General features: G+C 56.8%; 6 protein-coding genes across 10 annotated transcripts in view; 2 read left to right on the top strand and 4 right to left on the bottom strand.

Annotated features, from left to right (window-relative positions):
• LOC121485824 (keratinocyte differentiation associated protein) overlaps positions 1-2,887 on the bottom strand; it is a 3,184-nt gene extending 297 nt beyond the window's left edge. Inside the window, exons 1-5 of the mRNA XM_041746650.1 lie at positions 2,781-2,887; positions 1,183-1,221; positions 1,054-1,095; positions 839-883; positions 142-189 (exon numbers count right to left, since the gene is read on the bottom strand). Coding sequence (XP_041602584.1) covers positions 142-189; positions 839-883; positions 1,054-1,095; positions 1,183-1,221; positions 2,781-2,867 — 261 coding nt within the window. The 5' untranslated portion in view covers positions 2,868-2,887. The remainder of the gene's footprint in view (positions 1-141; positions 190-838; positions 884-1,053; positions 1,096-1,182; positions 1,222-2,780) is intronic.
• Positions 2,888-12,167: 9,280 nt separating this feature from the next.
• On the bottom strand, positions 12,168-25,555 carry DMKN (dermokine). 3 transcript variants are annotated; one of them, XM_041745110.1, is made up of 21 exons: positions 25,013-25,555; positions 24,561-24,767; positions 24,397-24,453; positions 24,075-24,125; positions 23,775-23,963; positions 23,237-23,293; positions 22,733-22,825; positions 22,452-22,502; positions 21,089-21,136; positions 20,403-20,456; positions 19,436-19,486; positions 19,245-19,292; positions 19,003-19,050; positions 16,713-16,769; positions 16,367-16,414; positions 14,701-14,748; positions 14,535-14,576; positions 14,141-14,209; positions 13,164-13,187; positions 13,008-13,055; positions 12,168-12,498 (listed from the first exon to the last, which is right to left on the bottom strand). In XM_041745110.1, exons 1-20 carry the CDS (start codon positions 25,388-25,390, stop codon positions 13,008-13,010), a joined length of 1,668 nt encoding a protein of 555 aa, XP_041601044.1. In that variant the 5' UTR covers positions 25,391-25,555; the 3' UTR covers positions 12,168-12,498. The 3 variants fall into 3 exon arrangements, with proteins under 3 accessions (XP_041601044.1, XP_041601045.1, XP_041601046.1); XM_041745111.1 differs by lacking the exon at positions 19,436-19,486; XM_041745112.1 differs by lacking the exons at positions 12,168-12,498; positions 13,008-13,055; positions 13,164-13,187; ... (3 more) ...; positions 16,367-16,414; positions 16,713-16,769 and adding an exon at positions 17,209-17,352.
• A 6,198-nt stretch (positions 25,556-31,753) lies between these two features.
• SBSN (suprabasin) lies at positions 31,754-35,550 on the bottom strand. 2 transcript variants are annotated; one of them, XM_041745115.1, is made up of 4 exons: positions 35,161-35,550; positions 32,944-33,015; positions 32,793-32,837; positions 31,754-31,927 (listed from the first exon to the last, which is right to left on the bottom strand). In XM_041745115.1, the coding sequence occupies exons 1-4, from the start codon at positions 35,533-35,535 to the stop codon at positions 31,904-31,906; spliced, it is 516 nt and encodes a 171-aa protein (XP_041601049.1). In that variant the 5' UTR covers positions 35,536-35,550; the 3' UTR covers positions 31,754-31,903. The 2 variants fall into 2 exon arrangements, with proteins under 2 accessions (XP_041601049.1, XP_041601050.1); XM_041745116.1 differs by having other exon boundaries at positions 35,248-35,550.
• Positions 35,551-39,497: 3,947 nt separating this feature from the next.
• On the top strand, positions 39,498-49,368 carry GAPDHS (glyceraldehyde-3-phosphate dehydrogenase, spermatogenic). 2 transcript variants are annotated; one of them, XM_041745113.1, is made up of 11 exons: positions 39,498-39,624; positions 42,055-42,220; positions 42,915-43,011; positions 43,177-43,283; positions 46,465-46,555; positions 46,650-46,768; positions 47,139-47,220; positions 47,495-47,646; positions 47,797-47,959; positions 48,895-48,992; positions 49,082-49,368. In XM_041745113.1, the coding sequence occupies exons 1-11, from the start codon at positions 39,558-39,560 to the stop codon at positions 49,152-49,154; spliced, it is 1,215 nt and encodes a 404-aa protein (XP_041601047.1). In that variant the 5' UTR covers positions 39,498-39,557; the 3' UTR covers positions 49,155-49,368. The 2 variants fall into 2 exon arrangements, with proteins under 2 accessions (XP_041601047.1, XP_041601048.1); XM_041745114.1 differs by lacking the exons at positions 42,055-42,220; positions 42,915-43,011 and having other exon boundaries at positions 39,517-39,624.
• A 197-nt stretch (positions 49,369-49,565) lies between these two features.
• TMEM147 (transmembrane protein 147) lies at positions 49,566-51,253 on the top strand. Its single transcript, XM_041744406.1, has 7 exons — positions 49,566-49,755; positions 49,823-49,892; positions 50,255-50,314; positions 50,406-50,542; positions 50,680-50,764; positions 50,851-50,972; positions 51,053-51,253. The coding sequence occupies exons 1-7, from the start codon at positions 49,679-49,681 to the stop codon at positions 51,174-51,176; spliced, it is 675 nt and encodes a 224-aa protein (XP_041600340.1). The 5' UTR covers positions 49,566-49,678; the 3' UTR covers positions 51,177-51,253.
• Positions 51,254-53,986: 2,733 nt separating this feature from the next.
• Positions 53,987-65,403, bottom strand: part of ATP4A (ATPase H+/K+ transporting subunit alpha) — an 11,902-nt gene continuing 485 nt past the window's right edge. The window contains exons 4-22 of the mRNA XM_041734715.1: positions 64,938-65,141; positions 63,848-63,961; positions 63,338-63,590; positions 62,824-63,092; positions 62,013-62,211; positions 61,596-61,705; positions 61,381-61,515; positions 60,766-60,958; positions 59,831-60,006; positions 58,624-58,760; positions 58,396-58,546; positions 58,132-58,300; positions 57,886-58,040; positions 56,825-56,948; positions 56,334-56,479; positions 55,161-55,294; positions 54,699-54,800; positions 54,518-54,609; positions 53,987-54,326 (exon numbers count right to left, since the gene is read on the bottom strand). Of these exons, the coding sequence (XP_041590649.1) occupies positions 54,298-54,326; positions 54,518-54,609; positions 54,699-54,800; positions 55,161-55,294; positions 56,334-56,479; positions 56,825-56,948; positions 57,886-58,040; positions 58,132-58,300; positions 58,396-58,546; positions 58,624-58,760; positions 59,831-60,006; positions 60,766-60,958; positions 61,381-61,515; positions 61,596-61,705; positions 62,013-62,211; positions 62,824-63,092; positions 63,338-63,590; positions 63,848-63,961; positions 64,938-65,141 (2,892 nt within the window). The 3' untranslated portion in view covers positions 53,987-54,297. The remainder of the gene's footprint in view (positions 54,327-54,517; positions 54,610-54,698; positions 54,801-55,160; positions 55,295-56,333; positions 56,480-56,824; positions 56,949-57,885; positions 58,041-58,131; positions 58,301-58,395; positions 58,547-58,623; positions 58,761-59,830; positions 60,007-60,765; positions 60,959-61,380; positions 61,516-61,595; positions 61,706-62,012; positions 62,212-62,823; positions 63,093-63,337; positions 63,591-63,847; positions 63,962-64,937; positions 65,142-65,403) is intronic.

Below are 65,403 nucleotides of genomic sequence, written 5' to 3'. Positions count from 1 at the left end.
CTAAATACAGCAGCTGAGACTTCCCTTAGTTTTAGTGAGAGGAAGGTTTGTCTTCTGTTACCCGTCCTCACCTTCCTCCCAGATCGTCTACTTCTTCCCTCACCCCCGACTTCTATCCTTCCACTGCCCACCGCCTCTTACCTTAGGAAAGGCATCCCAGTTGAGGAAAGGAAGTTTCCTTTTGATAGACTAAAAGAGAAAGAAAGAGCGAGAGTGATGTGTTACAGGTCAGGGGAGCATGGATCAGCAAACACTCAGTGAATGAGCTCTCCATAGTGGGGATGGTGTTATCACTTCTAATTACAGAAAGAGCTAGTATTTCCTGCGCCCTCAATCTGTATCTGCCTCATACTAGCTGCCCTGTAGGCACGCTCTCATTGGTCTGCACAGCTGCCTTTTGAGGTAGGTACCAGCAAGCCCGCATCAGAGACGAGGAAGCTGAGACTGAGAGACATTTGTGCGAGGACACGTAGCAAGAATGTGCAGTCGTGGGACACAGGCTCTAATGCCCACCCCGTCGCTGACTTTTCCTTCTAGTTGTAAGCCACCCAACTTAGGGCCTCGGTTTCTTCATAGATGATAAAGAAATTCAAACAAACACCTGTCTGATTAAGTTCTGCCTGTTTTGGAATTGACTCTGTGGCTCTGCTCCCCCACTGCCACGTTAGGAAAATAGGCGTGGCCGTGTCAGCCTCCTGAAGAAACTTCTGACCAGCAAGGTGATGACTTCCTCTGAGAACTCAGGAAAGAACCCAAAGGGCTAGAACTAGAATGTGTTGGCCCTACCCTGGAAAGACCGCAGACAGTCAAGGAGAGGAAGGAGGGCCCATGCACTTACCTCAAAGAGGGCATGCCAGTTCAGGAATTCATCCGGCTTAAAAGCCTGTGGAGACAGAGAGACCAGAAGAAGGTCAGTTCCAGAGGAGGACAGAGCTCAGCCTCCAGCCCCCTGGAAAAGATAAGGGGTTCATGGCAGCTCCGCAAGCTGTCTACTACAGCACTGGTCTTTACGGTGTGGATGTGGGGGGGGCAGCGCTAGAGAATGGTACTTACAGAGCGCAACTTGTCGATGTTCAGGAATTGAGCGTTAAAGGCCTAGGCAAAGAGACGGGGTGTTAAGAGAGTGGCTTAGGGGCACAGGACGGGGCACAGACTCAGGCTAGAATGTGGGAGGGAGTTTACCTCAGGGCCTGCTGCATAATTACCAATGGTCGTTTCTTCCTGGAAAACGAAGGGGAGAAAGCCAAATGATCACATAATGGCAAGTCCTTGTCCCAAAACCCTCTCTGCCAGGCCTGCCTTCCTCCACAGGCCAGGCCCCCATGGGGCCAGTCCACCATGTGGCCTCAGATAACATGCTCTATTCCAGTAAGACAGATGGTTGACAGATGTGCAAGGCAAAGAGGAAGGAACAGAGTGGTGTGCGTGAGACAGAAGCCAAAAGCCCAGGCCTGCATCCGCGGTAGGCAGCAGGTGCAAGGGGTGGAGAAGAGAGGACTCCTCCCAAGAACATTGAGCCAGTGTTGCCATGCAGTTGACTTGGGATGTTTTTGAGACTCCTACGCTTAGCCCATAGAGCTGGGTGGGGGAGATTAGCACGCAGGTAGAAGCCAAGCTGCTGAGGTGCCCTGCCTGCCTTTAATTGATTGAGATTGGTTTGCTTTGTGACTTTATTGCCACCAAAGTCAGAGTCACCATTTTCCCTCCCCCACGTAGTAGCGCCCTCGGACCTCAGTGCACCCCATCTTGTCACTCTCCCTGCTTGGCTTCATTGTCCCTTAGCTCTTCCTTTCCACTACAGAGGTCATAAATGGGTATCCTATAGGCTAGACCCAAATGTTTAGCTCTCATAGCAGTTTGGCTTGTTTTTTAATTTGAATAAAACATTTCTAATTAAAATACATAAATCAGATTTCTTCTGGCTTCTCCTGAAAATTTAAAACCTCTGATCACACCAGTATGTTTTCCTGCTTAGCAGCAGTCAGATGGTATACAGACTGGGCGCCTGGGTGGTTCAGTCGGTTGAGCAGCTGACTTTAGGTCAGGTCATGATCCTGGAGTCTTGGGATCGAGTCCCGCATTGGGCTCCCTGCTCAGCGGGGGTCCTGCTTCTCCCTCTCCCTGGTCCCTGCTCGTGTGCTCTCTCAAATAAATAAATAAAATATTTTTTAAAAAGGTGATATACAGACTGTCCCTTTTTAGATTGGGCAGGTCCGCTCCATCTTCCCTGGGGCCCCACCAGCCCGCCTGCTCACTGACTTCACTTGCTTGGATCCCAAGCAATTGTGTATGTGATCCCATCTTAGACTTTTCAATCCAGCACGGACACTCTTCCCCAACCTTGGGAGAGAGAGGGCCCTCCAGCTTCCTCCTGGCTGGAGACTGCCTCCTAAGGATCCGTGCTATGGCTAGGCTCCAGAGACAGCAGGGAGCTTGCAGTCACCTGGAAGCCATTCCCTGGGAGTAGATGAAACACAGGTGAGGCTGAGCCCAGATGACCGACCTCAGCCCCTGTCTCCTCCCAGGATTCAGATGTCTAGCTTCCACCCACACTCTCAACCATCCCTTCCAGAAATAAAGCATCTCCATCTACATGTCTTCCTGGGAATGCTTTGTCTCCTTCCTTCTTTCTTCCCTTCCTCAGAGCCCCTACTTTTCATTCAGCCTCTGATAATCTCCGAAAACAGGAGCCACATACCCAGTAATGCACAGAAGGTAAAGGAATGAAGGACTAAGTGAGATAATGGATAAAAGAAAGAGAATCCAGGTGATGTGCTCACCTCAGAACTCCCCAGGGAAGCCCCCTGAGCAGAGTGGAGCGCCAGAAGAGAGAGAAGAACCACAGCAGGAAGAACTGGGATCTTCATGGTGTCAAGTTTGGGGTGCTCTGAGGCGGGGCCTCACTGCTTGCCCTTTATATTCCCAGGGAGGTGGATGTGAGCAGAAATGGGGTCCCCACCCCACTGACTCACCCCCAGATCCCATCGCCCACCCCCGGGGCTCTGGGAAGGGGAGGTGTAGACTGTTCCCCACTTACCTTGGATTTCTCAATTCACATTCTGCCCCAGGCACTAGGAAGGTGAGATGGCAATGGGGTGCTTCATGCCAATGGAGCTGGGATGGAGACAGGTTGAACCTGTCCCTCCAAAGGACTGGCAGTGGCACCCAAGCAACCTCTCCTTTTGTCTTTATCTTTTTCCCTTATATCCTTCATTCTGCTCTCATAATTTGGGCTTTCCCCCACCCTTCCCAATTCTGTATAAACTCCTAGACTTCCATGCTCTGGCCTCAACCTGTCTTTCTGACTTGTTCTTTTTTTACTCCTTTGCATGTGACCCTACATTCTGGCCAAACTGGACTCCCTACCAAATATACCATTCTTGGTCCTGCAAGCATCTTCCCTTGCTCTTGCTTATTCCTAAAATGCCCTTCTTGTCATCTCTAGTTCTCAGAACCCAACATCCATGTTGGATGAAGCTCCTTGATTTTTCCCATCATCCTTCACCCTCATTCCCCATACCCTTCCCTTCTTGGGGAATTGCCATAGCAATTCATTTATATCTCTGGCATTGTACCTGGGGTAACTCATGCTTTCTTCTTATTTCTCTCTTAGAATATGAAGTTCCTTGAAGCCGAAAACCAACTCTTAATCACCTTTATATGCCCCTACACCATGCATTACACAGATTACAGGCAGAGCCAACCTTTGTTAGATGGGATAAGTTAGGGTTCGAGCATCCTTCCACCAAGTTGTACACTTTCCTCCTTTGGGGCTGGACCCCTCCCCTTATCCAGCTGCCCATCTTTTACTCTTGGGTCTTCAGAGAGATGACTATCTTGAACTAAGAAGACAAGGACTAGGGAACATGCAGGGGAGAAAACAGCACACACACACACACACACACACACACACACACACACAAAGGTCTTAAAGACGGCCCTTTAGGGACGCCTGGGTGGCTCAGTGGTTGAGCATCTGCTTTGGGCTCAGGTCGTGATCCTGCAGTCCCGGGATCGAGTCCCATGTTGGGCTTCTTGCATGGAGCCTGCTTCTCCCTCTGCCTGTGTCTCTGCCTCTCTCTGTGTGTCTCTCATGAATAAAAAATAAAAAAAATTTAAAAAAAAAAAAGACGGCCCTTTGGAGATAGGATCTACGTCCTGAACTTTGAGTGCCTTGTCCATTTCATTGAGCTTCTCCCGCCCCCTGTCCCATACCCCAACTTGGGAGTTGTATCACCACAAAGTGACAAAATCTCCTAATCAAGCCACCTTCTCTACGAGGTTCAGGTGGACCAGCCGGTTCCTGGTGTCATAGGGAGGTGCCAGAACATAGGCTGGCGCTGCCAGGACAAAGCAAGACCTTATTTGAGAGCAGGCCTCTTTGCCCCAACCTGATGCAATGCACACAGATGGCAGGCCTGGGGTGGAAGAGCTAGATGGCACTCATGAACAATCTTCGGGAACCCCAGGAGTTGGGGCTTCAGTTCCCATGATGCCCCCCCACCTCGGCCCCTCTATAGGCTCAGGAAATCTCTGTTTTTATAACAGCATCTCCTCCTCCTTTGTAGAGGTACCTGAGGAGACAGGACTTGAAGAACACTCACTAAGTGCAGATGGCCAGGTGGCAGTGACTATCATGCATGGTCAGGCTGTTGGAGGAGACGAGTGAGAAGATGCTTGAGGTGGGTGGAGTGCCTCTCAAAAGGTTTTCTGGAGGACACAAGTTTTTAATGTGTAATGGATTCTTATTAATTAGTTAACAGTGACTGAAGGAGCTCATTAACCACCATTCAGCTAGTATAGGGTCAATAGGGTCAACTCTGAGAGCAGAGAGAATGAAGAATGGACAAAAGAGAACTGATATTGTATAGTCAACTCCCATTAGGCATGCTCATGGAGGAGCACCTTGGCATGGGTGATCCAAAGCAACAGATGAGCCAAACACCACCATCTGTTTAGCTGTAGAGTTCTTTTGTAACACATTGACTTCCCAGTGTTTTCCTCTCCACCTAATTAATGCTAATGCTTCTAATAACGTTAGCCAATGTATTGATGGCTTATTACGTGACAGGCCTTGTGCTGAGTGCTCTAAATGAATGATCTCATTGAAATAGCACAGTGATTCTGTGAGGTAGGTACTATAATTATCCACATTCTACAGGTAGGGGAACCACGGCACGTAGAGGTTAAGTAACTCACCCAAGGTCAGTCACAGCCAGTGTGTGGCAAGGCTGGCATGAGTACCCCAGGATTCCAGGGCCTGCACCTAGATTTGCTCCTGTGCTGTGCTGTGCTGTGGAGTTGTGTCCCATAAAGGACCTCACCAGCCCACAACACCTTGCATGAATTGGACCCATGCCCTGAGAGTAGGGGGGCAGGCTGCATTTAGCCCCCGTTAGTCCCCTCGCCTCGTGTCCCTTTGAGGCATGCAGCCTACACAGCCGTACATGGCAGCTCCCAAGCATACGTGCATTACTTTCAGCGAGTTAACCTGTACACTCTTGGTAAAATGAACACAGCAAATTAAGAGAGTAATGGCCCTCAATGAGCATGTGCCCCAGAATGAACCTGCGATTGCCTCGGACTCCAGGTACCTCTTGGGGTAGGTGTAAAATGCCTCTGAACACAGTGTGCACAACCAAAGAAATCCATTCTCTTGCTGGAGAAGAAAACTGTCTATGCTGGACAGCTTTGTTTCCTTTTGGTACCTTCCTGATGGATCTTCAAGGGCAGTTTTGGCTTTACATGATTTATGCTGTAAGTGCCATCTTTAGAATGTAGTGTCCCTGTCCTGCCTCAGTGGGTTTGTGTTTCCTGGGTGCTCAGTGTCCCATGGTTGGGCAAGTCGGGGAAGAAAGGGGTAAGGGATTCTCACAGTCCCAGCAATTTGGGTGGTGGGTGGCTAAGAATCGCTGGATTTCAGCATTGCTTTGGATGCATCACGTAGGGTTAATGGTGTCAGGCAGAGCCACACTGCCTGGCTCTGCATCAGTCCATCTCCAAGTCCAGTTGCTCTTCTAGTTTCCTCTCCGAGAACACCAGTAAACCCCTGTTTTCCCACAGGCCTGCCCCCACCCCACCCCATATCTGCCAGAACTTGAGTGTAGGTAGGAGGCAAAGCCCAGCCCTGATTGCTACATTACAGACACACCTAGGGGCTGGGATCCAGCCTCCTGGCTTCAGAAAGGAAATGTGGGATCTGAAGGGATGCACACTGGGGCCATGGGATATTGGTGAATACCTAGGTGAAAAGCCTAAAATCTTTGAAGAGAAAGGGAGCTGTGGTGTGGAGTACTGGGAGGCAGAATTTGGGACATCCATGTCCCTTCCTTTCCTGCGCCTCTGCCAATATTACTATCACACCCAAGAAAGCAGCCACGTTGTCCAGCAGGTCTGGTTTCTTCCTTTGCCACCCACCTTTTGTTCCTGTGTAGATTTTGCTCATTAAACTTCTCCCAGGAAGACTTCCTGGATCAATCCCACTTAATTCTGATCCCTCTTCCCATTCTCTGTTCACAAACACTGAGCAGCCACTTTGGCTCTTGGCACTGGGAATTCAAGATGGATCAGGTCCCTGTCCTGTGGAGCTTATGTTCCAGGGAAGAAGACATATCATAATCTAATTTAAAAATTAGGAAACAAGATAACTTCAGAGAATGACAAGTTCTGGGGAGAAAATAAAACAGTGGTGATATGATTGCAATCAGGTCAGTATCCTTGGTTCAACTGGCTTGAGGGTGGATATTTTAACGTAGACCTAAAGCAGTTAAAGCTCCAGTCTTCTGAAGACGTTGAGTTGCAGGGACAGGTGGCAGCAGTGTTCCTTGAAAGCTGCTCCCAGCAGTTCTGGGTTGACAGGGGAGAGGAAGGCCAGAACCCAATCATCCCCAAACCATGGTGAGCAGTTGGGATTTGTGGAGGATTCTGAGCATGGATCCTTCCTGGATGTCATGGAAGAATGGATTTTAGGGAAAAATGAAAGTCAGAGGCTGCTTCAGAGCCCCAGGAAGGAGAAAGGGACATCCTACCCTTTTATTAGAGGGTCCTTTGCACCAGAGGGCCTTTGCCTGCTTCAGATGACACTTTGAACTTTAAAGGGCTGCTTTGAGCCTTTTGGACCAGAAAAACCCTGAGAGTCTAGAACCGTCTTGACCACCTCAGCTTCTCCCTCCATCCCTCAGGGACTGACTCCAGGAGACTTAAGTCTAGCTCTTTCTGATTCATCACCCACACTCCAGGAAGCTAGCTGTCAGTCAGCCAAAGAATTGAGCATCTTGCCCTGGGAGAGCTGGGTTCTCCTCCCTGTGGCTTCCAGGAGGTACTGCAAGGCGCCCTCCCTACACAGTTGAAATCCAAGATGAGGACAGACACCCCGTGGAGATATTGCAGATTAGGTTCCAGACCACCACAATAAAGCAAATATTGCAATAAAATAAATTAGATGAATTTATTTATTTTTAATATATTTTTAAGGAATTATTTATTTGAGAGAGAGAGAGCAAGAGCAAGAGCACCTGCTTATGCATAGGGAGGGGCTGAGGGAGAGGGAGAAAGAACCCTCAAGCAAGTTCCCCGCTCAGTGCAGAGACTAACGTGGGGCTCAGTCTCACAACCGGACTGGAGCCCAATGCAGGACTTGATACCAGGACCCCGAGATCATGATCTGAGCCAAAACCAAGAGTCAGACACTCAACTGAGCCACCCAGGCACCCCTTTATTGGTTGAGTGAGTGAGTGTACATGCGTGTGTGCATGAGCCCAGGGGGTGAGGGGCAGAGGAAGAGGGAAAGCGAGAACCTCAAGCAGGCCCCACACTCAGCACAGAGACAAATGTGGGGCTCAGTCTCACAACGTGAGTACCTGACCTGAGCCAAAATTAAGAGTCAGATCCTCAACCAACTGAGCCACCCAGGCACCCCATTGAGTCAAATGAATTTTGTGGTTTCCCAATGCACCTAAAAATTATGTTTACACTATTTTGTAATCTAGTAAGTGTGTAATAGCATTATGCCTTAAAAAGACAAAATACTTATCTTAGTTTAAAAAATATTTTATTGAAAAAAAAAAAACAAAACAAAAAAAATTTTATTGCTGGGGTCCCTGGGTGGTTCAGCAGTTGAGCATCTGCCCTCAGCTCAGGGCGTGATCCTGGAGTCCCGGGATCGAGTCCGACATCGGGCTCCCTGCATGGAGCCTGCTTCTCCCTTTGCCTGTGTCTCTGCCTCTCTCTCTCTCTCTCTCTCTCTCTCTCTCTGTGTGTGTGTGTGTGTGTGTGTGTCTCATGAATAAATAAATAAAACCTTAAAAAAGAAATTAAGTTATAAAAAAGAAAAACTTTATTGCTAAAGAATGCTAACCATCAAGTGAGCTTTCGGCAAAGTGTAATGTTTTTGCTGCTGGAGGGTCTCACCTTGATGTCAATGGCTGCTGACTGATCAGGGTGGTGGTTGCTGAAAGCTGGGGTGACTGTGGCAGTTTCTTAAGACAAAATGAAGTTTGTTGCATCAATTGACTTCCTTTCTGAACAATTTCTCTCTAGCATGTGATGCTATTGGATAGCATTTTACCCACAGTAGAACTCCCTTCAGAATTGGAGTCAGGCCTCTCAAATTCTGCTGCTGCTTTTATCAACTAATCTATGACAAATTCTAAATCTTTTGTTGTCATTTCAACAATCTTCACAGCATCTTCACCAGGAATAGATTCTATCTCATGAAACCATTTTCTTGGGATGTCTGGGTGGCTCAGTGGTTGAGTGTCTGCCTTTGGCTCGGCGTGACCCCGGAGTCCCAGGATCGAGTCCCACATCAGGCTTCCTTGCTTGGAGCCTGCTTCACCCTCTCCCTATCTCTCTGCCTATCTCTCTGCCTCTCTCTCTCTCTCTCTCTCTCTCTCTGTCTTTCTTGAACAAATAAATAAAATCTTAAAAAAAAAAAAACCACTTTCTTCGCTCATTCATAGAAGCAGCTCCTCATCTCTTCAGTTTGATCATGAAGCAATTCAGCATGCAGCAATTCAGTCCCACGCTCAGGCCCTCTTGTTGTTTCCACCACATCTGCAGTGACATCCTCCACTGAAGTCCTGAGCCCCTCAAAGTCATCGACAAGGGTTTGGTCAGCTTCTTCCAAACCGCTGTACTCCTTGATATTTTAACATCTTCTGACGAATCACAGACATTCTTAATGGCATCTAGAACAGTGAATCTCTTCCAAGAGGTTTTCAGTTTATTTTGCTTATCAGAGGAACCACTATCCATCGCAGCTATTGCCTTATAAAATATATTTCTTAAATAATAAGCTTTGAAAGTTACAATGACTCCTTGATCCATGAGCTGCAGAATTGAATGGTACCAGTGGGCATGAAAACATGAATCTCAGGACGCCTGGGGAGCTCAGTGGTTGAGCATCTGCCTTTGGCTCAGGGCATGATCCCAGGGTCCTGGGATCAAGTCCCGCATAAGGCTCCCTGCCTGGAGCTTGCTTCTCCCTCTGCCTCTGTCTCTCTGTGTCTCTTATGAATAAATAAAATCTTAAAAAAAAAACACATGAATCTCATCCATCTCCATCAGAGCTCTTGGGTGACAGGTACATTGTCTGTGAACAGTATTTTGAAAGGAATCTCTCTCTCTCTCTCTCTCTCTCTCTCTCTTTTTCCTGAGCAGTAGATCTCAGCCTGGGATTTGAAGTTGTGAAGTCAGGCATTGACTTATCACTAGTTATGAAAGTCCTAGATGGTGTCTCCTTCCAATAGAGAAGGAAAATCTATTTTTTAAAATCTATTTAAAAATCTAATACTTAAGTGTAGCTGCCTTCATGAATTATCTTAGCTAGATCATCTGGGTAACTTGCTGCTGCTTCTACATTAGCACTTGCTGCTTCAGCTTGCACTTTTCTGTGGTGGAGATGGCTTCTTTTCTTAGACCTCATGAACCCACCTCTGCTAGCTTCCAGCTTTTCTTCTGCAGCTTCTTCACCTCTCTCAGCCTTCACAGAATTGAAGAGCCAGGGCCTTGCTCTGGATCAGGCTTTGGCTTAAGGGAATGTTGTAGCTGGTTTGAACAGAAATTTTCTCCATATCAGCAACAAGACTGCTCTCTGATTGATCATGCACTTACTAAAGTAGCACTTTTCATTTCTATCAAGTACTTTTTCTTTGCATTCACAAATGCTCCAGCTGAACTAGAGCAAGAGGCCTAGGTTTTAGCCCACCTCAGCTTTTAACATGCCTTCCTTACTAAGCTTGGTCATTTCTGACTTTTGATTTTTTTTTAAAGATTTTCATCTATTTATTTGAGAGAGAGAGAGAGAGCAAGAGAGGGCACAAGCAGGGGGCAAGCAGGGAGGGAGAGGGACAAGCAGACTCCCTGCTGAGCAGGGAGCTCGATCCCAGGACACCGAGATCATGACCTGAGCTGAAGGCAGTTGATTAACCAACTAAGCCACCCTGGCACCCCTAGCTTTTGATTTAAAGTGAGAGACATGTAACTCTTCCTTTCACTTGAATACTTAGAGGCCAGTGTAGAGTTATTAATTGGCCTAATTTCTTTTCTTCCTTTTTTTTTTTTTAAGATTTATCTATTTATTCCAGAGTGAGGGGAGGAGCAGAGGGAGAGAGAATCCTAAGCAGACTCTCTACTGAGCTTAGAGGCCAACATGGTGCTCAGTCCCACAACTCCAAGATTAGGACCCAAGCCAAAACCAAGAGTAGGATGTTTAACTGGCTATGCCACACAGGCACCCCAATTGGCCTAATTTCAATATTGTTGTCTTAGGGAATAGAAAGACCCAAGGAGAGGAGTCAGACAGGAGAACAGCCAGTCAGTAGAGTAGTCAACACCACCTAATTTTAGGATTTATGGATTAAGTTTGCTGTCTTATATAGGTGCGGTTTGTGGTGCCCCACAATGATTAATAATAGTAACATCAAACATCAGTGATCGCAGATCACCGTAACAAATATAAGAATAATGAAAGAGTTTGAAATATTGAGAGAATTACCAAATGTAACACAGAGGCATGAAGTGAGCAAATACTATTGGAAAACTGGTTCCAGGAGACTTGCTTGATGCAGAGTTGCCACAAACCTTCAATTTGTAAAAAATGTAATATCTGCAAAATGCAATAGAGCAGAGCAGGACACGAGGAGGTGTGTCTATAAAGTGGTGGCCCCAATTTAAGGACAAAAGTGAAAGTAGGGTGCAGAGCAAAGGAATAGTCCTCATCTTTCTCTCACCCAGACGGGTTTGATCAAAACAGCTTCCCCAAATCCATTTTGGACCAGGTTTCTTTTTTTATTTATTCATCAACTATTTGAGGCCCACCCTGTGCCAGGCCCTGTGGTCAGTGCTGGGGATGGAGCAGTGACCAAGGCAGACAGGAGCTGTGTGCGCCTTGCAGTCTCAGAGGGAATCGCCTGGGCTGGCAGGGTGCTTCCTGCCCTCCTTTTATTTCCTGGGTCCCTGCAGGGATGTCAGGGATGAGTGGTGGGGATTCCCTAATTCGGGCACATGACATGGCCTTGATGGGACTTTGACTCAGAGACTCAAATACAGACTCTCCAGGCCTATCTGCAGAGTTCCTAGGCTTGGGATAAGCCTGGGCTTGGCCTGTGCCAAGAACCTCTGCCTGTTTCCTTGGCACATTAATGGAGTAGAAGTTTCTACCACTCTGTCTGCATCCCAAAGACACTGCATATGATAAGGCACTGGGTTGGGTATGAGCCACTTGCCCACAACTTCCTAAGTTCACCACCCCATCCATACCTCCATGTGTTTACAAGGCTGAGGCATATATCCTGCTATTGTTGCCCCCTTCCTGACCCTCTGGGGTGGGCCTCCTCTCCTGAAAGCCTCTTTACTCCCTCCTCCTGATGTGAACCACTTCCCTGTTGCCTTTTCAGGTTAGCAAAACACCTGTGAGTGCGTCAGCTGCGGGGGACATGGCATTCAGGCACAGGGTGGGCCAAGATGATTTTTGACGGATGGAGAAACTGAGGCACAGTGAGATCAACTAGCTACTGCTTGATAGGGCCACCCAGGTCTTACCTGTCTTAGCCCCCCATTTGGTCTACCACTCTCAGCAAGAAGGCGAGTTATCTGCCCCTGAATCACCTCCATCCTCCCTGATCTTGGCCATCAGCATAATTTGAAAGAACACAGCGTGTGAAATCTTAAGGAAACAAGATTTATGTTTTATTTCCACAAAGAAACTCAACAGGAAACTTCTTCTGAAGAATTGTCACAGTGACTTCAGGTCACAACACGGAGTAGGTGAGGAAAGTGGCAGATTCGTCCAATGAGGTTGCTGGACAAGGAGATACCACAGCGCCGTTGGAAGAAACGACGGACAGACAGACCAGGTCCCCAACCTGGAAAAAGCAGGTGTCGGCACCGAGACCAAGCCTGACGCAGGGAGAGAGCTGGGGGCGGGGCGCGGGTGGCCTCCTTCACGACTGACGACTGACATTGGTCGGGGCCTCGGTCGTGATCGGAAATAATTTTCTAGAAGAAAAAAGAGCAAATGGTAGAAGATGGCTACTCGTGACTGTTGAAACCGGGGTTCCTTTCTTCCAGCCTCTGCGCTCCCACAGTTTCTTGGGGGGGGGATGCTTCACCTGCACATCCCCTCACTCTTGCGCCTCCGTAAGACAGACTTTGCCCTTCTGCCAAGTTAATCCATCTCCCTTTCCCCATTGGTGACTCACTCTTCCTACCCCTGAGCCTTTCTCTGCAGCTCCCCAGACCCGACTGTCGCGCCCGCCCCCCCCTCCAGCCTCTCCCCAGCTGTCCCTGCACGCCCAGCCTCTGGCCGGCCTTCCCTCAGCATCAGCAGGTACTTCACACGTGTCCTCGGTCATTTCCTTGTGAGTCTTGCTCCACGCGGGGGTCGCCTCCTCGATGCCTTTAGAGCATCAGCCCAAAGCAAAGCAAATGCCGAGATCCCAGCCTGCCTCTGGGGTGGCCGTGTGGGGCCCCCAGATCAGGCTGGCGCAGCTCCCTCCGACACTCACCTACCAGAACTTCACCCACTGCAGCAGGCCAGGCCGCACCCGGGAAGCCTGTGGGACGAGGAGAACGGCTGAGTGTCCGTGGCCCTGGCCCCCCGCACACCTCTGGCCTCACACCCCTTCTCCCAGGAGCCACGGGTTCCCCGCCCCACTACTCACCGAGGAGGAAGGCGTGACTCCCCCCTGTAAAGAGAGATCAGAGGAGGTGATGTGGGGCCACAGAGGCATCTGCCACATGCTCAGGGCCTAGGAATGGCCCGGTGGCCCAGGCAGCTCAGACCAAGATTATCTCAAGGGTCCTTGAGTCTGAAGGTGGACATTCAGCCCCTAGACTTTCTTTCAAAGTAGATTTATCACCCTAAGTACGTTGTACCCAAGAAGAGCACACACTGACCCAGCAGAGTGAAAAGAAGGTAGGTAGGTAGGTAGGTAGGTAGGTAGGTAGGTGTCCCTCTGCCTGCTGGGTGGCTAGAAATCAGGGCCAGGGCTCCCTGGTTCTGAGAGATGGAGGGAAAGAGCACCTGCTTTTTCTTCACCGGCCTCATTAGCATTTAGCACATTCACTTACTGGATCTATAAGATCGCTTTCTTTGCAACTGAACGCAATAAAGTTCTCAGGGTTTTGGTTGTTTTCTCTTTTTTTCTATTAATTTCCTTTGTGGAACGAAGCATTAATTTTCCCAGCAACACAAGCTGGTGGGAAAAGCCTCCCCTAACTCGAGTGTCCTCCTCTCACTCTCCGCCCCTCCCAGGAAAGTTCACAGCAGTCAAGGAGGCGGAGAGAGCAGACACCATGAGGGAAGGCTGCCTGATGCGTGTCATGTGAGGGTTTTTTAGAGTCATACGTCCCTATTTGAGAGGATGCTGGTCCCCATTTTTCTCCAGGGCGTGTGATGCAGCCGCTGCCCCCCTGTAACTTTTTCTGAGTGCGTGGGAGTGAGGAACCTTGGACCTTCCACCTCCACTCCAAACAGCTCTCAGGGAGCCCGAGTCTCCCTCCCCAGGGGCAGAGAGATGAGACTTTGACTTTCGAAATGAACAGGATTCGGGCTCAGCTAAGACTGGCCATGAAAGCCTCCCTCCCTCGCCCCCATGCAGAGACCCCAGTGGGGAAACCGGGCATTAGGGAGTCTTACCTTAGAGGGGATCTTGGCTGAGTACTGCCCGCCAGCGGGAGTAGGGTATGCCTGCTGGTTATAGGGGTTCTGTGGAAGGAAGCGGAGGGGCGGGCAGGTAGGAGAGAAGGGATGAGGGCATTTTGGTGGAATAAGCACCCGCCTCCCGGCCTGGGCCAGACCTCTCTCCCAGCCCCCGGCCTTCCCTCCGTGTGTCATGCATTGTTGCCCCGTAGAATCTTCAGGCAGCCAGAGCCCATGGCCTCACCTCCCTCATGGTCCTAGTCCGCACGGCCCTGCCTCCCCCTTCCCCGGCACCTCTCCCAGCTCCTCAAGGGTTACTTGGGGGATGAGGGCAGGAGACCGAGGAGACCAGTGAGGTTTGGGTCAGGTGCTCAGGTGGCAGATGTCCTACCTTGGAAGTCACGGCCGCCACCTCCTGCCATCCTGCGCCAGACTGAGAAAATGACAGAAAGGGGGTGTGCAGGAGAGAGAGAGAATGTCAGATGGGCCAGCCCCGAGAACAAGACCGAGAGGGCCTGGGCCTGGCCGTTGGAGGCAGCCTGAGGGCGGAGACTCACCTGACTGGCACCGCCTGACCTCTTCTGGAGCGAAGTCGCATCAGCCCCCTGGAAGGGAGAGGGCCGCGGTGAGGGCATCCTTGCCTGAGGTCTTCCGGGCCCCTCCCCACACTCGTGGGGCTCCCGCCACCTGCCACCTAGGCCCTGCCCGCCCGTGGGAGCACCAGCACCCACACACCCCGCCGCACCCCGCTCTGCGGCCCAGGACCAGCACTGCCTCCAGAGAAGGCAGCGAGCCTGGAGGACACTGATGACCCGACAGATACAGGACAGATTTCCACACTCAGTGTCGGGAGCGAGGCAGCACCCCCGCCCCCCCCCACCCCGGTGCACCTGCAGCGAGGCCGCGGCCTGGGACTGGGCAAGAACGGCAAGTGGGACCCACACAGACTCCCTTGGCGCCCATCCGGCCCTCAGCCCCAACCCACCTTCCGCCAGCACAGAACCCTGCTCCTCCCTGGCCCCACAGTCCCTGTTCTCAAACACTGTTCCCGCAGGGTTCCTGAAAGGAGGGCTATTGTCCTCAGCAAACAGGCAAAGTGAGGTGATTAGATTGGCTCGCTGCCCACGGAGAGAGAGAGAAGGGGGAGAAATACAGGAAAGCCCTGGAAGCCGCAGCACAGGTGCATGGGCCATCTCCCCTCCGCGGGCAGGGCCAGGGGTAGCTTCCCAGCAGCAGGGGAGAAGTTTAGTTGCTGCAACCACCACTTCTCCACTCAGGACTCCCACCTCTACACACACACACAGGGGTAGGATGTTCCTCCTAACTCTGACTTCACTCCCATTGAATTGTAGCCCCACTCTTAGCCTTAACACTGAGGTCACAGGCTGCTTGACCACTGGCCTCCAGACATTTTTTGTTTGGTCTGCATTTTTACATTAGTTACGAACAATTAAAAATCAGCTTTCCATCAGATGACATGGCCACATCGGTCATTCATGAGTACGTGACAAAATGCATCTGATCTGAGGCCCTGACCTCCACCCTTGTTGCCCGCCCCGGCAACCGTCCAGCCTCACATGCCTGGCCCACACGCATGAGTGAGTGGGCAGCCTTGGCCTCTGTGCCCAAAGGCCAATGGCCATGCAGGCTCAAGATGTGGCCTTCTGCAGGACCCAGAGGTCCTGCCCATCCTTCCCAGAACCCGGATATTCCGACCTGTTGCACCTGCTCACACTTGACCATGGCCTGATCTGCTCCCCTAAGGCCTCTAGTTTCCTTTCAGCTCTCCTCCCTGACACCCCTTTTCCAGTCCTGAGAGAGGCCCCCGGCTCAGGCCCCACCATCTGCTCACCCCACCAGTACCCACCCAGCTGTGGCTCCCCCTGAGCCAGGACACCCCCAGCAGGAGCAGCAACAGAGCGGAGATGGTGGTTGGCTTCATGTTCCTGCGCCTCTGGAGGCCCCAGCCCTTGGCCTCAGCTTTTATCCCAGGGGGGACCGCCCACCCTACTCCTTCTCCACTGACTCACAGCTCCTCTCCCTACCCCACCCCCACTCGGTTGCAGAAAGGGAGGAGAGTGCGAAGGGAGGGAGGTGCCCTGCCTCAGTGGGGAAAGTCAGCAACAGGGACTGAATCTGCCGGCCCTGTGCCAAGAGCCCGGACCCTCCCGTCCCTGGATCTGAGCTTCCTAACCCCAAAACAAGAGGTTCTGCTACCCTTACCTCAATAATTTCTTTCCAGTTCAGGAAAGGGGTGTTGTGTTTGAAGTCCTGGAGGGAGGAGAAGAGGTGAGTGGGCCTCAATGGGGAGTGTGGCAGCTTGTTGGAAAGTTTCACGCTCATGTGCAAGAGTGGGTTTGGGCGCCTGGGTGTGGTTTGGGTTTAGTTGAAGATAAGCATACCGGAGGTTGAGGGTGTTAGCACTTCGGATGGCATTCGGGTGAGATTGCCCATCTCAAAAATGAAAAAAGGGCGGATTTTGTGACAGGTGGGCTGGAGCTTGAGGGAGGTGGGGAGAGGGACAGGTGACCAGGATCCCTAGTTCTCTGAAAAGTGAGAGTTCTCCTACCTCCCAGAGCCGGCTGAAGTAGAGCAGGGCGCGTGTGCTGGGGCGTGGGACTTGGCCCTGCGGAGGAAAGGTAGGGTGCAGGTGAGCTGGGAGCCCGGCCCCTTGCTCACCTACACCCCTATTCCCGCCACCACCATCGCTCAGCCTTCAGAATTTAATTGTGGCTAAGGTCTGGGGGGAAGCTGGGTGACTTTTAGGGACACCAGAAAACTCCGTCTGGCAGCAGAGGGAGAGAGAGGCTAGATCTCTGGAGCCACTAACCAGCCCCCCACCCCCAACACAGGTACCCCACTCTTCAGTCTCCCTGCTTCCCCAGCCTCTGGCAGAAGGCCACTGCGGTGAAACCTTAGGGACCAGGACCTGCCCTCAGATCTTCCCGCCTTTTTACCTGCCCTTCCAGCCCCAGCCCATTTCCCGAAGCCATGGGGCTGCAGTTGGCCCTTCCAACCCCCCTGAAGCAACAGTGGAGTCTTAAGAAAGGAGCAGAGACCAGGAGTGTGGGGCAGCTAAGGTTTATTTCAAGGGTAAGGGTTGCAATTAGCGGTGGATAATGAGGTTTTAAGAAGGGGTGGGAGGGGGGCTCCCATCCATCTGGTAGCTCCTTGTCTGAAGGTCACGGGGTGCGAAAGCTCCTCTGGTCCTGGGCAAAGAAGTAAGTTCTAAGAAGGAGCTCAAGGAATAAGAGTTCAGGGCTTAATGGGCCAAGCAGGGGTGGATCAGGCCTCTCTGCTCCTGAAATCTGCAGGGATCTTTTTTGCCCACGGCTGTCATCCAGTCAAATCCAGATATTCCAGTTTGCAATGGAACACCTCATACTTGGCAGGAACTGTTCCGTATCGGCTCCCTGTTGGCACTGCTCCCTCTGGCCCCAGTGTTCAGCTCCCTCCCTGTGAAGGACACGGGCTCCCCCTCTTCTCTGGCCCTCCTAGAGCTGCTCCCGGGGGGAACTGCCCCCAGTGAATCCTAACTGTGAGCCCCCTCCACTGCCCCCCTAGGTGTGCAGGAATGTCTGCTGCCTTCCTGGCCCCTGGGGAAGCATCAGTCTGTGCCTCTGACCCTAAGTGCCTCGTACTCAGGGGACTCGTCTCCCTGCGGTCCTCGGTAAGGAGCCTCACCCCTGCCAGACACCCGTTCTCTATAAAACAGAAACAGTTTATTTTCGTCATTTTCATCCAAACCTGAGCGGAGCACAGCTGGGGACTTCTGCCTCCAGCATCTCACCCTCTCCCACCTCATTCCCCAAGGCGCAGACTTGGCCTTGCCTGAGCATGGGGCTCTCTCTCCGCCTCCCTGCGGACCACCGCCTTGTTTCCCCCAAGAATTTTAGAGGGCAGGGCTCCTTGCCGCCCTTCTTTTGTGCAAAGGGTCAGAAACTGAGCTACTCGGGGTCACTGCGGTGGGCAGCGGGCATGTGGCTGCTGGAGAGAAGCAGTGCCGTTCAGCTCTTGCCCGCTGGAGCTTGAGCAAAGAGGGCCCGGTGTTGCCACATTTTTCAAGAGACTGGAATTCCAAGTCATTCTGTAAAAGCTCTCAGTTTTTAAAATCTGGCAGCTAATTCATAGTGTTCAAAACAAAACAAAACAAAAACAATGAATGAAATAAAGCACAGCAGTGGGCTGCCAGTTGCAACGTCTGCCTTTGGTGGGTGCTGGGATTGTGGGTCCGCCTCTACTCTGGAGGCGCCTCTGCTATTCGGGTGTCAAATCAGCCTGGCCAGGGGTTCCCCTGAATGTGGGAGGGGTGGGCAGGAGGAAGAAGAAGGGGGGTTCTGGGCTCTAAGTGCCTCCTAAGATGACGCACACCTGGGGCCCAGAAAGTCTGGCACCCAGCAGGCGCTGAGTACCTAGTCACTTCCCTTCCCTTCTCTCCTGGCATCAGTCCTCCTGGGCTCTTGAGTTCCCCGCCGACTGTTCAGTGCATCCCCTACCCTGCCTCTGCCTCCTCTGTGGTGTCCTGAGGATGAGGCTTCCTCACTCTCCCCTTAACCTTCCAGATCTCAAAGGAGAAACTGAGGCTGACACCTGCTCAGTCTGCACATTGAGACACAAAAGAGGCCCATTCCTTTCTCATCCCTGACTCCTGGCTCTTTCCAAACTCCCACCCCCTTCTCGCTCTGCCCCCTACTTCTTTATTTTTGTCTCTCTTTTTTTGTGTGTGTGTGTGCACTGGACAAAACACTCCCGGTACCATCATCATTTCCCTAGCTTCCCACATGGGGGGTTAGCAGGTAGCTTCTTCTCCGTTTCCCTCTCCCATGAAGATCGGAATGGCACGACCTTCCAGCCCTTACCTTGTTTATGGCATCCCAGTTAATGAAACCCAGCTTGGATTTAAAATTCTGCAGAAAGGAAAAAAAAAATGGAAAATGACAAATTGAGTTGTAAAGTAATTAGTTCAGGGCCTTGGGGCAAGAGGTCAAGGGCCACCACTGGTGGTTGGTCCTTCTGGAAAGAGGACTTCAGCCTGCGGGGCAGAGGGACAGAGGTTTGCTTTTCCAAAACAAAGTGAGCGGAGCAATCTTGCCAAACTCACCTTCCAGAAAGTGTCGAAGTTGAAGAGCCCAGCAGACGTCTGAGAGTTCTAAGGAACCAAAGAGAAATGAGATGAGAGTAGGAACCCACCCCGTGAGCAAGAGGCCGAGGCAGGAGCTCTGGGAGTCAGGCGGGGAGGCAGGGATCGCTTGACATGGTCCCGGCCCAAGGTGGGGTGATGCCTCCACTCACCAAGGTATTGATCCCACTGACAGCTTCACCTCCTCCACTGGACCCGTGCCACTGGGTAGGAAGGTGGGGGACTGATGTTCAAGGCCTGTGCCCGTCACCCTGCTCCTGGCCCACCGTCTCTGCCTCTGCTCAAGCTCTGTGTACTCTGTGTAAAGCTGCCTCTTCTCCTTTTCACACAGCAGCTAGGAACCCCACCTTCCCGGAATGATTTGCCACCTGTTTCTAGAGTGACCCTGCCCAGTCCCTTGAATCATCTTCCTGTTCTGCTCCCCATCCCGTCACCTGTCCCCCAAAACACTGCTAGGAGCTAATGTGTAGTCCCACCGTGCACCTGGCCTGGTGCCTTATCCTGCCACATTCCTGGGTGGAGACGTCTCTACTTTACAGGTGAGGAAAGCAAACTGAGAGCCGTCCAGCAGCGTGCCTCAGGACCTGTCTCCTTGTCGGACTCCAGCGTCCGGATCCTGAACCACCCCGGGCTGGTTATGATGCAGAAAGCTCTGCAGTCACTGGGGGGTTACGCAGGTTAGGTTTTGCCGTCCCCGTCTTACCCAGGAGGAGGCCCAGGCTTAGAAGGTCGACTGCCCTGCCTGAAGATGCTCAGATGACAGATGAGACAGCTGTCCTCTGAACCCCCACCTTCTAACTCAGAGGTCACTGCTTTCCACTTGTCAACCCTTAAGTACGGTTTCCAAAAATAGCCCCCTGACCATTCTCCTGTTACTTTTGGCTATGTTTCCCCTCGCAGTGATAATACACAATGATGATCACAGTTTGAAGAAGGGAGGTAAAAAAAAAAAAAATTAAGAAGGGAGAGAATGGATGAACCAAGGAGACAGGGATCCCAGACCCCTGTCTTAGTCTGGTCACTCGACACAGAGTCAGAGCAGCTTGCGAAAAGATACTGAGGTTCCCGTTTCTTTTCCACACCCCTCAGTGTTCTTCTCCTAAAGCCATCCCTGCTCACCTGAGAATTGTCTTGGGGGCCCCCAACGAGGTGACCACCCTCTTTGCTTATTTCCTGCAGAGAGAGAAAACGAAGAGTCAGTGGGGAAGCGGGGAATATGAAGGATGAGAGAGCAGGCCAGCAGGTGTGGGCAGGAGACTCCTGAATCGGGGCTGAGGCAGGCACACAGCAAGGATTCCCCAGGGCCCCAGGGAGGCTCTTCTCCCCGGGTAGCCCCATCTCCCTTGGCAAACCTTGCTTCAGCTTCCTGTGGGTTGGGTCACTGCTCACTTACGATCCTCATTGGCAGCATAACCATCTCTTTCTATTCACTTCTGCAAACTGCCCAAAACCCAACAGGAATGGCCTTTGCCACCAAAGTGAATTGTCCCCTGGTTCTGAGGCAGACAAAGTCGGACTAAATTGACTTAAATTGCAAGACGCAATCTGGGTGGATGTGCTGCATTGGTCAGAAAGGTGACACTGGCTGGAGAGTCAGTGAAGTAGCCTGGTTCGCCTCCTCCTAAGTTAGAGGCAGGCGCCTCTTGAGTCCCACTTGCCCAGGACTGAGATGACTTCCCGGAGCTAAGATCAAAACCGGCCTGCAATGCGGGACTGTGTGCTCTGTTAGCGTTGCTACTGCAAAGCTGACTTCCATCCCATCTCCCGCCACCAGCCTCTACTCTCAAGGCCTGTCGTCTCCTTACCCTGATGTCACCAGAGCTGCCAGGACCTCCCTGTCCTCCTCCGAAGCCCTGAGGGATGAGACAGTGCAACAGAGATCATTGTTTTAGATCTTAGGTCCATCCCTGCACATCTATGTATTGGCTTAATACAATTCCTTTAAAACTCCTTGTGGAACTCTCTTTTGGAACTGGTCAAAATAATCTTGGAGTTCATCTAAAAGAATAAATGTTTAAGAATCGGTAAGAAAACACTGGAGAAGACGGGCAACAAAGGAGGACTTGTACTGGCAGCTGTTAATGTGCCATAAAGAAAGTAGCATCACAGAACAGATGAGTCACCTTAACAAAATAGAACTCCCAGAAACTCTCCCAAAATATGAAGGCATTTACAAGTGACAGTTTACATCAGTGGTGTGAATAACTCAATGCATGTGTCTGGGAACACCAGTTAAGTATTTGTGGGTGCGGGGAGAACTTCGTTAAACTTTGCTGATTCTCCCCCCCGCCCCCTCCCCGCCCGCCTTCTTTTTTTATCTGGTTTTCCCTTCATAAGAAAGCACACCGCTCTGATCCCAGGTGTGGGGTAAGTCGAGCTGAACTGCGGAATGGGACTGTATTGAACACAGAAAAGTCAAGTCCAGATAGATTAGAGAGTTAAATAGGAAAAAAATGAAATTATACAAGTCTTCATAGTTCTAGAAGGAAAGAGCAGAAACCATAGAAGAGACTAGTGTATTTGACTACATAGTGAAGACTTTGGTACATAAAAAACTAGAAATAGACTCACAAGCTGGGAATTTTCCTGACACCTGTCTACCCATAGAGGTTAGGATCCCTAACATCCGAGGAGCCTAATATTCAGGGAGCCTTCTCCCCACGGCGGCGCTCACACCAGCACGCATCAGCCTTGCCCAGAACCTGGCGGAAAGGAGAATCTCAGCCCCACCCCGGGCCTGCTGACTCAGAAGCTGCATTTTCACAAGACCTCTAGGTGCTTCGTGGGGACCCTAGCGTGACATTTCCTCTTGTCAGTGCTGCAGGGGCTGACAGAAAGCCCAGACTTCAATAACTAGGAGGGAAGCACGCACTTTGCAAAACCAGTTTCCAGATGCTGTCAAAGAGGCCACTGCATTCTGCTCGCTGGCCAGGTGCGTGCAGGTCATTTGCAATGATTATGTTTCCAAAAGGGCTGGTTTCTATGTGATTTTTCACAGCCCCGCCCACCATACAAAGTGAGGCACGTCACACAAGGATTTGCACTTAATTATTACTTTGGAGATTGTTAGTATTTGTAGGGGTAAGCGGTTGGTTTCTTCCCCCACAAAAGGGGGCGGCGATGGAGGTTAGCCTTAGAGGTGGGCGCAGTCCCAAGTTTGGCTCTCACCTGACCCCCAGATCCTCCGGATATGCGGACGTCATTCCCTGGGCTGTCACACTGTGGGAGAGAGAGGGACAGCTTTCCCTCTGTTGCCACCCAGATGGCAATCCCAGCCCCCAGGTTGCAGCCCCAAGGCTACCCCCCAGCTGCCTCACCTCAACCCCATTCTCAGCTCTGACCGTCGCTCTCCCAGCTCCCCCCTCATCCGAGAGGCCTCAGCACCCCTAATTCCCCCTCCCCTCCAGAGACAGGAGGCAGGTCCATGCAGGCGCTCAGCAGACACTCACCCCGGGTTTATTTCCGCTGCCACTTCCGCCACCACTTCCGCTACTGCTCCCCCAGGAAGAGCCGGTATTGTGTCCCTGTGGGGTATTGTGTCCCTGCGAGGACGGAGAGCAAGAGTCCACAGAGGCTCTTAAAAGGACTCGACGGGGACCAAATAGTTGCCAGGGCCTTAGCGATCTGTTTTGCTCCCCTCTGCCCAACCTCCCTCTCTTCCCATCTTTAGCCACTAGCCACCGGCCACCGAGGGAAGGTTTTTTTTTTTTTTTTTCCACCGAGGGAAGTTATTCGGAGCACAAAGAACAGGTGTGGCCAAGTGTATTTGGAAATGTGGGACAGTTTGGGGATTCTGAGCTGTGGGCTTCTACCCCCTACCACATGCCAGAAGTGAAAAACCTCGGGAGCCTAACTTCTCCAGAGCCTTGACCCCGGCCACCTGAGGGCCCGTTCTGTCCTCCCCGTCCCTCTTCTGGAACCTAGAAAGAGGAAGGGACCCCAAGGGTCCTTACCTGGGAGCCTGAGTAGCCGCTCTGATCAAAATTCCTAGAATTTTCTAAGGGACGGTCCTGGATTGGGGGAGAAAGCAGGTAGTATGGGGAGCGATCAGTTAAAGCCTCTTATGTGGCCTGCCTTGTCCTCTTGCTTCCCTCTTCTTGCCTGAGCCCTTTCCCAGACCCTTCCCAGGTACCCCAGGGCTGCCCGAGGCCGGCTGCCAGGCCGTGGTCCCCTCCTGGCCCTTCAGCCCTAGAGGGGCCTCGTGTGCCCTGTATTCATCAGCGTCACCTGCACCCCAGCTCTGTACGTGTCCCTGTCTCCGCGTGGGTGACAGGCCTCCCCCTTTAGCCCCCGGGTCTCCTGGGAGCTCCCCAAGCAGCGTCCTGTTCCCTCTGCCACCCCCGGCTCTGTGGGCTCTGCCAACAGGAATCCTGGGTTAGACAGAGGTGGAGCATCCCCCTGCCCCCCAAGCGAAACTGCGAGTGGGGGGGGGCACCTCGGCCTGGAGGGCCTGCTGGAGGCCGGAAGGGCGAGCGGCCCAGCACGACTCACCCAGCTGGGCCCGTAACTGCTGCCACCGCTGCCACCGCTGCTGCTGCCACTGCTGCTGCTGCTGCCACTGCCGCTGCTGCCACCGCCGCTGCTGCTGCCACCGCCGCTGCTGCTGCCACCGCCGCTGCTGCCGCCACTGCTGCTGCTGCCACCGCCGCTGCTGCCACCACTGCCACCGCCACTGCCTCCCTGAGGGGCAGGAAGGGGCCAGAGTGAAGATTGACCGCCTCCCCCCTGCCCTCCCTCTCTTGCTGGGGCCAGTTCCCTGTGCCCGGTGCCTCCACCCGCCCGTCCTCTTACCCCAGAGTGGCCGGAGCTGCCTCCCGAGCCGGATGGCGGGGGGTTAGTGCACTGCGGAGGGAAGTTTCCAGGGACAGGTGAGTCTCCAGGCTTCCGTGGAAGCCGTCGCCACAGGCCGGGCCCTCCGGCTTCCTGCGGCCTGGCCCCCTTTGCCGGCGTGTCTCTCCCCATGCCCGTCCCTCTCCGCCCCCTCGTCCGGCCTCCCTGTGCAATCTGCCTGGTACCTCAACCCCCATCCTCCATCCTCTCCTCGTCTGTCCTACTCTCTGTCCCACACACCCAGCACCCGGATGGCCTCTCCCCCAGACTCCCCCCCCCTTACCTCCGAGTGCGAGTTGCTGCCTCTCACTGAGCCGTACCCAGGCTGGACCACAGTCCCCTGCAGAGAGGAAGAGGCTGGTGTGGGTCCCCCTGATGAGGGACACATGGCGGGGGGTCTTGAAGGGCAAGAGGGGGCAAGCATCAGGGCCCGGGTGGTTGCTGTACCTGAGCGTTGGTCCCCGAAGGGAAAGAGTCTCCCTGGCCCCAGGAGCCTCCCTGAGGGTGGTTTCCAAAGCTGCCATCTGAGCCTCCAGGATATCCCTGGCCCCAGGGGGTCCCTGGACCTCCAGGATTGCCCTGGCCGTGGCCTCCAGAGCCACCCTGGGAGCCAAAGATGCCGTGGCCTCCAGATGGAGGCTGGCCATTGGTTCCCTGCAAGAACAACATGCCCACCCTGAGTGTGGGTGACCTTCCCCGCCTGGGCCCGGGAGGGCAGGCACAGCAGGACGAAGGCAGGGAGAGGGGCCCCAGCGTGATGGAGGCGGGCTGCACCGTGGCGTGGAGGGAAACCAGCCCGGACAGTGGCACGTAGGAGGCCAAGCCATCCTCGCAGTGATTGCCGAGGTTCTCACCCCGACTGCCCACCGCCGCGCACCTCCTCGCCCGGAGCTACTCACCCAAGCACCGTCGCTGCCGGGCACCCTCTGCCAGGAGCCGTGGACAGCATTGGCCCCATGTCGAATGACGTTCTCCACCTGTCTGCCAGCCTCACCCCCGGTGTTTCCAAGGGCACGGGCCGCTTCCCCGATGCCACGGCCCACAGCGTCCCGGGCTGCAGGGCCGGCCGCCTCTCCAGCCCCTTGGCCGGCAGCCTCTTCGACTCCTTGGCTAATGGCATTTCCCACCCCCTGTCCGATGGCATCTCCCACCCCGTGTCCCAGGGCCTCCCCAGCACCCACTCCGGCGCTCTCCCCTCCTCTCAGCAGTGGGCCAGCCTCCCCACTGCCCAGGCACAGGGCCAGCAGGAGGCAGGCCAGGGAGCCCCTTGACTTCATCTCTGCCTCACTCCTCTCCCTCCTGTCTTCTTCCCACCCGAGTTTTCTTCTCTTTGCCCTTCCACCTCCTCCGTGTCTGTGTGCCCTCCTCTGTTCTCTTCCTCCTGACTTACTCTCCTTCCCTCTGAGTCCGCAGCCTTCTCTCTCCTTTCCCAGACTCCCCTGCCTTCCCAGGGCCCTCCTCCCTGCCGCTACTCCTTATACTGTGGCCTGGGAGAAGGTGACACGGCTGGGCGGCCCAGAGTCCCTCCCTCGTGACTCAGGTCCAGCCACCGATAGGGTAATGAGCCATAATTGTGAGTCTGAGAGTCTGTGTTGAAACAGAGAGGGAGCCGGAGCACTGGGGAGGAAGAAACGGGATGAGGCAGGTGCAAAAGTGTTCCGATTTCCCAACCCCAGGAATTTGGGGCGCAGGGTGGAGATGGGGGCATCTGAGGAGATAGGTGCTTGGTGTCTCCTAGAGGTGGTGGTGTGGAGAGGACTTAAGAGAAAGGAACCACAGGCAGGACCCAACCCAACCAGGAGGCAAGCGTAGAGAATCCAGTGCAGCGGGACCTCCCCCCCACCCCCGCCAGGTGTAAGCCAGCCTGGGCCAGGCGCACCGGGATGAGAAGCAGGTGCCCTTTCTTGGCCTTGCTCTCTCAGTTTTGGTGGCCTTTGTCTCTCCCATCTTTCTTCCCTCCCATTCGGCCACCTAAAGGTAACTGTCCTCACACTCTCCCACACCTTCCAGCCCACAGAGTCTGGGAGCTGTGAGCCTGCCCTCAGTGGGAACCCCAGGTACCAAGGAAGGAAGTGGCCAGCCCGAGAGTGGTCATCAGGGCGTCTCAGGGCTCGGGCTGCTCTTGGCTGAGAAAGCTGGGTGCGGAGCAGGGAGCTGGGCGGGCCAGCCACCCCCAGGGGATGAGTGGGAGGGAGCAGCTGACCCAGGCACCCATCCTGTTTACCTGGCCCACAGGGGCACGTGTGTGAGCTCAGAGCCTCCTGAGAGGACTGGGGCTGCTGCTCACCCCACCCATCCCCAGGCTCCCCAGGGCCCGGGCTGCACCGGCAGGGGACCGACTTGAGCCCCCACGCCCCACCGCCTCACCTCCCCCCAGAGCCCTGGGTCAGTAGAATGCCCCCCCCCCATCCCAGCTCAGGTCACGGAGCTCAGGCATCTTCCCGGTCTCACCCCAGTCCAGCACGGGGTTGCTTCTCTGCTCCCAGGGCCCCGGGGCCTTGTATCACTGGGACTCATCACCTAGTTAGGAGGGGCCGGTTTCCATCCGCCTTTCTCAATGTTCTGTAAGTCTCTCTCCACCCCAGCACCCGCACCCCAGCTTGTAACATCCAACACCTCTCGCTGCGTAAACACCATCCCTGTCTGTCCTGGGCACCTCCTACCTCCCTGTTATTCCACCTCTTTTTAATGACAATGATAATGGTGGTAGTGGTAATAATCATCATAATCGTCCCTGCAGCTCCAGTTTATCAAGGGCTCTGTGTGCCCAGCGCTGGACTAAGCACTTCAAGGCTCACACAGTCCCTGGGAGATAGTCGTCTCATTGCCCCGTTTCGAGACAGAGAAGCTGGAGCTCGGACGGGAATGGCCAAGCCCAGGCCTGCCCCACTCCCAAGGCCCACTCCCGGCGCTTTCTGTGGTCATCGGTCTCAGACCTCCTCCTGCTTGTCCAAACCCTCATTCTTCTCTGGATGGAATTGGCTGTGGTTTTGCCCTGGGCCCATGTGGCGGGTGGGGGCAGGGAGCAGGAGTAAATCTGAGGCCTCCGGATTGCTGGTGGGCCCCCCAGCCCCTGAGCCTGGTGTTTCCACTTCCCGGGGCAGGACCAGGGGGCTGGAGGCAGAGCACTTGGTGACTCAGAGACTCCTTCCCATGCTTCCCTCGCGGGACAGCACCTTCACGTGGTGTGTAGCTGCCTCTGACCCACCTCTATTACTAATACTTTCTTTAAGCCAGTTTACTTTCTTAAGTTTATTTTATGTTGCTACTGCAAGTGGAAAGCCGGGATCACTTGCCCCTAAATAGAAAGTGCCAGAAAACATAGCGAAGAAGCACACAGTGACGTTACATCATAGCTGGCTGCAGCTCCTGTGGTCAAAAGGGAGGTTAGCAAGTATGAGGGAGGTGTTCAGGGCACACGAGCACAGAAATGGAGTCTTATTCTCTAACATAATCAGAAAGCTTCAGAGAAAACAGAAAAGGGCATGGCTCTTGCGGTGTGATTCAGACGTATTCAAAACCACGTTCCTGGGCCCGGACCCCCCCCCACACGTCCATGTTCTACCTCCTGGGGGAACTACCCTCAGACATCTCTGGACCTAGAGGTCACCTCGCGTGGTCTGAAGGCACATGTATGAAATACCTGCTGTGAACCAAATAGAAGACTAAGTGCTTCCACATGCGTGATCTCATTGAATCCTTACCACAACCTGGGGGGCGGGGGAGAGCAGACGTTCCCATTTTACAGGTGAGGTGACTGAGGCCCAGGGCTGGTAAACACACACATAAGAGCATATTTGAAAACGATCGTGGTAACGTGGTGCCGTCGGAATTTGACCCAGGTCCGTCTGACCCCAAATAACTTTTTCTCCTACGTCCCCATCCCTCCTTTGGCATCCACAAATCTGACATGCCCGACCTCATGTCCAAGACCCTCTGATTTCAGCTTTTCTAAGTCACTACCTCATTCACTCCGTAAGGGTTTACTGGGTACCTACTGTGTGGCACACCTGTTCTAGGCGCGGGGGATAGAGCGTGGAAGAGGATCGCCTGAATCGCTCTCCTTAGGGAGCTCACAGTCATTGTGACGAGCGTCTCAGGTGGTGAGCACTAAGGAGGAAGAATAGTGGGAGGTAAGGGACTAGAGAAGACGGAGGATCTTAAATACGGTCATCAGGAAAGGCTCTTTGAGATGTGACCTATGAACTGACACCCAGAGGAAGTGAGAGAGTGAGCCATGAGGATGTCTGGGGATAGAGGATCCCAAGTGGAGGGACAGCAGTGCAAAGGCCCCGGGGCAGGAACCTCCTTACTCTATTTAAGGACCATTGTGGCTGGAGCAGGTTGGGGGGGAAGGGGAGAGTTGGAGTCAAAAAGAAACCGACCCAGATGGGGGGGGACTTGGGGACTTGGGCCATTGTGAGGACTTTATCTCTTACTCTGAATGAGGTAGAACCAGTGGAGGGTTTTGACTGAGGAGGCCTATGGTCTGACTCAGCGTTAACAGGGTCCCTCTGACAGACAGGCCGGGGAAATAGGGGGCAGGAGGTGGGTACAGAGACCAGGAAGGAGGCTTTGTGGGGGTCAGGGGGACCCCCTCTCTCAAGCAGAGAGAGGAGATGAGGCCTTGGGTCTGGGTGGTGTCTCCGCTCCCCTGCGTGGTGTCCTGGGCCTCGGACTGGCATCTGCTGGCTCCCTTGTGCGCAGTACCTATCGTGGAGCCGGGCTTCAAGCCCTAACTGCACCCTTTACTAGCTGGGAGCTTGACCCACCTGAGCAGCACCTTCCTTGTCTGTAAGAGGCAGGAATGCCAGGGTGAAGCGAGGTAATCCTCGCCAGGCACCCAGGGCAGTGGCTGGCACCCAGGAGCGCGCCCTCGGTGTTCCTGCTAGTGTTGGCCATGTTGATGTTGGGGTATCTCCTTGGCAGTTTAATTTTGAAAAACACAACACAGACACACACACACACACACACACACACACACACACACACACACACACCCCTCCTGAACGCAGACACTTCATTTTTAAAGAGGACTTGCTTGGAAGTAGCCCCCTCCCCTCCCTCCCCGAAGGTCCCAGGGAAGCAGGCCACCTCGCCAGCAGAGACCAGCAGCAAGGAAGTGCTCTTGACCAGGAGCCAGATCTTCGCCACTTACTAGCTCGGTGGCCTCAGGGGGACAGTCACGGTACCTGCCTCACAGGGAGCTCGGGGAGCTAGAGATGACGGAGAACGAATCATGCCTGTCAGCGCTCAGCACCCAGTAATGAGGGTCCCGCCTGAACTACCCTCCCCTCTCCTCCACATCACGTCTGCACAACCCGGCCCCTCCTCTCCTCACCCCCAGCCTGCCTCCACCTGTCCTCTCAGGTGCCTGGTTCTGGCTCCCACCTACTCCATGGCCAAAAGGGAAACCAAGTCTGCTCGAGGCAGGGGCCTGCCCTCTGTTAGCTGCCGGCCACTCGTGCCTGGCCTCAACCTCTCCTCCGGAACATGTTGGTCTAGGGGGACAATGGACATTGAACGAGCAAATATATCATCGCACCTTGTCCTAAGCACTGTGAAGAGACAAGATCAGCGCGCCAGGACAGAGGATGGGAAAGGCAGCCCTTTGGGCGGGTTGTGCGGTCAAGTAGCGGGCCCCTGCAGGGTGAGGAGGAGCCCACGCAGGGGGCCAGAGGGACACAAGGATGTTCCTAGCAGAGGGAGGGGACAGCAGGCCCCAAGGCAGAAGTGAGCCATGCCTCTTTACCCTTCAAAACCGGCTCAGTTCTTTCCCAGAAGCCTCCCAAGATTGACCCCACACACACGCACGCAGGATTATCCCATATGTCTCCAGCACTTTCGGGACCCCCATCCAAGTAAACCCAGCAAGAAAATGTGCGTACAGATGAAGTCAGGGAGAGCTTTCGCTGTGGGAAAGAATGATCCGCTCGCATATGCCCTTTCCAGAAGGGCCTTCTCCCGCTTGTAGGACACGAGCTCCAGCACAGAGTAGTAGGCCCTCAGTAAATGTGGGGTCTGAAGGAGTGCTTCTTGTTTATTAAAATGCAGGAAACGGACGAGCACCGTTTACTTTGAGAGGCACCCAAAACGTGTTGACGTGTGGCAAGGTGGATAGACGGTGACAGATGGGTGTGCGACAAAGCAAGGAGAGCAGCGCGTTAGCGGCAGACCGTGAGTGGGGGCTCCGCGGGCATCGGCTATAAAATTCTTTCACCTTTATGGTGCATTTGAAATCTTTTCAAATTAAAAATATTGTAGGGGAAGGGAAGGACCATATGTCACAAAAATGATGGTGTTCTACAAATCAGGAAAAATGCAGTGAACGCGAAGCGTCGGGAACGTCCCCGTTACCGTGCACGTGCAGCCCCTGCCCCTCCTGGGGGTGCCTACTTCTTGTCGATGCATCTGATTCATCGCTTTGTATTTGCTTTCCTGGGAACCCCGCAAGGGCAATTTTTGTTCCCACCGGTGATGGAATTTTGGTGCTGGGAGCCGTGTTTGTCGTCCTCCCCTGCAAACAACCCTCCTCCCCATCTGTAGTAGGAAATTGTGGCCCCTAGAAGGAAAGGAAGCTGCCCACAGGCCCATGGTCCTAATAGGCGTGCACGTGCCCCAGCACCCAGCACCCAGGCCAGTGCTCGGCGGGCATTCTAGAAACTTTTTAGGCAACTATGAAAGGTCCGGTTCTGGCGGCGGACGGCCAAGGCGCTGGCCCCTCTGAGCCTCTGTTGTCCTCATCCATGCAATGGGGATCCCAAAAGGGCTTCTGCCTTTTGGGCTGTGAGAGGCTTAAATGGTTTTGGCTCTTCCCACAGCCCTGGGAGCTAGCTAGTGCTCAGTGAGCAGGAGCTGCACCATGCACCTGAAAACCGGGCCTCTGTGTCCCCCGTTGCCGCCGTTGTAAAGAGGCCCGGCCTCCGGGCGTCCGTGTGCCTCCCCCCTGCACCTTTGGTGCTCGTCCCCCGTGCCAGGATCTCCCACACGCATCTCTTCCGTCTCCCCTATGCGCGATTCCCCACGACTTGATGCCAAACAGAAAAAAAAAAATCTGTATTTTCAGAATATGCTTTGTGAGCTCTCAAGCCATTTCCCCTCCACTTCCTGACTATGTGACCTTGGTGGTGTTTCTTAACCTGCGACAGCCTCCACGTGCCTCTCCGTAAAAAGGGGCAATACCAGAACCTCTTACCTAACTGGGGGGTTGGGAGGATTCGGTGATGTCATGCATGGAAAGCACCCAGCAGGGAGCCCAGCATTGCACAATAAATACAGGTTATCATTGTTTTCCTTTGGTGCCACACCCCCCACAGGAGGATGCTCCCTGCCACCTCCGGCCTTGGGCTCCACCTAGGTTCCCGCCATTCTCTTCCCTGGTGCTTCTGCCCCCACTGCTGGCCTGAAGGGGCCTTCTCTGCACAGATGCTCCTCTTAATGCCGAGCACTCACAGATTTTGCACAGTCGCGAAGCGTGGCTTGTCCCTGCGAGCGCCCTCTTGTATCTGGCCCTACTGACCTGGACTCTCCAGCTCGGCCCCCCTGTGCACCAGCCCCCAACTCCCTTGGCAAATAGCAAGAAAAGAGAAGCCTCCCCCCACCAGCCCTTCCTCGGGGAGCAGAGTGGACCATGATGAGAGTATATAAGGCGTCGTATTTATTCACAAATCCCAGTACAGCCCCCTTACGGACTCAGGAAGTCTGTCCCCCCTACCCCCAGGTCCCCCAGGTCATTTCAGCCAGTATGACAACAGGAATGTCAGTCTGCTGAGTGAGGCCAGTGCATCAGTTTAGAGAATGATGTTGGCGATGCTCTGGAAGAGAGGAGAGAGGGAATGAATGCCGGAACACAGCCCTGAGGGGATCAAGACCTCTGCCCTCCGGCCCCCTAGAGAAATGAGGGGGACATTGGTATTAGCTTCCCGGGCCTAGGAGTAGCTTATGTTCCTGGCAACGTCTTCAGGAAGGTGGCTCCTGGGTTCAGGAAGAACAGGGAGCCAGCCCTCCCAGGCAGGGGTGCCAGGGGCTGTGTGGGAGCCCAGGGCCTTGTCATTTTGCCTCAGGGGGTCCCCTGGCATCCCCACAGCCCAGGAATAAATGAGGCTGTGCCTTTGGGTTCTGGGCCCAACCACAGGGCTGTTCCCCACCCTCATCCTTTTGCCCCAGTCTCAAGCAGCTGACATGCTAAATGCAGAGAGAAATGCAAAGCTGGGACTTTGTTCTGGGCCCAGAGTAGGGCCACGGTCCCACAGGAGCCTTCACACTGGGGTGGGGGTGGGTGGGAGGGGGTGGTCCTGTCAGCCAGGGAAAGGACAGGTTCCCACTCCCCGGCACACTGCTGTGAGGCAGCAGAGGGACTCACAGTGGGAGGAGGGAGGGAGAGAGGGAGGGAATCAAGGGGAGTGATGAGAAGCAGTGAGCACACTGAGGGGGGGCTTCAGCAGATGACCCCCCATCCCGGGTCCGTATTGCCAGCTTGCATTTGCCTCGGAGGGAATGGAAAGCAGCCAGAAGAGGAGAGCGGGGGATGAGGGACAAAGAGCAGAGGAAGAAAGGGAAGGCCGAGCTGGGAGACAGGTCTGATGGTTTCTGCGAGGCTGAGTCTGTCCACAGAGGGAAGGGGGCGTGAGAACATCTCCCAAGACAGTGGACACGGGTTGACTGGCCGCGGGCACTCACCTGCCACAGAGTTGGGAAGCTGATGAAAGGCCTGTTGACCGAAGCCTGGAATTCGAGCACAAGAGGGTTGGTCACCAGCAGGTGCCCCACCGCCATCCCAGGAGGGCCCCGTCCCTCCCCTCCCAGGCCCCCCTGCGCTGGGGAGACTTACTCCAGATGTCAACGTGGTGGTTGCGCCCCCTCCGTGCTGGTGCTGGCCGGTGGAAACGCCTGGATGAGCGCCCTGCGGACCAAGCCCAGACTGTCATTACAACCCCTTGGCCCTTGGGGGGTCTCCCAAGTTCCTCTATCCCTGGTGACCTGCTGCCATCTAGGGTGACTGGGGCCCGGACGGGAGACATAGGCTAGCCTCCTCCCCCCTCATTGTCCGGAAAGAAAACCCAACGCCCATGTCACTGCGGGAATTCTTCTCTGCCTCGCTCCCAGCCTGGTTAACCCCATGATGGACCCCCTGGCCAAACTTCTCTGCCTCCTTCCCAGCTGGTTAACCCCATGGTGGACCCCCTGACCAAACTTCTCTGCTTCTTTCCCAGCCTGGTTAACTCCATGATGAACCCCCTGACCAAACTTCTCTGCCTCACTCCCAGCCTGGTTAACCCCATGATGGACCCCATGGCCAAACTTCTCTGCCTCCTTCCCAGCTGGTTAACCCCATGGTGGACCCCCTGACCAAACTTCTCCGCCTCCTTTCCAGCCTGGTTAACCCCATGGTGGACCCCCTGACCAAACTTCTCTGCCTCCTTCCCAGCTGGTTAACCCCATGATGGACCCCCTGGCCAAACTTCTCTGCCTCCTTCCCAGCCTGGTTAACCCCATGATGGACCCCCTGGCCAAACTTCTCTGCTTCTTTCCCAGCCTGGTTAACTCCATGATGAACCCCCTGACCAAATTTCTCTGCCTCCTTCCCGGCCTGGTTGACCCCATCGTGGACCCCTTGGACCACTTTGTCTGCCTCCTTTCCAGCCTGTTCAACGGCATGGTGAACTCCCTGGCCAAAGTGCTCCACCTCCTGCCCAGCCTGGTTGACCCCAGGATAGATCCCTTGGACTATTTTGTCTCCCTCTTTCCCAGCCTGCCCAGCAGCATGGTGGACCCCCTGACCAAACTTCTCCACCTCCTTTCCAGCCTGGTTAACTCCATGATGGACCCCCTGGCCAAACTTCTCTGCTTCTTTCCCAGCCTGGTTAACACCATGGTGGAGTCCCTGGCCAAACTTCTCTGCCTCCTTCCCAGCCTGGTTAACCCCATGGTGGACCCCCTGACCAAACTTCTCCACCTCCTTTCCAGCCTGGTTAACTCCATGATGGACCCCCTGGCCAAACTTCTCTGCTTCTTTCCCAGCCTGGTCAACCCCATGGTGGACTCCTTGGATTATTTTGTCTCCCTCTTTCCCAGCCTGCCCAGCAGCATAGTGGACCCCCTGACCAAACTTCTCTGCCTCCTTCCCAGCCTGGTTAACCCCATGGTGGACCCCATGGCCAAACTTCTCTGCCTCGCTCCCAGCCTGGTTAACCCCATGGTGGACCCCCTGACCAAACTTCTCTGCCTCCTTCCCAGCCTGGTTAACCCCATGGTGGACCCCCTGACCAAGCTTCTCTGCCTCCTTCCCAGCCTGGTTAACCCCATGATGGACCCCATGGCCAAACTTCTCTGCCTCGCTCCCAGCCTGGTTAACCCCATGGTGGACCCCCTGACCAAACTTCTCTGCCTCCTTTCCAGCCTGGTTAACCCCATGGTGGACCCCATGGCCAAACTTCTCTGCCTCGCTCCCAGCCTGGTTAACGCCATGGTGGACCCCCTGACCAAACTTCTCTGCCTCGCTCCCAGCCTGGTTAACTCCATGATGAACCCCCTGACCAAACTTCTCTGCCTCCTTTCCAGCCTGGTTAACCCCATGATGGACCCCATGGCCAAACTTCTCTGCCTCACTCCCAGCCTGGTTAACCCCATGGTGGACCCCCTGACCAAACTTCTCCGCCTCCTTCCCAGCCTGGTTAACTCCATGATGAACCCCCTGACCAAACTTCTCTGCCTCATTTCCAGCCTGGTTAGCCCCATGATGGACCCCGTGGCCAAACTTCTCTGCCTCGTTCCCAGCCTGGTTAACCCCATGGTGGACCCCCTGACCAAACTTCTCTGCCTCCTTCCCAGCCTGGTTAACTCCATGATGAACCCCCTGACCAAACTTCTCTGCCTCCTTTCCAGCCTGGTTAACCCCATGATGGACCCCATGGCCAAACTTCTCTGCCTCACTCCCAGCCTGGTTAACCCCATGGTGGACCCCCTGACCAAACTTCTCCGCCTCCTTCCCAGCCTGGTTGACCCCATGATGGACCCCCTGAATCACTTTGTCTGCCTCCTTCCCAACCTGTCCAGCAGCGTTGTTGACCCCATGGACAAACTTCTCAGCTTCCTTTCCTGCTTGTCCGATGCCACTGTTGATCTCATGGGCTACCTTGTCCAAGCCGCTGTTGAGTCCCTGGACGCCTTTGTCCAGTTCCTTGCCGGCCTGGCTCCCCATGTGGCTAAGTCCATTAAAAACTTTCTCCACTTCCCTTCCAGCGTGAGTGATTCCATTATTGATGCCTTCCAGGGCCTTGCCCACCTCTCTCTCTGCATTGGTCAGCCCTCGGTTGATTCCTTCAATGACCTTCTCAATGGGGTCATCATTGGCCGCCCATCCAGGAAGGGCCCCCAATAGCAGTAGGAGGGAGCAGGAGCTGACCACACTGGCAAGGTGCATGCTGTTGGCAGGTTGGGGAGGATGCAGAGAGGAGCCAGGGAAGCAAAGCTGCTATTTATACTCTCCTTCCCTCCCTCTTCTCCACCCCTCATGACTCAATTACCCCTGTGAGGCATTGACTTGGTCCCCAGTCAGGGAGGTATTTCCCAGGGAGCTTTGAGTTGAGCAATGAAGAGGAGGAGGAAGAGAAGGTGAGTCATGAGTGGAGAACACTCACGTGGCATCTTTGCTCCTTGCCCAGCTCAGGCCCTCCACCCCAAAGCCCAGATGTCTGCCCTTCCAACCACCTCCTCTTTTCATTCCTCACCCACTATCCAGGCCTCCTCTCTCCCAACCCCACCAGTCACCCCCATCCCCAGGACCCAGGGCTGGTTCGTCACTCCTCTCAGGGGATGGAAGTATCCTGTTTCCCCAGCAGCAAGAATCTGGGAAGATGGGAGGTATAGTCAACGGGGAGGAGTACACTCTTGGAGAGTTGAGAGACTCATCAGACCTTGCTCTTTCTGTTCTTGCTGACAACCCCCCATCCCAACTCTTACCACATCCCAGCCCCACAGGTCTTCTCCCCAGCCCACAGACACACCAGGCTCATCCCTGCCCCATGGCCTTTGCACTTGCTGTCCTCTCTGCCTGGAAGGCAGAACTCACATCTTCACGTGGTGGGTTCTTTCTCGTTCTGTTCTTGGTTCAAATGTCACCTCAAAAAAACCTTCCCTGGCCATCCCTCAGTTATCCTGGGTGATATGATCCCTTTGTTTTTATAGGCACGTACCACGATCCAAAATTATCTTTTATATTGTCTGCCTCACCTATCAGATTGTAAACTTCCAGAGGACAGGGCTTTTGTGTTGGTCACTGCTATATCCTCAATTTTTAGAACATTGCCTGGGGTCTAGTAAATATTTATTTATTGAACAAATGGGTGGATTAAAAGAAGCACTCCCAAAAGGTATGTGATGTAAGCACACATAGTATGCTTGCTAAGGGAAGCCAAGGGACGAGAGGCCAAGGCCGAGCCTGAGTCTCAGATGTTGATGGAGAGAAGGGTGCCTGGGTCCCCAGAGTAGTGGGGGGCCCCTCGGGGAGGGTTACAGACTTTGGAGCCAGGGTGCATTCTCATAACAGAACCTTGGCCGCCTGCTTCCCAGCCCTTGGGCAAGGGCAGAGGACCGATTGCCATGAGCTGGGACAGGACGCAGTGTCTCCTGAAAAGCCGGTTGAGGCAGCCACGGGGAGGGGCCGAGGACCTGGGGCAGCAGGAGACCGTCAGCCAGGACCTGGGCTGGAAGCCAGGAGCTCATCCTTCCCTCCCTCTTCCTCCTGGGGCCTCCTCAGTGCCGACCTAAAGCCCCAAGTGTTGACATGGTGGCACGGGTTGGAGGGGGATGGCGGGAGCCTGCCCTGGGCGGGAAGAGGGCCATGAGAAGGGAGGGCAGGCGTGGCCGGGAGGCCTGAGGCAGCACAGCCATGCGGGGCTAGTGCAGAGGCAGGCAGAGACCAGAAGAGCAAGAGCCAGTGGGTGTTAGGTAAGTTGGGTGCAGGGGTGAGAGATATTTGGGTTTTGGTGCCAAGGGGAGAGACGGAGAGGGGGTGGAGGTGGGATCACTGGTGGGAAGGCTGGCGGGAAGGAATGTGTAGGGCGTGAGCAAGTGGGGGCGCAGAGTTATGTGCGTGGGTGCCCAGGTGTGGTGAGAATCGCACGAGTTTTCAGGCTTTGCTCAAATGAGAGCGAGCAGGCCCGCTTCCCTCGGAGGCCCCACACTTCCCTCCCGGGTCCTGGACACCCAGGCCAGAGACCCGGGAGCCTCTGTCGTTCCTAGACACTGCCTATAGAGGGTGACTAAGCATGCCAACTCTCCAAGCTGGGGCTCATTAAATCTGTTTTCCTGTCTCATGCTCCAGGGACAAAGTCAAATCCCTGGGCAACCTCAGGTGTGGCTCCCCTGGCCTCGTCCAGCACCTAAATGAGGGAGTTGCCCCTGCCAGGAGATTGCAGGGTGGGGAGGGGTGGGCCGTGAGCTGCAGACTCCAAATCCACCCGAGATTGGGGGGGTGGTTCTCCTCCCGAAAGGCTCTGCCCACCGCTCTCTCTGCCATCCCACCGTCTCCCTCAGCCCCATCTCTGTCCATCCCATGCCCACTGGCCACTATTTGATTCGGGACTTTGGCATCTGTCCCCACGAGAGACTGGCCTGGAGTTGTCCTTCCGTGGCTGTTCTGCTGGTTTGGGTAATGGGAGCCTGCTGCTTTCCCAGAGGGAGGGAGCAGGGGAAGTTTCAGGGCCCAGGGTCGAGGCCGCCCTGAGCAGCGGCACTCCCAGGAAGTGTGCTGGCCAGTGGGCAGGGGCTTGAGCTGCCACCGAGCTGCCACCGGCTGCCACCCGGCTTCCCCACTCGGGTTAGGACCTGCACCAGCTCCTGCAGGCTGGCAAACACCTGCCCCCGATGCTTTGGCAGATCTTGCCCATAAAGTCATCCGGACCTGAATCAGCCTCGGGGAGGATAGATCTTAACTCCGGTTCTTCTCTTGTTGGCCTGCTCGGATTTGCCATTTCTTTTGCACCAGTGTGGATCCTTTATATTTTCTAAGAAAATCTTCAATTGCATCTAGCTTTTCCTATTCTTGTAAAGCTGTACAAAACCGACCCCCTTTCAGTCCTGGCTTTCTTCGTGTGACCTTCCACACCCCGCATCCCCTCCCCCATCATATGTGTTAAGTTTGTCCCCCCCTCTTTGTTTACTTAATACCTGCATTTTGGTCTTGGGTCACTGAAATTCCCCATCGGTACACCCGATTTCTTTTCAGTTCCACCTCTCCGGGCCACCCAAGCAGGAGAGCCTCACCCTCGCCTGTCCCATTGCAGGTGCTTGGCAAACTGAGTTCCCATGAAGGCTTGGGGAAGGAAGAGGTTATGTCATTGTGCCCCTTCTTGCTTTACACCTCTATCTGGGATGACGACTCCTTCCCAGCCCAAACCCCTCCACCCCCTAACTCTTGGTCAGCCAGCCCTGCAGGTGAAGGTGCCTGTGAATCACAGATGTGCAAATGAGCCCCCACCCTCAGTGCGTTAAAAGGAGGCATCTGTCCTGTTGGTCCCCCGAAGCTGCTGTGTGCCAGTCACGGTTCTAGGCACCGGCGGAGGCCCCGTGGTGAACAGCGACACAGCAAATAGATCAATAACTAGATCATGACAAACTACATGGGAAGAACGGGATCTGGCCTGGAGGTCACTTAAATTCAAGATTGGGAATCCGAAGAAATGGGAGGAGGCGATATTGATGCGTTCGTTCTGGCATTGACTGAGCGAGCACCCTGTAGGTCCCAAACCTTCTTCTAGTCAATGGGATAGAAAAGCGAAGGGACACGAGCTCTCCGCCACTCTGCAGCGTACGGTGTGGTGGGCACAGACAACTGGCAAGAAAACGAGTGAACAGGATGGCTTTTCAGAGAGAGACAGATGCTGTGAGGCAAATAAAAATGTAGAGCGTGTAGTAGCTTTGCACGTTGGAGCACCTGACCCAGGAAGGGAAGCAGAGGAGGCTTCCTGGGAGGGGAGTACATGGAGGGGTGAGGGCCCCAGCGACAGTGACTGAGGGAGGAGAGCACGTTACAGGGCGTTAGGAGGGTCCCTCTGAAAGGGCGGCACCTGAGGGAAACCAGGAGGCAGCGAGCAAGGACAGGGCAGGGCTTTCCGGGCCAGAGGAAGCAGCTCGGGTAGCTCACCCCCGGGTGGGGCGAGGGGGAGAGGGGCAGCACAGGCAGGGCGCCCAGGGAGAAGGGGGGGACAGGAGAGGGCTTTAAGGACCAGGGTAAAAAGCTGGATTCTATGCTAGACGCCAGTGGTGGCCTCGGGACGCTGGGGCAAGGCATGCGGACGTCACGCGCTCGGCCGCCGCCTCTGTGACATCACCCGGCACTGTGACGTCGCGGCGAGAAGCTCGCGCCACTAGCCTGGGGCACGGGGCACCGCAGTGTAACATCGCGGTGGGTGCCCGGGCGGCTCGGCCATGAAACCTTAGGCCATGTCGAAACGCGACATCGTCCTCACCAATGTCACCGTTGTCCAGCTGCTGCGACAGCCGTGCCCTGGTGAGGGAGGCGGCGGGGCCACCCGGAAAGGAAAGGGGAGGCAGGGCGGTGGGGGCCCCCGCGGCGCGCGTGCACCAGGGAGGGGGCGGGAGGCGGCCGCGGCGCCCCCCTCCGTCCCTCCCCCTGCCCCTGCTCCCTGCCCCTGCCGTCCGGGTCCCCCCAGGCCTTGGCGCCCTGGGCGGTGGACCGAGGCAAGGGGGGGCCAGGCTCCTCTCGGGCGCCGGCCTGCGCTCCCCGCAGCTCCCAACCCCTGGGGAGGCCGGTGTGTTCACTGTCCCCACTCGCCGCGGCCACCGAGCGAGCGCAAGCCGCTGCCCTGGGACTCAGCGCCGAGGAGCCACCGACCCCGAGCCCCCACCGCCCACCCCCGGGCGGCCCCACCGCATCCAGCCCGAGGGGCGCACACGCCCCAGCGCGTGAACCCAGGCCGAGGCCACGCCGCATTCCCTCGCGGCCTCCGCACTGGCCGCCGGCCCGGGTGGGCGGGACGCCAGGGTCGGGGGCGGTGGGAGGGCCCCCCAGGAAGCAGGTTCTCTGCTGCGGGCTGCGAACCTCCTCCCTGCCCGGCACCCGCTCTGTGACCTCGGGCCTCGGTTTCCCCTCCGCAAGGTGGATTTATAGCACATGCCTTGCAGCCCTGGCCCCCGGAGCCCGGGCAGCGCCTAGCCGGTGGCTGCGCCCAGGAAATGGGAGCGGCTGCCTAATTAGGAGAGCGCCCGGGCCCTTGTTTCACCTACCAGGTGATGCTTCATCACTGAAGCTCCTTCGGGCTCTTCCTTCCCAGTGCAGCAGCTTTCCTCCAGCCGACGCACCCCACCCCTGGACCAGGCGGGGGGAGCCTGGGGGAAGGTGGGAGAGGAGAACCAGCTGTTTTCTTTTGAAAGGTCGTGGGGTGGGCTCAGATTCCCACTCAACCCACATGAACAGATCTCGCCCCTTTCCTGATAGTGGAAGCAGAGCCCCCAGAAATGCAAACATCCTAGGGTCACCAAAACCACAGGGTCACTGCCACAAATGAAGAACTGGTGTTGCCACAGGAAACCCACAGTCCAGGCTCAGGCCACATAGTCTGCGGCAGCCCGTGGAGGTCAGGGAGACCCAGAGGCCAGGTGGCCCCGGCTCCTAGCCCCAGCACCTTCCAGTGCCCTTGACTCTGGCGCCGAGTGCAGCGGCCACCTTCCTCCTCCAGCTCTTCTCCAACCTCTCTGTCTTCCTTTTCCTCACAACCACTCTTAGCAGCAACTTCCTCCCTCTGCTGAGGTCAGCACCTATTGGGGGGTGAGATCTGAGCCTTTGATAGTGGCCCCCAGCCAGGTCAGATGTGGTACCAGTTAACAGGCCAGAGAGGTCCCTGACTTGCTCAAGACTACACAGCTGGCAGGTGGCTGAGCAGGGGTGATAGTCAGGCCTGATTCCCAGCTGGAAACCCTCTGCCGGCCAGGCCCCCAGACTGGTGCCTCCACGTCTCCCCCCCTACCCCCAAGCCCTAGTCTACAGCCCTGCTAGCAGGCCTCCGAGCAGTGTGGGGGGGGCGGGCTTTCAGATGCAGGACAGGAGTGGAAGTGTTTACCTTTGGAGAGGTAGAAGCTGGCGTGGATTTCCACTCGTTTCATGTGATGATACCCCTGTATTGCCTCTGTGGATCACCAGAGTTATCCTCTGTGGATCACCTGGAGTGCTTTTAGAACCAGGATTCCTGGGCCTCAGTGTAGACCTACTGAGTCAGATTTCCCCAGGAAGAGGCCTGCCCTGGGGTTCTTATCCTAACAGCTTGGGGTCCGCTGAGCTAAAGCAATTATCAGATGAGTTTGGGAAATGATCTTTGAAATACTCATTTAAGTGGAGTGTTTCCTAGACTCTCTCAATAGCATTACATGCATCACCTCACTCAATCATCACAGTGACTCTCAGAGAGAAGTACTATCATCGTCATTTGCCAGAGCAGGAAACTGAGGCACAGACAATATCATCCCCATGTGTGATTGTTAAAAACGTGGACTCAGTTAGACTCTCCAGGGAAGGGTCCCTGGCATTGGTGGAGGGGGGGGGTTAAGTATTTATTTATTTATTTATTTATTTATTTATTTATTTATTCATGAGAGACACAGAGAGAGGCAGAGACACAGGCATTAGAAGAAGCAGGCTCCATGCGGGGAGCCGGACATGGGACTCGATCCCAGGACCCTGGGATCACGACCTGAGCCAAAGGCAAACATTCAACCACTGAGCCACCCAGGCATCCGTGGCATTGGTGTTTTAAAGCAAGCCCACCCCCTGCTCACTGAGTGCATCGTATAGGGTGGGGAAACTGAGCCAGGTGGTCGGCCACCAGGGGTAGGCCACCACAGCAAGGGGTTCCGGGTGGCCAAAATGGCTCATTCCCTCCCACTGTGACGATGCAGTTCATTGTCCCCACCCGATCCCCAACAGTGACCAGAGCACCGCCTCCGCCAGAGCCCAAAGTTGAGGCAGAGCGGGAGCCCCAGCCTGAGCCAGAGCCGGAGCCCAAACCTGAGCCAGTCAAGGAGGAACCCCCGCCTCCTCCTCAACCTAAGAAGGCTCCTGTGGGTCGGAAGCTGACCGTGGGCATCAATGGGTGAGCTGGCCCCGGCCCGAGGGCCCAGCCTTCCCTCTGGCTGCTGCCCGGGGCATCCCCCCACTTCTCGCCATCAGCGCTGTCATTCTGCCGACCCTTAGGAAGCACAGGGAAGGGGTAGACAGGGCTCGGCCCTCAGAGAGCTCACATTCTGCCGGGAAGACAACAATCAAATAAGGCACGCGACAGTCCAGTGACACGAGTAGAACAGGAGTCGGGTACAGTTAGCGGCAAGGACCGCGGTAGCCAGCTCTGAGGTGGGGGCAGCTCAGTGCGCTCGGAACAGGCAGGAATCTGTGTGGGGAGCAAGCAAGGGAGCCAAGGGGAAGGAGGGGGAGAGCTGGCAGGGGCCTAGCAGGCCGCGGTAAGCAGCCTGGACCTGACTACGGAGTTAGAGCCGAGGAGCTTTTCAAGCCAAGTGACATAATCTGCCCTGAAGTTCTACAAGATCCTCCCAGCTCCAGAGTCAGGAAGAGGAGGGCGGGATGGATGGGTAGAGGAAGCAGGAAAAGCATTAAGGGGCCGGAGAGGACACGTGGGCAAGAGAAGACAGTGCCTGCACTGCGCCGCCGCCTCTGGGAGTCCCACCCAACCCCCTAGAGCGCACCTCCTGTTAGCCCTTTCTCTCCCATCCCTCCTCTGCCTGCTGGCGAGGACTCTGAGCACCGCCCCCGCCACCCTTGTCCCTGGACAGATTTGGACGCATCGGCCGCCTGGTGCTACGCGCCTGCATACAGAAGGGTGTTAAGGTGGTGGCAGTGAATGACCCATTCATTGACCCAGAATATATGGTGAGCAGCAGGCAGAAGGTAGAGCTGGGAAGGGAGTGGGGAGGAGAGCTCCGTGGAAGGCTCCCAGATGCCATGTGGAACCTTCATGGGGGGGGGTGACTCCCTAGGGCCGCTCACTCCTCTACCCTTGCCACCCAAGACTGGGAGCCATCCTGTCGCCCGCAGGTGTACATGTTTAAATATGACTCCACCCACGGCCGGTACAAGGGGAGCGTGGAGCACAGGAACGGAAAGCTGGTGGTAGACAGCCAGGAGATCAGCGTCTTCCAGTGGTAAGGGCAGCTCTCGGACTCGGGCCCGCAGCATATCCATGCAGGAGCTGTAGAGAGGACTAGAACGGGACTCCAACCACTCACATGGGGGCCAGGATCCCCCAAACTGTGTGCACGCATGCCCCTGGGTACTGGGGTGGAGAGGGGTTTCCGAGAAGTCCCCGACCCCTAAAATGGTTCAACAGCACTAATCTAGAAAGGTGTCCCACTCTACTCAAACTACTTTTTATTTAACACACATTTACATGCTTTCTCACAGGCGTAGCAACTCAATATGTTTAACCCCCAACTTCTGATTCTCCTTCAACCCCCAAACCTATTCACGTCCCTTCCCAGGAAACGGCACCACCACCTAGCCAACCGTTTCCGCTCGGTTCTTACACAGCAGCCACAGGGGCCTTTTAAAAACATCAACTGGACTTGGTGACTCCCCTACTTAAATCCTCCAACGGCATCCCATCCCCCCTGAATAAAACCCCAGGTCCTGATGGGGACCCCCTGCCTTTCCATGTTGTCCCAACCGTGCCAGTCACCTCTGGAGACCCTAAACCAGACCTCTGACACTCGGGCAATGCTGCCGAGTACCCATGTCACACGGTTCACACTGATAGTAATACCCTTCCTTCCATTTATTTATTTATTTGGTTGGTTGGTTGGGGGTTTTTTTTTCCCATTTATTTATTTATTTTTATTGGAGTTCAATTTGCCAACATCTAGCATAACACCCAGTGCCCATCCCGTCAAGTGCCCCCCTCAGTGCCCGCCACCCAGTCCTTCCTTCCATTTTTTTTTTAATTTTTATTTATTTATGATAGTCACAGAGAGAGAGAGAGAGGGGCACAGACACAGGCAGACGGAGAAACAGGCTCCATGCACCGGGAGCCTGACATGGGATTCGATCCCGGGTTTTCAGGATCGCGCCCTGGGTCAAAGGCAGGCGCCAAACCGCTGCGCCACCCAGGGATCCCCTTCCTTCCATTTAAAGATAGGTTTAGAATCTGTAAATCAAAAGCAATCGGGTTAGATGTTTAATATGCTTCAAATATAAACTTTTAAGATAACAAAAAAATTAAAAATAAAAAAAATGGGAACCCCGAACCTGTAATCAGAGGTTCCCTTTCTAAATATAGAAGTTAGCAGCCTCGGCTGGACCCCTGGGCCCGAGACTTTCCCACGCACCTGTGCATGCGCCCCGGCCAGGTCCCTCTGGCACAGCCGCGGGGCCGGGGAGGGAGGGACCGGGGTCGGTGAGGATGAGAAGCGGACCCAAGTCTGGAATCGAAACACCAAACACGATTCCCACAGGGCAGTCACTGCTCAGACGTCCCGGTCCTCTCCTTACTGAGCCTGGCACTCCTGCCACCCGGGCAGCCTCCGCGCCCTCCGGGCCCCCACACCGCTGCCCCCTCGGTGTGCACCCTGCACCCACGAGCTGCCTTCTCTGGCGACTCCCTCCAGGCATCCGCACTTCAGCCCTTCCTAGTTGGGTGACCTTGGGCAGGGGACTGCCCTTGTCCTAGCACTTGTCCTTCCTGCGGCTTCTGATGGGGATGATGATCACACCCACCACAGCCGGAGGTAAAAGGCGTGTGGGGACAGTGGGAAGGACATTGTCCCACAGGCCACAGCGTCCTCGCCAGGAAGGCCCTCTCGCTTTGTGTCACCACCACTGCTCTGCACAGACGCAGGCCCTGACTCTGGGTAGACTCAGTACTTCCTTGAAGAATGAATGAGTGGAATCCTCAAACAGCCCTCTGGGCAGGAGAGCCTGGGGAAGGGGCTGGGGTCCTCTAGGGTGCCCGTTCGCCCCTCCCCTCCGCCCTGGTGCCGGCTCCTCTGAGAAATGCCAGCAACAGCACTTCCTCCTCAGGTCACCAGGGTACAGGGAGAGCACTTAGGACACGGGCACACGGTAGGCGTTCAGTAAAGGTGTGTAGAATGCCTAACAAAAAAAACCCCACAAGCACTGACTGAAGCCCTCTGGAGGGAGCAGGCTCATGGCACAGAATCTAGAAGACCAGAGAGATGCCAACAAATCATCACAGAAAGTACCAGGGTGGTGGTAAATGCTGTGAGGGGAATAACCCAGTACACAGTTTATCCCTTTATCACTTGTGGGCTAAAGCCAAACAGGAAAGAACAACAGGTGGTTTGATGTTGCAAATACGAACATTTGATACCAAGTAGAAATGTGAACTTCTCGAACAGGAAACAAAAATCTAAAAAAACAAAAACAAAAACAAAAACAAAATCTCCTTTACCTTCTTTAAAAAAAAATACAAGATTTACTTATGTTTTATTTTTTTAATCTTTAAGTTTGTTTTTTTTTTAATTTATTAGAGACACAGAGAAAGAGGCAGAGACACAGGCAGAGGGAGAAGCAGGCTCCATGCAGGGAGCCTGACGTGGGACTTGATCCTGGGGCTCCAGGATCACGCCCTGGGCTGAAGGTGGTGCTAAACCCTGAGCCACCAGGCTGCCCTTCTTATGTTTTAGAGAAAAAGAGCCAGGGGGCGAGAGAGGGGAAATCCAAGCAGACTCCAGGCTGAGCGCAGAGCACGACATGGGGCTCGATCCCATTACCCCGAGGTCACGACCCAGGCCCAAACCAAGAGCTGGCCACCCAGGCGCCTCTCCTCTACCTTTCTCATGCAAACCACTAGCGCCTGCTGGCCCCAGGGCTGCCTCAAGCCTCAGGGACTTGCCCAGCCCCTGGCAGCAGGCTCCTGGTGCAGGGGCCCTATGGTAAAGACAGGAGGGGCTAGGAGGGTCATGCGGAGGGTGCCAGGGCTGGGGCCCAGGAGCAGCGGGGCAGGCCTCACCTTCCTGGGGTCCATTCTGTGCGGTGTATGCAGAATGGGCCTGACCTGGTTAGGAGCAGTCAGGGATGGTCCCGCTGGGCGTTGGAGGCCTGAGTCAGGGAGGTGGCAGCTTGTACCTGGGCATAGCAGAGGTGGTAAAGCCAAAGAGGGAAGAGCGGCCTGAAGGTGGAGTTGGTGATGAAAGGTGAGACCAGCAGGGTGCAATCCATCGGGCCACTAGGATGTTGGGGTGGGGGGGGAAGAGATGGGTGCAGGCCGGGTAGGAAGGCGTCTGGTTGGCCTTCGAGCGGTGAAGGTCGTGCCTGTAAGGCAGGGCCGCGCTGGAAGAGCCCGGCTCAGGCGCTGCCACCCCTCCACAGCAAGCAGCCCCGAGACATTCCCTGGAAGTCTGTCGGGAACCCCTTTGTGGTGGAGTCCACAGGCGTGTACCTGTCCTTAGAGGAAGCTTCAGTAAGTGGGGGACAGGTGCTCAGACACCCGTGGGGGGTAGGGGGTGTGGAGGCGGCCCTCGAAGCACCCCCTGCCACCTGTGCTCCTCCTCTAGGGCCACATCGAGGCAGGCGCCTTGCGTGTGGTCATCTCCGCACCCTCACCGGATGCACCCATGTTTGTCATGGGGGTAAACGAGAAGAGCTATGATCCTGCCTCCATGAAAGTCGTCAGGTAATGGGCAGCACCCTTCTTAAGGGTGTGAGTGGCACCCAGAGGACATGCCAGCCTCCCCCTCTTCACCCCCGCTCCCAGTAGACCCCTGGTGCTGCTTCACATCTCCTTTTCCAAAGCCTTGACGCCGTCATGTCACCGTTTCCCTAAAACTCCCGGTTAGGACAGCAGGACTCCTGGGGAACATGCTTGGGGAGCGTCCCCAGCTGTACCTCCAGCACCTCCCCTCAGCCTGAAGGGCACCCCAGTGATCCCCCAGTGATCCCCCTCCTCCCCATCCTGACGTCCGCAAGACCAGGCCTGTGTGCATAACCCGAGAGAGGCGAGGGTGCAGGGCTCACACTGCCCTTGCACACCTGGCCCGTTTCAGCAATGCATCCTGCACCACCAACTGCCTGGCGCCCCTTGCCAAGGTCATCCATGAGCGATTTGGGATCGTGGAAGGGCTGATGGTGAGCTGGGAGACAGAGGCTGCCAGGAGGGGTGGCAGGGAAACTCCACCTCTTCCCAGGATTGGCTTAGCGTGGGGGGTTAAGAGGGAGAGAGCCGGTTTCAGGGGGAGGAGCCAAGTGGAGAAGTCTCTTAAAACACTGTGCGACCTCCAGACAGGCCGGCCCCTGGCCTGTACCTGGCCCTCCCGGGGTCTGTGGACTTCCCCACCCAGGTCACCACCTCAGGCCTGGGAGCTTAGGAGAAGGGCTCAGCTCGGCCTTCTTCTTCCCCAAGACCACAGTTCATTCCTATACTGCCACCCAGAAGACTGTGGACGGGCCATCAAAGAAGGCCTGGCGAGATGGCCGGGGCGCCCACCAGAACATCATCCCAGCCTCCACGGGGGCTGCCAAGGCCGTGGGCAAAGTCATCCCAGACCTCAAAGGGTATGAAGGCAGAAAGCTGCAACCAGGGTTGGGATACGCCCCCAGGAGGACTGGACTGGCCCCCAATCCTTGAGGGGAAAGTAGACACTAGGTGGGATGGATGGAGAAGTCCTGGGTTCCGACTCCCACCCCTAATGTGGGATTTTCCAGGAAGCTGACAGGAATGGCGTTCCGGGTGCCAACCCCAGACGTATCTGTTGTGGACCTGACCTGCCGCCTGGCCCAGCCCACCCCGTACGAGGCCATCAAAGAGGCCATCAAAGCGGCAGCCAAGGGGCCCCTCGCTGGCATCCTTGCCTACACCGAGGATGAGGTAGGGGCTGAGGGGGGGGGACCATGGGAAGAGCCCTCTGGGGAGGAAAGGTGATTTTCCTGTTGCCGAAGAGCCGCTCACGTCGTATCAAGATAGGGGCTGCAGGGCTGGGGAGGTCTGGAGGGCTGCTCTTCCCGCCTCAGGGTCTTTGCACTTGCTGCTCCTTTGGTCTGAACAGCTTTTCTTCCCGGTGGCCAAGCAGTCGGGCCTCAGCTGCTCCAAGCCTCGATTTCAGCTTCTGTCCTCAGTGAGATATTCTCCTTCTGACCCTCTTACTTGAGGTTCCCTTTCACGGTCAGCGTTGGCGCCGCTAGCATGTGCACCACAGGAAAGCAGGGACTTGGGGGCTCCGTGGCTCCAGCCATCTCCCCGGGGCCTGGCACTTCTGCAGCTGCCCAGTGAGTGCCTCAGGAACAAGACAGTGGCTCCCACTTTTCAACAATCGGTCAGGGTAGGCCAGGCCAGGCGTCTTCCCTGTAAGGAACGGCTGTCACCATGCATTTGCTCCCGGTCGCGCCATCTCTGCGCTTCCACCTTTGGTGCTGTCTCGGCTTTAGCTCCTACAGGTCCACTCTCAGCAGACTCTCTTGTTTTAAGGAAATCAGATCACAGCCCCTCCCACTGCTGGAAACCTTCCTCTGTGGCCCGACACCACACTAGGGCCAACCCCCGGGTTGGGGGGGGGCCCAGCCTCCGAGGGCGCCTCTGTGCTGGCCGGGACGTGACTGCTGCAGCCTCAGGGTGTTTGTGCTCTTCGCCCTTTGGCCGCAGGCCAAGCCCCCGCGTGCCTTCCTCCGCGGCCCCCAGAACCTGGACACAGCAGGGCTCCCAGACACTGTAGGTGAAGCGGTGGCCAGGTGCCTAAGAGCCGGAGCCTGGGCTCCTGGAGGTCCTTGCTCCGCGCCCACACTCATCTTTGAAATTCGGACGCCCAGGTCGTGTCCACGGACTTTGTGGGCAACACCCACTCGTCCATCTTCGACGCTAACGCCGGCATCGCGCTCAACAACAGCTTCGTGAAGCTCATTTCCTGGTGAGGTGGTTGGGGTCCGCGGGGGGGGGGGGGGGTTGCGGACCAGGAGCGGTCGGGAGGGGGGCCCTGACCCGCCGCCCCGCTCCCAGGTACGACAACGAGTTCGGCTACAGTCACCGGGTGGTGGACCTCCTCGGCTACATGTTCAACCGTGACCAGTGACGCAGGACGGCCCCCGTCCGCTCCCCTGGGCTCCCGGGCCGGAACCCGTGCCCCCCGTTCCCGCCCTCGCCTCCCCCGGGGCGGGAGGGCGCCCCGCTGTGAAATAAAAACGCAGAGTGCTCCCAGCCGCGCCCGTGTCGCTGCGCCGGTCCCACTGGGGGCACGGGCGCCCGCACTGCCCCGCCCCGGCCCCGCCCCCCGGCCCCGCCCCCCGGCCCCGCCCCGGCCCCGCCCCGGCCCGCCCGGCCCCGCCCCGGCCCGCCCCGGCCCCGCCCCGGCCCCGCCCCCCGGCCCCGCCCCCCGGCCCCGCCCCCATCCTGGCTCCGCGCCGGCGCACTGGGGCCGCGCAGACTCGGGGGCGCGGGGCGGCCGCGGGCCGTGACGTCAGCGCGCCGGCGCCGGCCGGGCCCCCGCTCCCAGAAGGCCGCGCGGGTCGCGGCGGAGGCAGCGGGCGCCAGGCCCGGCTCGGGCGCCAGGCGGCGGAGGCGGAGACGCGCGCTCCGGCGGGCCGGGCGGCCGGCGCCATGACCCTGTTCCACTTCGGGAACTGCTTCGCCCTGGCCTACTTCCCGTACTTCATCACCTACAAGTGCAGCGGCCTGTGAGTGCGGGGCGGCCGCGGGCGGGAGGGCGCGGGCCCGGGCTCGGCTCACCGCCCGCTCCTGCAGGTCGGAGTACAACGCCTTCTGGAAGTGCGTGCAGGCCGGCGTCACCTACCTCTTCGTGCAGCTGTGCAAGGTGAGGCCCCCGCGCCCCGGGAACTCCCCCTGGGAGACGTGCTCCGGGAGGGGGACCGGGAGGGTCCCCGAGGTCTCCGGGCCACCCCTCGTGGCTCTGTAGTGAAGTCGAGGGAACTCCGCCGGGCGGCGCAGCGTCGTGGACTCGTGGGAGGCGCGAACCCGGTGCTGCCTCCACCGCTGGGGTGCCTAGCCCCGCACCTCCGTGCCTGACCCCGACCCTGTACTCTCGCCCCCCGCTTCTGGCCGTCCCGCTCCACAAGGGCCCCCCGAGCCCCACCCTCCGCCTCCACGCCCGCTTCCTACTCATTCCCCTTGGGTGATCCCCGTCCCCCTGCAGCGACCTCTGTTTTCTGTTCTCAGATGCTGTTCCTGGCCACTTTCTTTCCCACCTGGGAAGGCGGCATCTATGACTTCATCGGGGTGAGTGGGGCAAGGGGCGGGGCGGTGGCGGGGGTGCAGGAGCGGGGCCCCCTGGCCCCCGTGCTCACTCGCGCGTCAACCCGACCCACAGGAGTTCATGAAGGCCAGCGTGGATGTGGCGGACCTGATCGGCCTCAACCTTGTCATGTCCCGGAACGCAGGCAAGGGGGAGTACAAGATCATGGTTGCTGCCCTGGGCTGGGCCACCGCCGAGCTCATTATGTCCCGGTGTGTGCAGCAGCCTGGCGCCCAGATCCCCGAGAAAGGGCACCTGGGTTCTAGGGAGGTGCTGGAGGGCAGGGGCCCAGATTCTGGGTGCTGAGGGTGTTTGGGTGCTGGAGAATCCCTCCCTTTGCCTTCCTCAGCTGCATCCCTCTCTGGGTTGGAGCCCGGGGCATTGAGTTTGACTGGAAGTACATCCAGATGAGCATTGACTCCAACATCAGTCTGGTACGCAGTCCTGCTGCCCCGCACACCTCATCGCTGCTGGCCGTGCTCTCCCCCGAGGCCTGCCCTGACTTCCTGCCTCCCTGCAGGTGCATTACATCGTCGCATCTGCCCAGGTCTGGATGATAACACGCTACGACCTGTACCACACTTTTCGGCCAGCGGTCCTCCTCCTGATGTTCCTCAGCGTCTACAAGGCCTTTGTCATGGAGTGAGCTGGGTGGGGTTTGAGGTTGGGTCTGTGTAGGGGTAGATTATCTGTTCTTCTCTCATTACGATGTTTCCTCACAGGACCTTCGTCCATCTCTGTTCCCTGGGCAGCTGGACAGCACTGCTGGCCCGGGCAGTGGTGACAGGGCTGCTGGCCCTCAGCACCCTGGCCCTCTACGTAGCCGTCGTCAACGTGCACTCCTAGGCTTGGTGCCCCTCGGACATTCACATACCCTTGCCCTGCCTCCCGGTTTCAGTGAAGTAAACAGTATTTGGAACGTTGGTTCTGCCTCCATCTCTTTCTGGAACTATCTACTGATACCACGCTCCCTGGGTTCTAGAGGCCCTCATTCTGGCTTTGAAGCCAGGTAGGCAGGCGGGGAAACTGGCCGGTGCTGGTTTGTTCTGTGTTCCGCAGCAGTTCCCTGCTCTTCATTTTCCCAGGATAGACATGGCTGGAGTAGACAGTCTTTGAACAGTTGCAAAGACCAGGGCCCTCGGGGAACAGGTGGTAGAAGGCAGCTAGAAGCCAAGAATACAGTTCTGGGAGGCTTTTCCTCACCCTTCCCTGGCTGCTGCCCTCCTAGGCTCTCAGCCCTAATCTCCCCTCATGATCCACTCTTCCTATGGCAGCCGAGGGAATCTGTCTGAAATCCCAGCTTTATTAGTGCACGCTCCCCATGTACAACCACCTAGGACTCCCCGTTGCACACTGAACAGTCCAACCACCTGAACTTCGGGTGTTGCTCTTGAGGACAGACTTTTATGATTCTGAGCTCTTGGGTGCTTTGGTTTGCTACTGTAGCTCTCACATCAAATCCTGGCTGGAGCCTGCTCAGGGTGGAGTGCAGAAACTGCTGCAGCCAACCAGCACAGTAGCCGAGCCCACCAACTCGAATGTTCTCCTGGATTCCCCCCTCCCTATGTCTTGTTTCACTAACTCCTTGGGAGCTTCTCAAGTGCAATCAGAAACCGCCCCCATTATGCAGAGGGCAGAAAGGAGACAGGTGGCCTTTTCAAGTTGGTAGGTGACAACCTTAAGCAAGGAAACTTTTCAAGGCTTATCTTTGGGTTGCAAGATTAGATCTCTGCACCCATCTACCAAATCTTGAAAGTTTAGATCAGGGTCTTAACTGGGTTCAGTGACATAGGCCATCTAATGCCACACCGTTATTTCAAAGCTGTGTCCTTGGGGCAGCATCTGGGGGGGTGGAGGAAAATGCACATTCCAAGGACTGGAGTGGGTGAGGAGCCTCCCAGCTCACAGTTCAGCCAGTCAAGTTCATGTGCTCTCCATCTTCCTCCCCCCATGCCACCCCAGCCCTGCCCTGTCCTTGTGGAGCCAGCCACCTGCCCCATTCCCTCCCCCTCCCCAAGCAGGGCTTTGAATGTCATGTTTATGCTCCACCTTGATGCAAATCCTGCCCACCCAGGAGGGTGCTCCCCAGCCCCCGTGAGTATTCCCACTGGGATCTCCCAAGGTGGGGATAGAGTCAGTGCCCCCTTCTTCCCTCTAGGCTGTCAGGTGCTGCCATAATGTTGCTTGACTCTGGACTAGGAAAGCACTAAACACAGCCGTGCTAGGAATCTTGGTGTGTTCCAAGGGGGAGTTTACTCTCAGGTGGGGCAGCCGCCACCTAGCCCTGCCCCCTTTTCATTGCCCCTAGTCCAGAAGGTCCATGGGTGTCTTGGGGCAGGGTGGGGAGCAAGTGATTGATTGGTCACAGAGTATATGGGCACTCTCCCAGCCCAGGTGAATCTGGGATAGGATTGCTCTCCCACACCTCCATCCCATGTCCCACCTAGCTTCAGAGGAGTATGGGGACAGGTGAAGGTTGCAGAAATGACCTCAACTATTTTGCTGAGCAGGGACTCCCATCCCGAATCCCTGATGGTGGCCAACTATGTGGAATAATCCCAGCTTCTATGGGGCTCAGGGAGACCAGAGTGGTTGAGGGTGAAGTGGGGGGAGCTCAGGGCTGTGCTGGGGAAATGGGCTGGGGGGCAGAATGGGCTCCCTGGAAGAGAGATGTGAGCTGAGACCTAAAGAATGAGCTACTGGGACAAGAGGGAAAAAGGTGGCAAAGCCTGTGTAAAGGCCTTGAGGTCAGAGAGCAGGCCTGGCTTTTCCAGTGAAATAAGAGTTGGTTGGAGTAAGATGGCTCGTGAGCCGGAGGCGCTGGGGGCGGGGAAGGACAGGGAGTCCAGGGCTCACCACGTTGCCCAGGGAGAAGGAAACACACTGATGGGACAGTGGAAGGGAGTGGGTTTGGAGGATGATGTAGAGGCTACTGGGGATCCCTGGGGCTCTGCAGGGTGGGGCAGCCAGAGACAGATGTGGGAGCCACTGCAGAGGCAGAACGGAGGCCGTGGGGGGCTGTGGTGAGGAGGGGGAGAAGCCTGGGGTCCCATCACAGAGGCGCATGCTGAGGAAGGGGTGGGGTGTGCGGAGGTAGGGGGAGTGTCAAGGCAGTTGCCAGCAGCTGGAGAGATGGGTGTGAGGGGAGGACTTGGGACTTCAGCCTCCAGAGTCGGCCCCACCGAAGCAGCAGCAGAGAGTGAGCAAGTGGAACCAAGTGAGATACCCGTGAGGGGGGAGGCAGCGTGCGGGGCTGCTAGAGGTAGGAGAGATCTTGACACCCTGAGGGGAGAAGGCGAGCACGCGGCAGGGAGAGAGCCCAGAGGTGGAGTCTAGGCAAGGGGACTGGCGACAGCACCGCTCCTGGGTGACCGTGGCCCAGTCCAGCACGACCGTAAGCACAGTCACCACAGTCACCGTAGGCAAAGGAATGGGAGCTCAGTCCCCTGAGGGACGCTTCCCCCCGAGTACCTAGGATGCACTGGGCTGTGCTCCAGGAGCCCCGAGACACAGGCCTGCACAGATAGCTCCTGAGCCCGAGGACTGCGAGGTCAAAGGGCATCAGGGAAAACCCCTCAGGACAGCACCCGGCACCAAACAAAGGCGTCATCAGTGTAGCTGGTTTATTACTATCACGCGGCACAGGTGTATATTGAAGCAGTACCCCGGGGAGCCCTCTGGGCACCCCGAGTGCAGACCGGCCTCACAGGAACAGCCAGCGCCCCACCCCTGCCAACACCCCCGCTCCCCACTCTTCGGACCAGGACCTGGCCCAGGGACCGCCCTGACGGGGTGGGCTCTCTGTGGATGGGGAAGGGGAGTGGGGAGGGCCCTCCAAGGTCGGGGCGCCGTGGGCTGCAGGAGCTGACACAGGTGCCAGGGCTCCTGGTCGCTTCGATGTTCCAGTGGCGGCCTAGCGGGTCCCATGCCCCCCACCTCTGCTGCGGGGGGTGCAGGGATGGTCCCTCTAATAGTAGAGCTCCTGATCCCACCAGCCTGGGAGAGAGAGAAAGGGGACTCAGTGCTGGGGGGTTGTGGGTCAGGGCCTGGGCACCAGGGGCTCAGAGGTATGGATCAATGGAGGCTTGATATGGAGGGTCAAGGGCTCGGAGGTCAAAGGTCAGGGCAGGTGTTCTGAGGCTGTTCCAGCCCCCACCCCACTCCAGGCGCCCAGTCTCCACACTCACTCCCTGGGCAACAGCGAACTCCAAGTTTCCGAATCTCATCATAGACGAAGATGAGGAGGCCAAAGGGCATGGGCACCAGCCACCACTGGTACCTGAAGGCACAGGCAAGGTGGCAAGGTGAAGGCTACCCTCGAGTCTGTCCCTGTGCCCGTCCCTCTACTCACAGCTCCCAGCCCCTCACCGAATGGGCATGAAGTTGAAGATGTTGGGCATTCCGGGGCAGTAGCACAGGAAGCAGCCGATGCAGACCTGGAACACGATGGCGATCACCAGGATCCTGTTCCTGCGGGTGGGCAGGGTGGGACAGGCTCAGACTGGCGGGTTTAGGACAAAGACAGGCCATGAGGAGCTGGGGACCAGATGGGAGCAGGGTGCTGGGTCAAGGGAGGTCAGATGTCCTCATCAGCAGGGAGATGCTTCAACAGTGGACGTGGGGCCTGTCACACCCCCCATTTGGTGGCCGGGACGGAGGGGCCGGGTGGGGGGCACGTGGTGGGAGCTAGGGGCCAGCTGCAGAGGAGGAACGGTAGTGCCTGGCGGCTGGCACATGCACACATGGGGGCTGCCGTCGGCTGGCGGCAGTGAGCCCCAGTCAGGAGCTGGAGCCAGGGCTGGGGCGGGGGTGGAGGGCAGCTGGGGACACCTGAAGAAGCCCTGCTGGAAGGCAGACAGGCGGCGTGTCTTGCGGATGAGGACGTCAGCGATCTGGCACATCTCGATGCTGATGAAGAACACGGTGTAGCAGGTGTACTGCTGGTACAGGCGCTGCCCGAACGTCTGCGGGCCAGAGGGGGACGAAAGCAGCCTGAGCCCAGACGGAGAGCCTCTGCAGCCAGCCAGGCCCTCGGGGGCCCGGGGGCCACGAACCCCTCACATACGCCATCTGCCAGGCATGCAGGACCCGGGAATGCGGGGCCTGGAAATCTTGGCCCTGCAGCAATTAGATGTCAACACCGGGCCTGCTTCCATGCTGAGGAGGGATCTGGCGTTTCCCGCACAGCCACAAGGCACCTGCGGAAAGGGAGTCGGACTCCTAGGGCAGAATTTGCAAAGTCCACCGGCTCCAGGGCCCGGGCAGATGGCAAAAATGAGAGGAGTGGGCCAGAGGGGCCTTTGTGGGGCGAGGCCCATGCCCCATTTAAAAGGAGCAACCACTATTCAGGCCATTTCCTCAACGTGACGGTTTATAATACCTAATTGCGAGGAACACTCGCTATGCTTCAGGTCCCAAGGGTTTCACATGTTTTGTCGCTCTGAATCCCCCCAGTCACCCTGGGAGGAAGACCGGTGCTGCCCAAACCTCAGTATCCCCAGAATCCTCAGAAGGGCCAGCTAAACACAGACTTCCAGGCCCCACCCAGGTGGGGACTGAGGACTTGCACTTCGAACAAGTTCCCAGGTGATGCTGCTGGTCTCAGGACCGCACTCTGAAGGCGCCAAAGCAGACAGCATCTCAACTTATAGATGGGGAAACTGAGGCACGGAGAGGCAACGCTACTAGCCCAGGGCCACACAGCTCGTGACGGATAGTGGCAGACCATGAATCTAGGCAGCCTGGCTCCGACGTCCACATACTTAACTGTGACAGGAAGTGTTTAAGGGGAATATCCTGACCAGTCAGAGTAACAGAATCGGGCGGTGGTTCCACCCTGGAGATGATGTGCTTCTGCCGGGCAGGGAGGGCACCGTCTGCAGCAGGAGTTTGGAGCTGAGGTGGCGGTGGGACAGGCCCCAGGATGGGCAGAGTCTGGGTATCTGGGATGCTCCGGTTAAGTCACATGTGGACGATGGGGGATGGGGTGGGGCAGGGGCTCACCCACTCCTGGCCGTAGCTGTCCTGCAGATCCTGTAGGTGGTGGTTCTCCCAGTACGGCCGCAGCCCCACACACAGCAACGGGAACCAGCCCTCCTGGGCCATGGCCGTGAAGTAGTCCGTGAAGCCAGCAAATGACTGGATGGCACCTGGGAGAGAGGCAAGGTGACATGGGGAGACAGAGATGGAGACATACACAGGACCGTGGAGAGAGAGAAGGACATGGAAGGACAGGGACACACAGAGAGAAGGTCAAGGACACAGATACTGAGTGACGGACACAGAGAGACACAGAGACAAGGATCCCAAGAGAGATCAATAGGGATGCAAGAGACAAGGCACAGAGAGACAGAGACACACCCAGAGACAGGGCCAGAGACAAAGAAGGGACACGGAGAGCATGGCAGACACGGACTCGGAGAACAGCCACCCAGGATCAAATGCCGACCCCAGGATCCAGAACAAGCCAGGGCCCTGGCCCCAAGGGCGCTCACCGATCTGGAAGTAGGAGTAGGCAGCCAGGGGCTCGTTGACCAACCGGTCTCGCTTTGGGTTCCGTGGGCGCAGATGCATGATGTCACTCTCCGCCTTCTCATATGCCAGGGACACCGACGGGAACTGGCCAGGGGCGGAGGGAGCCAGGGTTAAACGTTTGCCTGTCCCCTAGGGACTGGGGTCCCCCCCTTCCCCCAGCAGTCCCCTCACTCCCCCCCATGAACAGAGACAGCACTGAGGTCAGGAGGCAGGTGACCACGCAGGCACACCTGCCCGGACAGCACGGACTGCCACGCCCAGCCCACATCTGTGTCCACACCTGACCTGCTGTCCGTCTCCATCAGAACAGCTGCACTTACCTCTCCTACCCCCACCCTCTCCCCCTCCCTCCCTCTCCCTCCTGTTTTTCTGTCCCTATCTCTGGTCTCTTTCTCTGTGACTATCTCTGCTTTTCCGTCCCGTGTCCTGTCTCTCCCTGCCACTACCTCTGCATCTGTCTCCGTGCCCACGTCCTCCCTATCCCCCACCCCACCTGTTTGCCACTGCCCAGTGGCAGCGGAGTGTCCTGGTCAAGAGCAGAGGCTCTGGGGCACCTGACCACCTGGGTTCGAATCCCAGCATGTCATTGATTAAGTTGTGTGACCCGGGACAAGCCGCTCACCCTGTCTGTGCCTCAGTTAGCTCATCAGCAAGATGGGGATGATAAATAAAGCCCCTCCCACAGAGTGTTTATGAGGACAAAATTCAATAAATTAATTTTTACTTAATTTTTTTACTTAAATTACCACACCTGGCCCAGAGAAGGTACTAGGTGAGTGTGCTGAATAAAAAAGTCAACGTGGCCATGCATCTGGCTGCATTTATGCCTGTGTCTGTGGTTCTTTTTCTGTCTGTCTGTCTGCCTTGGGGCCTGACAGCATTTATCCATCCGAGCCTGCTGAGGGAGGTCTGTCTGTGATCGATATGTGCGTGTGCTAATGCCTCTGTTGGTCTGAGGGTCCTTATCCAAGTCCATCTGTCTATGCCGACCCGAGTGTCCACGTCGGGGCCGGGGACTCACAATGTCGGTGCAGAGCTCTATGAAGAGGATGGTGATGCACCCGAGGGGCAGGGGCACGCTGACGGTGATGTAGATGAGGTAGGGCGTCAGCTCGGGGATGTTCTTGGTCAGCGTGTAGGCGATGGACTTTTTCAGGTTATCGAAGATCAGCCGGCCTGTGGGGGCACAGCAGGCACCTCAGCCTCCTCGCTGCGCACCTCCGGCTGTGCCCACACTGCCGCCCCCAGGCCCCGACCCGGCTCGGACCCTGCTCCACGCCTGTCACGATGGAGGCAAAGTTGTCATCCAGCAGGATCATGTCCGCTGCATTTTTGGCAGCGTCCGAGCCGGCAATGCCCATGGCCACGCCGATGTCGGCCTTCTTCAGGGCTGGGGAGTCGTTCACCCCATCCCCGGTCACGGCCACGATGGCACCCTGCAGGGAGGGGGTGTGTGGGGGGGGTTGCTCGATGAGAGACCAGCCCAGGGCCGGCCAGGCCCACTCCCCCGCCTTCCTCAGCGGAGTCGTACCAGTCGCTGGCAGCTCTCCACAATCACCAGCTTCTGCTGGGGACTGGTACGAGCAAACACCATCTCGGGGTGAGTCCGCAGCGCCTCCACCAGCTCGGACGGGTCCATGTCCTTCAGCTGCATGCCATTGATGACGCAGGCGCGGGCATCCCTGGGAAGGGAGGCGGCCGGTGTATCAGCCTGCGGGGCGTGGGAGGAACCGGGGGTGGGGGGGCAGCAGGGGCTTACTTCCTATTAACTTGGTCCACGGGCACCCGGAGGCGGGCGGCGATGTCCTCCACTGTCTCGCTGCCCTCCGAAATGATGCCCACACTGGCTGCAATGGCCTTGGCCGTGATGGGGTGATCACCCGTCACCATGATCACCTGTTGGGGAGGGGACCCGCAGCCCCTTGATGCCTTCAGAGCAGCCCACTCTCCCCGTCCACCTCACTGGACGTCTACTGATAGACTCGCTCACTTATTCAACCACCGTGTGCTTGGGAAAGGTCAGGGACAAAGCATGGAAACGTCTGTCCTCAGGGGGCTGAAACTCTAGGGAGGGAGATGGCCAATGCACAAAACAAAGGGATAGATGACACCGCATGTGAGGAGGGTGGGAAATTAAGCTGAGTAAGGGGAATGGCAAATGTTGGGTGGGAAAGGTTGAGAAGGTGACATCTGAGCAAAGGTCTGAAAGAGGTGAGAGAACTGGTAAAGCTGAGAGGAGAGTGTGTTCCTGGCGACGGGAACAGCCGACGTTAAAGACCCTGAGGTGTGAACATGCCTGCACTGTTGGAGGAGCAGCGGGAAGGCCAGCATGAGAGGTGAGGGGCTAAGGAACAAGCGTAGAAAGGTAACAGGGCTGGGCTCTTATAGGCCTTAGAGACCATGGGGAGGACAGGGGTGTTGCTTGCCCAGCCTTGGCTCCCCAACTCTTGATTTGTCTTTCAGGAACCATACCCCTCCCCCAGAGTTGAAGCGAGGTCTCTGGCCAAGAATGGGCAAGTAAGCCCAGCCCTGGCCAACCAAGGTATCCCACCCCCCAGCCACAGTGACTGGTTCAGAGAAGAACATGTGATCCAATCCGGGACAATGGCAAAAGAGGCCCTCTTCTTTCTGTAGGGTAGCTAAACAGGTGGGATGTAGGTTGGAGTTTCTGGGGGTGGTCAGCTTTCTCCACCAAAATGGAGGGACTGCTTGAGAATAAAAGCCACCAGAGAGAAAAACAGAACCGAGACATGGAGAAAGGCAAATTCCTAACGACAATGAACTCCTAGATCCAGCTATACCTGAGCTGGCACTACATCTCCCCAGACCTTTTCAGTTTCATGAATCCATGCATTCCTCTTTTGGTTCAAACCACTTTCAGGTAGTTCCCTGTCACCGGGTTCCTCACCCCCAGATACTGTGGTCCTCTGCTCTCACCCCCGCTCGTCCTCTCCCTGGCTGCATACCCGGATGCCTGCCGTGCGGCACTTGAGCACAGCATCAGGGACGGTGGCCCGAGGCGGGTCTATCATGGATACAAGTCCCGCAAAGCACAGGCCACTAGTTGGGAAGTTCATGGCCTCCACATCGAAGGCATAGCCAGGCGGGTAGTCCTTCTCACTCAGGTACAGCTGACAGAAACCTGGTCAGAAAACAGGGAAGTCAGAGAGGAGCCCTGGGCAGACCCTTGCCTCGCAAAGCCAAGTTGCGAGTAAAATAACCAGGCCCCTCACACCAAGCACCTGGGGATGCCTGACCCTGCGCTGAACCCTTCACATGACGTGAGTCTGTCCTCACAACCAACCTGTGAGGCTATTAGCAACCTCGTGCTGCAGACAAGAAAACTGAGGTCTAGAGAGGGGGCATTTCTTGCCAGCAGTCCTACAGCAAGTGAGATGAAAGATCCAAAACGGAACCACAGGTCTGTGCCTTCCAGGGTAGCAGCAGGGGCTAAGGAAGTTTAGGAGTCAGGACAAAATGTTCAGGGAGGTCAGAGGTCAGGACAAGACAAGGGGAGTCTTGAGGTGAGTTAGGGACCTGGTAAGGTCAAAGGGTCAAGAGGAGGACATTGCAAGGTGGAAGTAAAAGCGATGGCAGGTCAATGTTGGGGCAAGAGCTGGGAAAACCCAAGGGATGTCAAGTCAGGATAGGGAAGGTCCCGGGGAGGACAGGCGGGGAAGGGCTGGGTCAAGGTAGACATCGAGGATGGACAGGGGTGAGGCCTGAGACAGGCAGGGAAAGTCAAGGGTGAGTGTGTGCACTGGGCAGGTAGCTACCAGCCAGCAAGGGAAGGGTCATGGTCAGGGCTGGGCCGTCAGGCTGGGCAGGGTCTGCGCCAGCTCCTCCTCGCCCTCCGGTTCACCGCGTACTGTGGGGGCTCCCGGAGCCCTGGGGGGCTCACCGAGCACGCGTTCCCCCAGGCCCCCCAGGCTAAGGTAGGCAGTCTGGAAGGCCTCCCGCCATTGCTCGTCCAGCGGCAGCTCCTGGCCCTTGATGAGGATGGAGCTACAGCGCTCCAGCACGCGCTCGGGGGCGCCCTTCATCACCAGCACGTGCCGGGGGTCGCGCGGGTCCTCCAGCGTGTGGATGGACAGCTGCGGGCGAGGAGGGGGCGGTGTTAGGGGCGAGGCCAAGGGGGCGGGGCACTGGGAAAAAGGGCGGGGCTGACGGCGTGGCCCGGCAGGTGCCAGGTAGAGGCTGAGGGTTAGGGGCGCGGTGAGGAGCCTGGGCGCTGGAATGGATAGAATTAGGGTCGCAGTTGGGCTGGGACTGGGGCTGGATTGCGGGCTGCCCCCAGGGAAGGCCTAAGAGGTGGCGGGAGGGACCCTCCAGGGAGGGACTGTGGGCGTGGCCTGACCGCAGGAGCGCTGTGGGCGGGGCGGGGTGTGGGTAGGGTTTGCCGAAGGAGGGGGCGGGAGTGAGAGAGAAGCCCCGCGGTTGGCCAGCCCTGGGTGGGGGTGGGCCCTGAGGTGGGCGGGCCCTCCCCGTGGGCGGGGCCGGGCGCGGCGGGGCTCACCTGGAACTTGTTGGTGGAGTTGAAGGGGATCTCGCAGACTTTGGGGAAGCGCTCGCGGTAGCCCATGGCGTTGCCGAGGGTCAGCTCCGAGAACTTGAGCAGCGCCGTCTCGGACGCGTCCCCGATCACTATGCGCTGGGAGCGGGGGCGGGTGTCAGGGGCGGGCCTGGCTGCACCAGGCTCCTGGGATCCCCCGGAGTCCCCCGGGCTCTCACCTTGGGCACCGGCACAGCGTCCTGGCCCGACTTGAAGGCCGCCCGGTTGCACAGGGTGAGCACGCGGCAAAGCGCCCGCCAGGTCTCCGAGGACTGGTCAAACGTCTGCCCTGGAGGCCAGGAGTCCAGGCTGGGGCCGCGAGGGGGTTCCGCGCGGCCCTCAGCCCCGGAGCAGCTCTCTCCCACACCGGAACCGAGCCCCTCCCTCTAGGTTCAGGACAGGGTCCCCTCTCAGACTGGGGTGGGACCCAAACCTCTCCTGCCAGGGCGGAGCCTTCTCTCCAGACCCAGTATTGAGTTTCCTAGGATACCCCACACCCAGGCGCTGCTCAGTCCTACAACTTCACACACCATCTCTGGTTGGGGACGGAGCCACCTACCAGATCCTGCCCCAGCCCCGTGTCCTCCCCCCCACACCTGACTGGTCTTCCGTGGTGTCAGCCGTGTGGATGTGGTTGTCGAACCAGAGATGGGACACAGTCATGCGGTTCTGAGTCAGGGTCCCTGTCTTGTCTGAGCAGATCACTGACGTGGAGCCCAGCGTCTCCACGGCTTCCAGGTTCTTGACTACACAGTTCTTGCTGGCCAGCCGCTTGGCCGTCAGGGACAAGCAGACCTGCCCGAAGGGGTGAGTAGCGTGGGTAAGGGGCCCAATCCTTGCTTCTAGTCCTCCTTCCCTTCTCTCACAGCGCGGGGAGCCTTTGCCCCAGCCAGGCGCTGCGTGCACAGCATTCCTCCGCCAAACCCCAGCTCTTCTTGCCTCAATGTTTCCAGTCTGTGCTTTCCACTTGGGATGCCTCCCCAGTCTGCCCGAAGGGAGCTAGGCCCCTCATTACGCGGCCCGAGCTGAGGTTCTCTAAGTTCTCCTATCAACACGACCAAACAGAGAAAACAAAACTCCTCTGAGCCGCCTCTGGAGCTGGTCTTCACTGGGTGCTGACTGCTGACGGCTGCCCACACTGGACCTCAGCCTCCTTGGGCCAAGGGTGCTGCCTGTCTACCTGGGAGTCCTCGGTGTCCAGTATAGGGTGTGGCCCAGAGTAGCCTTGGGGAGTGTTTGCTGAACGGATGGATAGCTGGAGAGGTGGGGGGTTGGGAGGATGGCTGATGGGAAAGTGTGTGTGTGGGGGGGGTGTAGACAGCCAGAGATGATGGAGGCATCCTGGGTGAATGGACGGACAGATGGACAAGCCTCTTAGCTATCTGCACTTCTGTCCCCCCCACTCACCGTGACAGTGGCCAGCAGCCCCTCGGGCACATAGGCTACCACGATGGCCATGAAGAAGACCATGGCCCGCAGGAAGGTGTAACCAATGCACATGGCCACCACAAAAAACGTGGCGCCGAAGAGGATGGCCAGGCCTGCGATGATGTCCACAAAATGTTCGATTTCAATAGCGATGGGGGTCTTCTCGTTTTCTACTCCCGAAGCCAGCGACGCAATGCGCCCGATGATGGTGCGGTCACCCGTGTTCACCACCAGGCCTTGTGCTGTGCCTACAGGGGGGCCAGAGGGCGCCTCAGGGCCAGGTGGGCAGCAGCAGGGGGTGTGCACAGGGTGTGAACTGAAGCAGTGCTGGGAGATGGGGGGCAGTGTGCCCTGAGAGCGGGCGGTCACGGGAGGCGGGGAGGCAGTGTGGCCCAGTACGCGGCAGAAGAGGGACAGGGGAGGCAGTCACGGGGGTGGGGGGGGTGTGGAGGCGGCGTGATTGTGGTGGGGGGCGGGCAGGGGTCTCACAGACCCTCAAGGCACATGGTGGAGAAGAAGGCGATGTTGCGCGTCTCCAGGGGGCTCTCGTGTGTACACTCGGGCGAGCGGGTCTGCGGCTCGGACTCTCCGGTCAGCGAGGAGTTGTCCACCTTGCAGCCCTGGGCCTGGAGGATCCTGATGTCGGCTGGCACTCGGTCCCCGCCTTTCATCTCCACCAGGTCGCCCACCACCAGCTGGTCTGCGTTGATCTGGAACTTGTCCCCGTCTCGGATCACAGTTGCTTGCTGTGGGGCAGGGGCACAGGGTTGAGGTCAGGGGGACCGGGGGCAGAGGTGGAGGTCACTGAGTGCAGGGGGACACTGAGGGGAGCCAAGGGGAAGCGTTGAGAACCTATGGGGCCAGCCGGGGCCACAGGTGAAGAGCAGGTTGGGCCCTGCGCGGGGAAGGGGGGGGCACACACATGCCAGGAGCCTCCCTGTGGCTGCCCCGCACCCCGGGCGCAGACCGTCAGGACCTGACGTGGTCGGGCTGCAGGACCCACCTGGGGCACCAGGTTCTTGAAGCTGGCGATGATGTTGGTGCTCTTAAATTCCTGGTAGTAGCCAAAGCAGCCGGTGACCACGACCACGGCGATGAGGGCCAGTGCCAGGTACAGCTGGGTGGAGGCGGGAGGGGGGCCAGGTTGATGAGAAGGGACGGAAGCTCCCTGCCCCATCCCGATGCTCCTGGGGTCACCCCCGTGGTTTTCCCTGCTCTACTAGAAAGCCACATGCACTGTTCCCTGTCACCCTATATCCCATATTCTCTGGGTCCTGGATCCTACAGTCCCCGTGGCCCCGAGTCCTATGACTTGTGCCCATGGCCCCGCGCTCGGTTTCCTGTGTCCGCATCTTGCACTCCACGTGTCCACTGTCCTTTGTCTCCTCATGTTCCCATGCCCTGTATTCCCCATGTTCCAAGTTTCATGTTCTGTGTTTTTGTAATCTATTTGCCACCCTCTGGGTGCCCTATGCTCAAAAGTGTGCCCTCGTGTCCCCATTTCCATGTTTCTGTGCTGTCGATCTTATGCTTCACATTCCGTGGACTCCACGATCATGTTCCAAAGTCCAAGTCCCTATGCCCAGGGTCTCTCCATGTCTCAGTACCTCTAGGTCCCCACCCTGTGTCACATGTCCTATGACTTTCAAAGCCCCATCCAATGCCACATGTTCCCAAGTCCCCGTGTCCCTCATTCTGACCTCCTGTCCCACATCTCAAATTCCTCTGTCTCTGGCTCTGTGCTTCATTGTCTGTTTTCTGTCTCTCCAGGCTCTGTGTCAAGTCTTGTGTCCCCTTTGTCCCTATGCCCTTGTGTCCCGTGTCTGAGTCCCATGTCCCCTGTGCCCTTGGTCTGTTCCATGTCCTCTGTTTCCCAGTCTCATATCTTAAGGATTGCATTTCTCTCTTTGCATCCCCACCTGTGTCCCCCATATCTGAGACACATTCTCCGTGTCCCCCATGATCTGTGTCATAGGGTCTGCATCCCCCCGTAACCCACATCTCCATCTTCCCACCCTGTGTCCCTCGCGTCCTGAGTCCATGCTCAGTGTCCTCTATCCTCCAGGTCCCCGTGACCCATATCTCCCACTCACATTGTCGTCGGTGGTGAGGTCACCCTCACTGGCCTGGATGGCAAAGGCAATGAGGCAGATGGCAGCAGCCACCCACATGAGGCACTGCAGACCACCTGCCAGCTGCCGGGCGAACTTGACATACTCAGGGGTACCACGCGGCGGCCTCAGGGCGTTGGGCCCGTCCCGCAGCAGCAGGTCTGCGGCCAGGCTGGCAGACAGGCCCTGGGGACAGGGCGGGTGGTCACGGTGGCCGCTAAGGGCTTTCCTCTCACCACACGCTCTCTGTGTCCTTCCCCCATCCCCCTCCACTGTCTGTCTTGTTCCTCCTCGGTTCTGTGTCCATCCTGGCCCCTGCCCTGCCCCCTGCCCTGTCCCCTGCCCTCCACTGTGTCTCTCTCATCTTTCTGCCCAGCTCTCTCTCCCCCTCTTGTCTGCTCTGTTTCTCTCTCTTACCTGTCTCCTTGTCTCTGTCTCTCTGCTTCTC

This window comes from Vulpes lagopus, chromosome 2 (genome assembly GCF_018345385.1).
Source record: "Vulpes lagopus strain Blue_001 chromosome 2, ASM1834538v1, whole genome shotgun sequence".
NCBI lineage: Eukaryota > Metazoa > Chordata > Mammalia > Carnivora > Canidae > Vulpes > Vulpes lagopus.
The sequence above is the reverse complement of the archived record's forward strand: the minus strand, read 5'-3'. Positions and strand labels throughout refer to the sequence as shown.

Excerpts from the sequence above, each read along its gene's own strand:
- SBSN (XM_041745115.1), bottom strand. The coding sequence starts at position 35,535 with ATGCACCTTGCCAGTGTGGTCAGCTCCTGCTCCCTCCTACTGCTATTG. Across the intron at positions 33,016-35,160 it reads TCAACAACGCTGCTGGACAG|GGCGCTCATCCAGGCGTTTC; the intron begins GTTGGGAAGGAG and ends CTTGGTCCGCAG. Across the intron at positions 31,928-32,792 it reads GCTTCCCAACTCTGTGGCAG|AGCATCGCCAACATCATTCT; the intron begins GTGAGTGCCCGC and ends CCTCTCTTCCAG.
- GAPDHS (XM_041745113.1), top strand. The coding sequence starts at position 39,558 with ATGTCGAAACGCGACATCGTCCTCACCAATGTCACCGTTGTCCAGCTG. Across the intron at positions 47,960-48,894 it reads TTGCCTACACCGAGGATGAG|GTCGTGTCCACGGACTTTGT; the intron begins GTAGGGGCTGAG and ends TCGGACGCCCAG. Across the intron at positions 48,993-49,081 it reads TTCGTGAAGCTCATTTCCTG|GTACGACAACGAGTTCGGCT; the intron begins GTGAGGTGGTTG and ends CCCCGCTCCCAG.
- TMEM147 (XM_041744406.1), top strand. The coding sequence starts at position 49,679 with ATGACCCTGTTCCACTTCGGGAACTGCTTCGCCCTGGCCTACTTCCCG. Across the intron at positions 50,543-50,679 it reads GCCGAGCTCATTATGTCCCG|CTGCATCCCTCTCTGGGTTG; the intron begins GTGTGTGCAGCA and ends TGCCTTCCTCAG. Across the intron at positions 50,765-50,850 it reads TTGACTCCAACATCAGTCTG|GTGCATTACATCGTCGCATC; the intron begins GTACGCAGTCCT and ends GCCTCCCTGCAG.
- DMKN (XM_041745110.1), bottom strand. The coding sequence starts at position 25,390 with ATGAAGTCAAGGGGCTCCCTGGCCTGCCTCCTGCTGGCCCTGTGCCTG. Across the intron at positions 19,487-20,402 it reads GCCCCCAAGACAATTCTCAG|TGGCACGGGTCCAGTGGAGG; the intron begins GTGAGCAGGGAT and ends CTTCCTACCCAG. Across the intron at positions 13,188-14,140 it reads CAGCCAAGATCCCCTCTAAG|GGGGGAGTCACGCCTTCCTC; the intron begins GTAAGACTCCCT and ends CTCTCTTTACAG.